Here is a 72,089-nt window from a genome sequence, read left to right as displayed (position 1 = left end):
AAATATACTAGCAGGTTGCTGATCATATAAATTGTACAAAAGGATTGTCTTCCAGTCAAAGTGAAGGTCATGCATGCAGCACCCACATGAGAGTCAATAGAGTGCCAGGCTGTATGCTGACCATGGAAGATGAGCTCAAAAGACAGCTTTGTGCAACCAGATGGCTGATGCAAAGCATAAATGAAGAGAAGGAGGAGGAGGAGGAGGAGGAGGAGGAGGAGGAAGAGGAGGAGGAGGAGGAGGAGAGAGCAGAAAGTAGGAAGGGGCAGAGCAAGTCCACGTGTGTTCAGAGGATATTTCCATAAGTAGGCTCTTATCATTCTCTAGTGTCTTGACCGCAGAACCAGTGACTCAGAGGAAACTTCAGTTCCCATGTGTAACTGACAAACTCACATGCTCACACTTTTCTAAGAACCTAATGGATCCTTTAACTTTCAAAAACTCTGTCTTTACTGTCCTGTAATTTTGACAGTAAATTACTGTTTCTCTTCCTTGTTGTGGTGAGCCACCTAAGAAAGCAACCACGTGCTGTGACAGCAATAGTTGTTTCAGTACAGGGCAGAAGGTAGAAGAAAGGGAGAAAGGTTTTCCCACGGTTGCTCTTACATCTTTGCAATGTATTCTAGTAACATTGCAAAGCCGTGTCTGTTCCTTGTCCACCTTGCCTTGTAAAAATTCATGTCAAAGAAAGGATTATAGAGTGAGAAACAGATTAATTCTTGCCGTAAGCTGTCACGTAGCTGTAGAAAAAACGTGCTCGGCTCTGGTGGCCGTAGAAGGTGTACATTCTGTTGCCTGTAGAATAGAGCCCAAACTCCCTTCCTAGCTACGAAAGGCTGTCATAATTTGAGCCCAAGCACAGCAGTTCCAATCTCCATCTTGCCCCTCTTCTCCCTGCATAGGTGTGTTTCTCTAACAAGATATGATCCCTGCCTTCTCCCAACAGCTCACTCTTCTTGGGTGGCTTCTGCTATTCATTGCATTGTAGATCTTTTCTGTTCGTCTCTTTAGTACATCAAAATTGCTGAAATTGTTCAAAAGTAAAAGCAGCCTTTGAGAAAAAAATTTCAAGGCATCAGTATTTAAAGAAATACAGCAGCAAACTATGTGAGAATTGGAAAAGAAAAGGAAAGCATTTAGAGTCCCTAGTCAGGTATTTCTATTTGGCAGCTAAGGAAACTGAGTTACGGAGGAAAAGATATTATCCAAAGCTACACAGACACAAAATGATAGGAGCAGAACAAGGTGGTTTTTTTCATGAGAGTCTTTTCAGCAGTGATCACAGCAGCCTTTGATCCAGACAGTTCTGACCCTGACCTTGGGAAACTTTTCACTCTCTCTGCACTTAAATTTAACACCAAGAATAAAAATACATGATCCAGAGAAGCTTCTGTCTCCTGTTGAGTCTGTTCACCACGTATTTCTGCTCGCAGAGAAACCCGGAGCTTCTATTCAGAAGACAGCAGTGCTTTCGCCATGGGTGGCAGAGGTAGACTTATTGGGTGTTTCTATTTTAAGCACACTCTCAGGACCTGGCTATTTGGGGCTAGTTATTTAACTGCTGTGTGTCTATTTCCTCCTTGGTAAATTAAAAATAATTAGCTTATTTAAGGCACTTTAACCATGTTTGATCAGAAATTTCTATTGTAGACTGGAAATACAGCAGTGAGTCACAAAAGTAAAGCCCCTGCTGTGATAGAGGCTCCCTTCTAACAGGACACACAGACAGTCAACTGACAGACTAATGACTCCAGCCTTCTCCAGGCCCCAGGTCTTGGTGGGTATCCATACTCTTCTAGTTTTCTTTCCACAAATGTGTCGGTGTGAGTTCCTTATATGTGTCACGTTCATACTGGAAACTCATCTACTTTGATTTGAACTCCACCCTCATCTCATGTCATAGACCCTTCTCTGCACTGTTGCTTGAAATGTTTAGTCCCTGCTGTTGCCAGACAGACTGTGTGTTTCATCTCTCTCTGTGTCTCTTACTGGTTTGTGCTTCCTTATGTACCAAGATTCCAGAGAGAAAGTGGTTGATAAATGTGTGTGTGTGTAAATGTACACAGCTCATTTTATACAATATATTTACATATATAATTACATACAGTATGTCATACATTATCATTTTATATATGTTATAATATACATTATATATAAAATGATCTGTGCATAATTTATTGGCAATGGCTGAGTTAATATCTAGTATAATGGCCTGTGGTGATACATGCGATTGAGCGCAGTAGAGCAGAGTCAATACATAGCCATAGGATGCTGTTTCATACAGCAAGACAAGCCACAAAGGGCCACTGGACCAGAGACATGAATGGAGTGAGAAAAGAGAGTCCATCTGATGGTCCAGCCTTCTAGGCACAGAAGATGGCATATGCCAAGGGCCAAGGGTGACCTCTGACTGGCAGGCTCTGTTAATGGGAGGAGCAACCTGTGAACAAAGCAGAGTGATCACAGAGAGGCAAGGGACAAGATGAAACAAAGGCAGACACTTTGATTTGAGAGGATAGCCTGCCCAAGAGAAGGGAAGGAGCTACTGCGAGCTTCTCCAGGTAGTCAGTGCAAGAGATTTATCACGTGAGTTGGCTGTCAGAAAGGGCGCGTGGTGGTGATGAGAAGAGAAATGAGGTGCCATGTTCTTCCTCGCTGTGTGACTAACAACCACTGCAGAAGCACACAGACTTCCTAGTGATCAGGACAGAAAGGGGCTGTGGGAGGGTCTGCTAAAAGAGTATGCAAAGCTGAGTAGAAAGGTAGACTATAATTTTATTGTGTAAAGGTGAACTGTACGTGATAGCAGACCACACATAATCTGAAAGATCATTCCATTACCCCAGGTTGTGAAATGTTATTCACTTTGAACTACATTGAATGTTCAGTCATTGAAATGACAACGATTTCCTGCCATGGGCATTGTGTTTTAACCTGTTGTTGACTTATATAAACACAGCAATACACTAGCAGCCTGCCCTTACACTCCCTCTTCAAAGGAGCTGCCTCAGAGCAAATAAATGCCCAGCATTACTCGGCCACCTGAATCCAAGTTGTGTGTATTTTCTCATCCACCCTAAGCAAGAAGAATGAATGCAAAACTTATAATTTAGCACATATGTTTATTTTTTTAAGATTTTTTTATATTATCATTTTCTACAGTAACTGCCTTCTCTGTTTTCAATGAAGATAATGGCACTTTGAAAGAAAAAGTTCTCAACTCACAAAGTATCTATCTCCCTGCAAGGCGACCAGAGCTTCTGTTCTACTGCAAGGCTTCCAGAGAAAAGAGAAACTACTTCATAAAAATACTCAAAATGTGGTTCTTTGGGGGTTTTAAAGCGGACTCCATGCCTATGCATCATTCAGTTCTTCTGTATCAGAGAGCATAATGTACGCAGCAGATTTTGTCAAAAAAAAATTCATATACTGCTTTTAGGTTCAGTAAGAGTTACAGAAATTGATAGAAAAGAAATCTGCAAGGAGTTAGTAGAGAATATGTAGGCTTTTAATTATGTCCCTTGTCCAAAGCGATTGGGCAGACTGCCTGCTATACATTATAAATTAATTCCATTCATTATTTCCCTACTTCGGGTTTTGGCTGGCCTAATTAATGGCTCTTATATAATTCAGGCTTTGAGCCCCTCCTTGCAAGGCCCCTAATCACCTGGCACAGAGGCCCAGTGCAGACAATTGCCTGGGCCTCCCAGAGTCTGACTTCCACAGACTTGGGCCTCTGATTTATGGGCCAGTCTTCCATAAGAAGAATGCACAGCCAAGACAAAGCACAGCCTCGGGCAGATTGTGTGCCTGGGTCCTCCAGTGCGTCGCCTGAAAGCTGTCACCACAGTGCTGAGGCTCTGGAGTGGCCCTAAGGCACTAAGCCCAGCCTTGTTCAGCCTCAGGGTTCCATGCACCCTGTCCCCCAGGCTCTGCTCTGGGTGTGGGGGTGGCGGTGGTTACCCCAGCTAGCTCATCGAAGGAGCACAACAGGCAGGCAGCAGTCATCCTCTGCAGTAGGCTATCGGGAAACTGACTGTTCTGCCCCCAAGGAGTGGAAGGCAATGCCTTTGTCTAGTCCTCACTTCAAATGAAAAAGTTAAACATTCCAGCTGACCTCTCCAATTTGGTTGATGCAGTGATGGGGAGACATTATTTGCAAAGAATTATATGTTAAACAGGAAAAGCTAGCCACTCCCCTCCTGATTACAAGGCGAATTTACTTATGGCCTAGAAATTCATTTATCATCTTATCAGAGAGTAGGAGATGAAAATCCAGGCCCCGTGTTCAGCGATCCTTTTGGAAGTGTATGCCCCGGCTGCGGGTGGCACACAGGGTCTCCATTCCTGACAAGACACAAACTTGAGCAGTTCCGAGCTCTGAGCCCAGGCAGATGTAGCTTCAGGAATTTGCTTGACGCACGCACCACACTTCTCATGCCTGTTTTTCTGTCTCCAGACTCAGCGGAGGTGGGTGCTCTGAGAAGCCACTGAGCTGCATGCTGCTGCCGTGGCGGCTTGGGCATGAGGCCGAGCCATAAAGTAAAGTGAAATCCAGTGCAATAGTCAGGGCCATGGCTAAGTCCAAATTGATATTGGAGATATGCCTTCAGGACCTCTCATGTAGTCCTGTAGAACGTGAACGTTTTCCCATTAGTTCAGGCAGGGCATCAATTTAATAATGGAAACATATAATTTTTAAAAGGTATTTTAAGGTTCAGCGTGTATTTCTGTGAGTAAAAATTACCTTTTGCATTGCATATATCAAAAAGCAAGGTAATGGTTTCAATTAAGAGAGAGGAGGATGAGGAAGTGAAGAGGAAAGAGTATATTCAGGGCTTTAAAAAGTAGAAAACACTTATTTTTAAGGATGAACGGTAATTCTTTTGTCCCAGAAATAACCCGTTAAGCAAATGTGCTCTTCAGAACGACAGAGACAACATGGACATTGATATTTTATGACAGTTTGAGAGCTAATGTATTTGCCCGTGGCTCTCTGGGAGAGGCACGGGAGGTCCGGCTAGAGATGTTAGCATTCCATGGGGCATCAGTGTGATGGCATTGATCTAAAGCAACTCTGAAGCTTCTGATTTTTAAATGCATTTGTGAAGAAAGAGAGAAATACAATTAGACATGAGGAGGAAGCACATACTGCAATAAGAAAACACAAAATCTAGGTGTTACCTCTTTGCTGAATTACCAGAGGCAAATGCAGGAGAAGAGTTTGAGTATGGATTTGAACCTGGAAAACACCACACAGCACAACCCACGAACTGGGCCAAGCCCTAGCAGGGACAAGTCAAGATTCATCATTGGCAGTGCCTCTTGATTATGCAGTCGCTGCTCATTCCTGTTACATTTTTGTGGAATTTTAGGCAAGTCGCATATATTGCCTAAGTCTCAGTTTCTTCCTTCACAGAAAACAAAAACAAAAACAAACAACAACAACAAAAAAAACTAAACTACACATGATGCTAAAATTTGAAAAAACTTGAAACCTAAGCACTCCTGTAGTTTGATGGTAAATTCAATCTTAACTAGAGCTCCCTTCATTATGATCTGATTGTCATTAGCTTATAATTACTCATTTTGTAGTTACTCAAGTTTTCCTGATTGGATGAATATGCTTCTATTTTTTAACTAATGGTAAATAATCCAAATTTCTACCCATGTTTAGCTGAAAGTCTACATTTGAAATTGGTGTCTGTCGATCTAAAGAAGAAAGGCTTTGCTAAATATCTACCCCTCATGTATAGTTTCTCAAATTAAAGCAAAACTTTGTATAACTTTGAGTTTCATAGAGGGAAATAATGCCCAATGTTGTTTTAGTTTCCTGTAATCTTAAAATCGAGATGCTATTGAATAATAAATGTCTAATAATCAGGGAGTTGATGTGTGTGTGTATGTGTGTGTACACACATACACACACATACACACACACAATTCCAATCAACTCTGTGTCTGCAAAGGTAAATGCAAGCTCAGCTTAGCTCGGCATCAAATATCTAGAGAAAAAAATGAGGAGGAAGAGGAGGAGGAGATTCCACCGCACAAGCAGATCTTAATGCCTTCCTCTCCACTGAGCTGGCGTCTCACGAAGGACCCACTTTCAGGTGGTTACAAATCTGTTCTTCCTTCAGCCCTCATGTCCCTTCATGAGTTGCTTTAATTTGGGGCTTTTTTGTGTAGCCCAGGTTAGCCTCTAATCCACCACCTGAACCTTTTGCCTCTGCCTCCCTGAGGCTGGGATTATAGGCAGGCTGCCCTCGCTGCCCCTGAGCTTTTCCACAAGCACAGGAGCCATCGCCATCTTTTGCACTGGCACCTTGCCAGCTTTGAAAACTTCTATCTAATCTCCCCCTCCCTTTTTGTCCTTCTTTCCTTCTGGTGTCTCCACTCCCTTCCTCTCTTCTTTCTGTCATGTCTTCTCATTAGGAAACATCTTTAAGCAAAGGGTGGCAAGTGTTTTACTTATGTACTTGAGCTGTTGGTGAAATTAGTAATTGGGGGTTTCATGCTTACTTCCGAGTATAAGTGGGGTGTTCCTGTTTTGATCTTCCTGTGCCTGAAGACTTCCTGTGTCTTTTTAAGGGTTTCTGGCAACTCCCTGCATGTACCATGTGGGGCATCCCAAAGCAAATTATAAGACCAGAGAGTAATTACACCACTTCCTCCAAGTACGGCTTTTTGTTCCTGCAGAAAATTTCTTTCAGGACAGTTGTTTTTATATAGCTGTCTTGCAGCATCCTTAAAAATATAAAAACCAAAGAGTGAGGTCTAAGTACATATTCTACATCACATGTACAAAAGCGTGGACATAAGTTCTGGGAAACATCGTTATGCTGTGTTCAGTCATATTTTTCTTCAAATAGAAGCATTCTGTCACACTTGGACTGACTGTAAAGGCTCGGGCTTTTGTAGTTTAATCCACTGAGAAACTTTGAATAAAATGTAGTTTTCCTCTCCCACCCCCACCACGCAGTAGACACACTCAACTGTACTAAAGAAGAAAGTCATGTTTGGAAACATATGCTGTTTATATGAGTGTGAATGTACTGAATTTTAGGGGACATGTGTTTTTAATTTCCAGTATGTTGTGTGTATCTTAATTCCATTACTTCCCCCAAAGTATTCCAAATTTATAATAATGAATGTACTTCTAATTTTAAATTTTTACTGTCCATTCCAATAACACATCTTTAGTAACTATAAAGGCTTAGAAAATTTATACTTTTAAAATAATGCTTTCACTAAACTAAAATGTACGTCTAAAGGCTGAGGGAAATCGAGCTCCTTGTCATTCTTTTTTCCACATGCCTCCAGCTATTTCCCATAGCGGGAGTGAGAGCGTATTTGTTGATACCCTGTCTTTCCGAGGACATTTTTAGCTCTCTGATCTTAATTATCTAATGTCAAAGAAATAATAATGGAATGGCCCCAAATGTTTCCAGCAAGGCATGGATAATGAGGATGACTTAAAAGTTATCGCGTGGTTCATTTCATTCATTTGGAATTCAGAAGACCAGAGTGTGCTTTTGAGGGATACAAAAATCAGGATTATTTCCTAAAACTTAATAATTCAACTCAATGTTCATTTTGTCATAATTCTTGCAAAGCCATGCAGAGCTAAGAATGTGAAATTATTTACAAATGAGTATTTAGGTTAACAAATGTCTACTTAGTAATCATTTTCTTACTTTATAAACAGATACATTTTTAAAAAGCTATTGCCAAAATTGGGGGGGGTTGTCTGAAAATGAAAGCTAAAAGAAGACAGACATATAGCATATTCTCATCAAACTTGAAGCATATCATTTTCATTAGGCTGCTTGGCCACACATTTCTGGGATCCACCTATATTTGTGGTAACTTGGGGTCACAGGCATATATGATCATACTCAGCTTTGACATGATGCTGGGGATTTAGCTCAGGTCTTCTTGCTTTCACAGCAAACATGTTTACACCACCGAGCCATCTCCCTAGACCTAGTCATCAATTTTTTAGACGTTGATATGAACTGAGCTTAGTAAATGAATGGAAATGAAGGTTCTAAGATAAGGTGTTTTATGTTGTTATCAGTGGCTTTTCTATTGGTATCCTTTGGGGGAACCATCTTTTAACAGAAATGCTTCAATTTAAAAAGTACTGAGATTGTTTGAACACTTTCTGAGAAAGCTGGAATCTACAACATCTTAAACTATTAGTATAGGGGCATTTGGATTGCCTTAATTTGGCTGTGTAGTAATTTTTTAATTTTTAATGAATCTCAGTGTTTATGCTAATGTGATTGCCTTTTGGATAGGATAAACTGGTCCTAAGCATAGATCTGAACAATGTTGCACACCTCAAGAGTTAAAGTGCATTGGAGGATGGTCATATAGAGAAAGATATACTATTAATCAATGGTACAATTTGGTAAATAAAGTGAGTGATCATCTTGGTTTACATGGATTTGTCTGTGTGTAACAGAAAGTACTGCTGAAAGGCGTTGCTGTGAACAAAGTAGGGTTACCTGAAGGTACACCCTGAGCACAGCCTACATGAAGTCCTGAAGAATCTGAGACAAGCGAGGATAGTTCTTACCAGAATTAACCTCAATGAGACAATAGAATAGGGCTAAACTATGGGGTGATGGGAAACTCACTGGCAAAGACAGATTTGAACAAGAAGCAAAGTATTCTTTACCTGCAATCCCAGGGCAGAGGGCAGAATCAGAGGTGCCACATGTCCCGGCAGCTGGGCTACATGTGACATCCAATGCAGCCTGTAGTCGGCTGTAGGAGAGTCTACAGAAACAAGCAAACAACACCAGATAGCACAGGTTGAAGGGTACTCAGGATTTTCTTCAGCCTAGTCACTTTAGAACTTCCCTGTTCGGCATCATTTTACCTTTACCTAAGTAAAAATTAGAACATTCCTTGGATATGTTTTATTATACCTTTCTTCATATATACATCTTTCTCAACAAAAATATTATAGAATTATTTCCGAACTGAAAGTATCATTTTAAAAAATTATAAAATTTGTCAAAAAATGCTTTTTGACAGTTAAAGAGCAATTAAAATATTTATGTATAAGTTTTTTAATGTGATAATTTGTTCATATTGTTTAAAGAAAATGTGTGGTCCATTCACGTAGGATTGTAAAATTCTGACCTTAATGGAACAATTTGTCTCAAGTGCTTTGTTTCCTGCTTCAGCTTCTCCATGTGTAAACTTCTGAAATGGGTAACAAACCTCAGACCCAGTGCAGTGCATGCAGGGTGCACAAGTGCAATGCATGCAAAGTACACCATTGCAATGCAGGCAGGATGCACCAGTGCAGTGCATGCAGATTACACCATTGCAATGCAGGCAGGGTGCACCAGTGCAGTGCATGCACAGTACACCAGTGCAATGCATGCAGGGTGCACCAGTGAAGTACAGGCAGGGTACACCAGTACAGTGCATGCTGGGTACACTAGTGCAGTGCAGGCAGGGTGTACCTGGGTAGGGCAGGCAGAAGACACAGGACACTAATATTTAAGTTAGATGTTTCAACAGTATTCATGCGTAGGCTTGTTAGTATGGAGGATAGAATAAAGACTGTGGCTGGCTGAGCATTCAGATATTGACTTGTTCCAAAGAATCAAAAATGATGCAGCAATTATATATTGAGTAGCTATTCTGTTCTAGACATTGTATTAGGTCCTCAAGGCCCCTGGGAAAGGAATAGTCTATGACCCCAAGAATTAAACAGTCCCATGAGAGACACAGACCAATAAAGACTGGCTTGGATAGGGTTCTTAGACATCCCTTTCATTTTTAGAAAAACATTTCACAGAGAAATATGTAACACTAAAGTTAGAATTCTGGATCCCTTTTATGTCTATGTCATCAACCAACGGCACTAACTTATTCTTTCCTCAGTTTAAATGTCAGCAGAAATGTCAAAAGACTTTATCAAGATACATATACCACATATTATTTACATAAATTTCCTTTGCAATTTTGGAAAAATATATTTGGCTAATATTTACAAATAAAATAGTGTTGAGAGTAGAAGTAAATACATTTTTAAACATCAAATGATAAATGGGAGGAGGGATTCAACAGCCAGTGGTGACCAGATTTCATCACTATTTTAAGCTTGTCCAAATTATTCAGTATTTTTTTTATTTAAAACCGATAAGTATAAAATAAGTAGGTTTTTTAGAGGAAAGATTTGTCTTCACCCTCTGTGTGATGTGTTGTTCTGTATAGTAACCACTGTTTATTCTATGAAGTACTTCACACTTGTGGATGTGTTTATAATGTGCATGTTTGAATTTTATAGCTAAGATTATTTTTTAAATGAGTGTGGGCGTGGCCCCTTATTCCAGGAGAAATGTAGCTGTCTCTGCACTTGTGTGCTGTGCTCAGGACCACAGGGCTGGAATGTTGCAGCTGCTTACCAGCCTCCAAGGCAATGCGAAAATCCAGTTTTAAGACAGCAAGAATGCTGAGTTTGCTTGCATTTGCGAGGGGGTGTTTTCTCAGTCCCTAAACTGAATTTGAACCAAAAATTACCAAGTCAATACACGTTTGATCTTTTTAAAAAATGGAAACAAAATGCTTGTATATTATTAATGGTAAATGAATTGTTGAAAACAGTAATACAAACAGGTCAGTGGAGTCGCTTTTCCTCTGTATTGATCTCCAGTAATCATTTATGAGTCAGAGAGGAGAAAGATTGATTACAAGTTTAGGTCAGAGTACCTTTGAAAAGTACAATACAATGACATCACATTTTTTTCTTAAAGTTAAGTATTTCCTATCTGGATTTATCATGGTCACATGCATCCTATTAGAGCAGTGCACAATAAGGTAAAACCGTAGTTCCGCACTGTGTGCTATCCATAGAAAAGGCTGTTCATTCCTGTTCTTGACAGGCTCTCCTTTATGGCAGGCAGTGTTTGAAAACTGAAGCCCCTCAATTTTCTGAAAATATGTAAGTTATGGAGAAAGCATCCCAATAGATAATATGAGGACATTTCCTATTGTGGAGAAACTGTCTGATTTCTCTCTGTCTGTGCAAGCATATTTCAATATAATTTTCAAGTAGTTTTTGAAAAATAAAATGTTGCAAAGCACATTAATATTGCTAACCTGTCTAGATTACAGCAGGCCTTTTAAAAAGAACATTTTCACTTTGATTGAGGCAGAGAATTCCTAGATGAAGTGTTGTTTTTCTTTCTCCAATGTATTATTTTAGTAATTCCTGCCATCACAAGATCCTATTGTTTAAGCCCTGCAATGACGGACTGGTAGATTCTAGGAGTAGAAATACCATGTTATTTAGCAAAGGCCATCTTTTTTTTACTGTGTGCTGTTTGAAAATATTTAATGGTGGAAGTAAACTTAAGTCCTGTAGAATTATTCTTTGTCTAAGAAAATAAGAAATCGAGGTTATGACAATTTGGAATCTTTAGGCAGGAGGCCAGTTATCAGAGTCCAAGGCCAATGCCTCCATGCCTTCTGTAATCCACAGACTTGATATGCAACTTGAACCATAGTGTCATAATGCCGTAGAGCTTTCAGGAAAATAGGATACTGGTGAAATGGAGTTTTGATGTTTGCGAAATCCTTTCCTGGCCCCAGTGACACATGGAGAGAAGGCAACTGACATGCGGGTTCCATCATGGCACGTGAGTGCATACCCTAGTCTACTCAGATTGTTTGTGCTTCACATAGTAATTTTAATCGAGGCAATAACACAACATCCAATATTTGTAATATATACCAGAACTAAATGAAAAAGATTCACAAATTTTCTTACTTTTCAAGTATAATCATTTAGTTTGATTCATGCCATAATCAGTATTTTTAGAGGTGTGGATTGTGTTTCAGAAGTGTCACGTTCTTCTATTCTATGTAGAATAGTTACCTGGAAAGACATCATGACTGCTATGATTCAAGGAGCATAATTTTTTAAATTCCCACAGATTTTACTTTGAAATGTATTTATTGTTGCTTTTAAACCCTCTTCCACAATCTTAGTCATTCAAGCATTTTTTGACAACAAAATCACAGCTCACTAAAATCCCATGGGATATAAATTGTATTATATGCATTGTTCGCACAGAGTGATGCACAAAACATTTGGTGCCCTGTTGATTGAGAGAACAGATGCCCGGACAATTCATGGAGCCAGGAATACATCCACAATATGCTATAAAAACAGTAAAGTATTTTAATGACATAGTAAGTGGAGAACGCAATTCAAAAAAAAAAACTAAAAAGCATTGGAAACTATGTTAGAGAATTAATTTTGAGTGAAGCACATAAAATTTGAAAGATATTTACTTGTATTCTTAAAATATAAAATTTCAACCAGCTTTATAATATAACATTCTAGATAGAAAAATAAAATCTATTGTTTCAAGTGAAACAAAATATCAGGAGCCCAGAATGACATTTTGTGTTTAGTGTTTTTGAGAGTGTGGACTGGATCTCTTTTCACTGGAAAAATTTAACATTTTCACATAAATAACAAGTCTGCTTCTTTTCAAAGATGTAATATATTTTTCCAGTAAAAAGACTTTTCCAATACATGTATTACTTTCAGTTTTCAAAGATTAATTCATGTTGTTAATATTTGTATAAGCACTATATTGTTTACTTTGAATTGATTTTAAAATGAGTTTGAATCTATGTTAGCATATCTGTCCTTCCCAAGTCAAGAGAGGAGTCAAATCTTTCATTACAGAGTCTTGAATCAAGGACAGGACATTTCTTTGATAAAAAAATAAAAAATAAAAAATAAGAACTGCCCATGGCAGTGCCACTGTTCATAGACATCACAGGACTCTGAGCTCTTCACAGCAGCATCCTCACTTCAGCTGTGGTTTCATCGGCCTATTACATTTATTATTCTAATTCTCACCTTATACTGATTCCTATAAAAACATAATCTAACCCCAGTTAATTGTATTATCAATGAGTTATTTAACTCTGTCACTACAGAGTCAAGAAATACAAGCCACTGAAGAATGCTGAGCGTGGGAGAAACAGTCCTCCCCAGGAACGATACGCCAAGTCGTTATCCAACACCAAGTGACTGGTGCTACAAAGGATGATTTGAAGGACAAAAGAAATGGGAAGGGAGCACACAACAAAATGAAGTAATCATATTACAATCTCAAAAATAATTCCATAAAAATTAAAAATACTTGGGCTACTATGAACCTAATTTATCTAAAATACAAGTTCTTGAGTTTGAGAAAAATGAAAAGTTCTGTCTCTTCCTTTTCCCCCTAGCTATTGTTTTAGGAAGATTATAAACGTTATACCTACAACACACACATCCTAGGCAGGGAGAGAGGGAGAGCCGGAGGGGTTTTCTAGTGGCTACCGTTTTTTTTTTTTTTTAATGATGACTGAATAAATTTCTAAAGCACGGTTAAATATTTGTGCCCTTCTGTGGCATATAATGGCTTGAATTAAGGCAATTTAGGACATAAGCCCAAGGACAAGCAGCCATTTTGACAGATGATCAGGACTAATCATCCTGAGTGTGTTCCCATCCCCACACTGCAGTACTGCTGCTGCGGAAGACAGAGATGCATTAGGTTAACCAAGGGCTCCTAAGTTTAGAAAAGCTTAAGCTTAATTGTAACTTTTACGTAGACATCAATCGTTCTCAGAAGTACCTGTCTAGGAAGAACTCTTCCTGCCTGTCAGTCACCACCACCTACCAGCCAGGTAAGAACACCCCTGCTGCAGAGCATTCTGGTTTGCTGGGAATGCTAACACGAAATTAAAGATAAAATTAAATTTATATTGCGGCTACTCATAAGAATATTATATATGTGCATGTGTGTCTGTGTATGAGTATTTCAACTTTAGAACTTGAAAGAGCTTTTTTATGAAAAAAGAATTAGACACTTAGGAGACCTGGGCTTAATTTGTCCTTTAAGTAATGGCTGGAATGCCATGCATTGCAGAGTATCTATTACATGGAGTTTTACAGAAATTCCAGTGGTCTAAATGAGAACAGTTTTATTATGCAGATTTTATCCAGGCAGAGGGGTTATATAACCAAGCCCGTGTGTGTGTGTGTGTGTGTGTGTGTGTGTGTGTGTGTGTGTGTGTGTGTGTGTGTGTGTGTGTGTCTGTGTCTGTGTGTCTGTGTGTGTGTGTGTGTGTGTGTGTGTGTGTGTCTGTGTGTGTGTGTGTGTGTGTGTGTGTGTGTGGTGTGTGGTGTGTGTGTGTGTGTGTGTGTGTGTGTGTGTGTGTGTGTGTCCAGCCTGAGTTCTAGTACTCTCCTTGTGCTAGATTTATCATACTGCCTCAAATGTGTTTCTCTTAATGTACTACACAGAAATACGTTACATGCAGAGATGGTAGTATATGCACTTTGAGCACCAAAAAGTTAAAAATTCAGTGTCCAATAATAAACAGTTATCCTAAGGCAAGAAATACAAGCAAAATAATATTTGTTGGGTATTACAGAAAGGGATATCCAATACTTAAACTAGGTGGCACACGCCTAGCATAAATAGTGCAGCACTTGGAAGGCTGAGACAGGGGCATGAAGAATTTGAGGCCAGCCTGGCTCTACATCTTAAGAGACTAAAGAAGTGTGAAGGTACAGCTGTGAGACGGCTCCGCAGGTAAAGCCTCTGCTGCCAAGCCTAATGACAGCGCATGGTAAAAGGAGAGAACCAGCTCCTGAAAGCTTTCCTCTGTCCTCTGCATGCAAGCCCTCCCATGCCTGTGCCCCTCTCCCCAAATAAATCATAAATGTAATAGAAAAAATAAAAGATTCATTTATATTTAAAATATCAGAAAATAAAAGTGAAGTACATCTTGGAGTTATGCTGGTTCATTTCTAAGTCTTTTTTATTACTGTAAACACTTTGGTTTGGGTCCAGTTTTTAACTGAACAGCATAAAACATTTATGGAGTATATGTATTGCCCTTAAATGTGTGGGTTTCTTGTATGGAAGCATAGCTGATATATATGTTAAAAATCAATTCAGTGGTTCTTTTCAATTACTGGTAATTTTTATCAAATTACAAAGACAGCTAGGAAGTTTTGCTTTCTCCAAAGCAAAATTATAAGACATTGTATGTGGTCGTTAATGTAAATTGTTAATCATTACAACACTATTGGAAAAGCAGGTTATCCTCTGGGACCTCATCTCTAAAGTGAAGACTGTCTTTCAACCAAGCTTTGGTAGTGTCCCGATTTCCTTTATTAGTTTATTTAATTTTAAAATAATTTATTGAGATTACATCCCAATTGTTATCCGTTCACTTGTATCTTCCCGCTACCCACTCCCTCCGTCTTTCACCCTACTCCCCTCCCCTAGACCTGTGACAGAAGAGGACCTCCTCCCCCACCATATAAGCACAGCCTATCAGGTCTCATCTGGGTAGCCTACTTCCCCTTCCTCTGAGTGCTACCAGGCCTCCCCACAAAGGGGAAGTGATCAAATAGGGGGCATCAGAGTTCATGTCAGAGTCAGTCCCTGCTCTCCACACAACTGTGGAGACTGTGCTGTTCATTGGCTAGATCTGAATAGGAGTTCTAGGTTTTCTGCGTTCATTGTCCTTGGTTGGTACGGCAGTGTGTGCAGACCGGCCCCCACCCCAGTCCAGATCCACCAGCTTTGATGGTCTTTTTGTATGGTTCCTGGACCCTCTGGGTCCTTCTAGCTCCTCATTCTTCCATACCACTCTCTTCCCTCAGTCAAAGAATGGATAAAGAAACTGTGGTACATTTACCCTATGGAATATTACTTAGCTACTGAAAAACAAGGAAATCCTGATTTCCCTTCTTGTGCAGTGAGGACCCACAGCCATGTTCTCTGCTTGACTCTACTGTACTTATTCAATTTTGACCTCTTTGATGCATTTGCCTTTCCTGCTGAGGTAGGCAGAGGAGCCTATGGTTATGATAGTTACTCAGGGAGAGCTCTTGTACCTTGGGCATTTACCTGTATGAATGAGAAAGTAAAATCGCTAGTGCTGAGACATTTCATGAGATATCCTGAAGAGAGAAAAGATGTGGGTGTGATAAAGACATCTTCAGACCACCGACTCCTGTCATTCTGGGATGTCCTCCATGGCGTTTCACAGGAGGCATGTGCTCACTTTGGAATGGGTGGAGACCGTAATGTTTGATATTGCAAGTGTGGCATGTTTTTCATTTCTTGCATTTTGAAGAATCATATTCATGGCAGAAGGGAAAAGGAATTTATAAATATGCTTCTGAGTATGTGCCTCCCCCCTGAGACAATTTCCAGCTGACTTGAAGTAACAGTAAAATGTGTGTGGTGGTGCCATCGCGTTCCCTCTCATTTGTCAGATCAGTGCTCGTGTGCCCAATTCAGGTCAAGGCATCAGGCAGAGGAAAGGGCTGTGGAATGACATTGAGATGCTCTATTTCACACACTTGCCCTCTGGAAGGACTGGCAGAGGCAGTCACTTAAATTAAATACAGGTCATCAAACAAGATGTGCAGTCTATTTCTAAAACAGACAACCCAGCATCCCAAGTCCCTGTGGCCTTTCACTGAGGCACATTCTGCTTCTTTCTTATGCTCCTCTGTCATTTCATGTTAAAGTTTGCTTTGCTTAAAAGTGGTATTTCATGTATTCTCTGACCCTCTTGCTCAAAGCAAAGAAATTGCTTTGGTTTATTTATGACCCACTAACCTTAAGTAAAACTGAAATTCTTAATGCTCCCAAAGCCTCAGGAAGAGAAATAAAAGCTAAAGCAAATTTGGTGTTGGTTGGTGCAAATCAGTTTTAAAGACCTTCCAAAATCATGAAGGGGACATAGGTGGAAACTTTCACATAAATGATGTATTTCTTGCAGCCCTAGATTCAAGAAGAACTGTGCAAGGAGGCAGATGGTTAATACCTGGCATCATAGCATTTTCTAAAAATAATGAAATAAAATGAAACATATGCCTTTTAACAGAAAATGTAAACATTTCAATACCGTCCAACATTAATATTTCAGCCAGTGATTAAACTGGGAAACTACCCATGTAGAAGAGGTTGGTTAGTAGCTGTAGTTATTGGAATCAGCATTATAGAACCTAGTGGAAAGATAAGTTAAACCAGCAAGTGGTCATTTCTGCCTTTAGAATACAGTACTGAAGCTATTCTCTCCCCATAAGGTAGCGGCTGCAAGAACAGAGCTGCCTTTTCCCCATGGAGAGAGAATTTAAACTGTAGAGGTTCTGAGAGATTTTTCTCATCAACAAACTATAGCCATATGAAAAGCACATCTGTTGTTTCATGTGAATAGGGTTAATCATTGCTCACTAAGCTGCTGCTCTCGTATATGGAAATGATGCGATATTTAACCTAATTTCTTATTAAACATGGATCTCTCTCAATCTCTTAAGAATTTCAAGCTATTTTACTCTGTATTTTTATTTTAAGCATTTGAGAAATTTGGACTTAGATTTCCTACAGAGAATTTTAGAAGCTTCTGAAAACTTCTCACTTTGTTGTGTGCTGGTCTTAGTTGTAACTTGGATGAAGGTTGTTTGATTGCAGGTGCTTTGTATCTGAGATTAGGCAGTGATCCCAACTTAGAATCCCTCACCTCAGCACCCATGGACAAATGCTCGTGGACGTCCACTGAGATTGCAGGTATGTGTAAAAATACTGCAATGGTGCCTTGAGCATGACAGCAGAGCAAGGGAGCGTGAGTGACATTCAGGTGAAATTGATAACACAAATAGATGATCCCAGAGGAATATGCTTTCCTGCCACAAAAAAAAAAAAAAAAAAAAAAAAAAAAAAAAAAAAAAAAAAAAAGGTCCTCTGCAGAAAACTGCTTAACTCAAAGGGAGATAAACAGAAAAATTCCCATTAGTCAATTTTGTGCCCCCTGACTATCTGCTGTCTCAATGCATACTGTCAATGATTGTTACCCTGTTTACCCCAAAGCACCAGTTAGGAAAGGTTGACTTGTAAACTTTTTGTGTACACTACACTAAACAATTACAGTCTTAGCATACACTGTTCCCAGTGAACAAATGCCAATATGTATTAAAATTTTGACTGTATGGTTTGCTGTTGTTTTATTGATAGTTGCAGTAATTTGTATAAAAGTAGGAATAGCTTCAAAGTCATATTGCATTTTGTATCCATTTTCTCATTAAAGCCACATGAAATTGTACTTAAGTATAATATAGTAACTCTCTACCTGGGTTTGAAGTATACAAGGGAGTTTTGTTTACATTGATGATTGAAAGAAGTTATAGAGACATTCAACACAGTTCATGCTCATTTAAAATAATACTCACAGAACAATTAAAAGCTGCATAAAGAGCTGGGTGTGGTGGTACATGCCTTTAATCCCAGCACTCGTGAGGCAGAGGCTCGTGGATTGCTGTGAGTTTGAGGCCAGCCTGACTACAAAGTGAGTCCAGGCCAGCCGAGGATACACAGGGAAAACTCTGTCTCAAAAAACAAACAAACAAATAAATAAATAAATAAAAATGAGTAGAAGTTGCTTCTAGATCCACTCAATCATAAAAATAACAATGTTAATACTTTAATAAGCAAACTGACAGAGATGAATCTTGTGTAGCATGCGTAGGTTGCATTCATTTTTATTGCAGTTTGAAATCTTTTTCATAAGCAAAGAAAAATGGGCTGAATTGGGTTAATTTGTTCATTATTTTCTAAGTAGGTATATTTTAACTTAAAAAGCCCTATTGTATACTAAATCCTTACTCCATGTACATAGTGTAGACACTGAGGGCCAAAATTGTTTGAAACTTAATTTGAGAAAACCCATGTGGTTTCTGTTTGAGTTTTGCATACTCTACTGCTTCCTTGCAATCTTTATTATATGCACATCAATATTTAAATTATGAGATACTTAGATGCTGTTTTTATTTGATATGTTAAATTACTTTGAATGATAAATTCTGTCTTTAACAGCCTGGAACTAAGCCCCCTCCAAAAAGGCTTTGTTTCTTTTTCTATTTGAGGAAAAAAAAAACAGATCCTTTGATACAGCATGACGTGGAGCCTTGCCAAACTGTGTGGGAAGAACCCCACTTCTTTTCTTCCCTTACTCTTTTGAGATGGTTTAGAATGTGCGGCATGTTTAGTTAAAAGACTGGGCTTTCCCCTGCCTCCCTCCAGCTTCAGACACCAACAGATACAGTAAAAATCAGCACAACTCGGCCTTAGAGGTTGCTTCAGAGAACATTCAACGCTGTCGGTGAGTTTGGAATTCAAATAAAAACCATCGACCGTTGATTGTACCCTGTGGCTAACCCTCAGCTGCCCCATGGCCCTCTGAGTCTGCTGAAGACAGAACTCCAAAGCAGGACCCACTCGGACTCTCTTCGCCTGTGCAGAGATGTTTACAAAGGTCACAATCAACATTCATTGCTGTCGGTGGGTTGGACTGTGTGGAAAAGCTCACTGAACAATGAATGCAACTGTGGCCCCGCTTTTTGCTGTCAGGATCAACAGATGGTCCATCCCCAAGAGAGGTCCTGGAGGTTTTAGCACTGTTGCTCATTTTAACTTCTGCTGTCTGAATTTTCAGTTTTCTTTATTCAATATGTCTCAAATCCTTTTTTGTTTTGCTTTGTTTTTGTTGTTTTGGGGTCTTGGGGGGGTTGTGGTTGTCTGATTTTTGGTTTTACAAGGCAGGATTTCTCTGTGTAACAGCCTTGGCTGTCCTAGAACTCTCTCTGTAAACCAGGCTGGCCTCAAACTCACAGAGATCCACCAGCCTCTGCCTCCCAAGTGCTGGGATTACAGGCATGTGGCACCACACAAGGCTCAAACTCTGTATCTGTGAAGAAGTCACTAGTTTATACAAGAATAGTGCTTTTCTATGCTTCTGCATATTACAAATGAGACGCTTCTTATAAATGCTAAAGTGTTTAGTGCTCAAAATCAACAGTGTACCTTGGGGTTGGCACATCTTCCTTCTCCGTAGTATGGGTGAAAGGAAAGGCCAAAGAAATACCTTACCTCCCATGCCATTATCACTCACATCTCTACATCACAGGAAATAGCCATTTTCTCATCAGCACAGGCTTCATACAGGAGCTAATTCTTTCACTCTGTATAAGGAATCATGGAAATGCTTGCCCTTTCTATGAATTAGCTAACAAAAATGCACATAAATTGCTCAGTCGTTATCTGAGGACTCATGGTGATCATACAGTAGACTTAGTTCCCCAGAGACCTCAGACCTAAGGTTATATTTCACCATCTTTATTTGTCTTTCTCCTTTTAAGAACCTGATGTGAACTGGTAGACTTAATTCTATGGGCTATCTTTTCAAGTAACGTGTGTGTGTGAGCGCGCGCGTGCATGCGTGTGTGCGTGCGTGCGTGCGTGCGTGTGTGTGTGTGTGTGTGTGTGTGTGTGTGCGCACGCGCGCGCGCACGTTTCCTACTTAGTTTGGCTGTATATTTTCAAACAGAACATTTGTCATTGAGGTTCATCACCAACTATGGTAAGTAGAGTTATTATTTATAACAAGAAGTTCTACACAATGGTGTCTGTGTTTTTAATTCATTGGAAAAAAATCTGTCAACACATTGTCCTTTCTCTCTCTTCATCTAGTCAGTCTTACGTGGGTCAACTCCCACTGCAGAAATTCGTTCCTGGGACCTTGCTCTGGTCTTCAGACTAATCCTACCGTAGTTTATGTAGTTAGTTCTCAAGCTCTTGCCTTGCTTAGGACATTTCTCTGTCTATCATATTCCTTTCCCCCCCTAAGCTGGCCTTTTCCATTTAACATATGACAAGGCTCAGTTTCTCTATTTTCAAACAAACCAAGCCACAAGACTGACTCTCTCTCTCTCTCTCTCTCTCTCTCTCTCTCTCTCTCTCTCTCTCTCTCTCTCTCTCTCAAAAAGCTATGAGTTTGGAAATGGTGTTTAGTTAGTAACCTGCACAAGAGTTTATATTTGTAGCTTTTCCCATTACTCCCCTCCAACCCATATTTTGATGTAGATTTTTTAATGGAAGCTGGCCTCGATGAAATCAAATTATTCAAATAGTCAAGCAAATATTGTACTTTTCTGCCAGCTGCCCTCCTGGTTCTTCCCTCAGTATTTGGTACTTTGGATGTTATCCCCCAAAATATTACCTCCTTCACCTTTCTGACCTCACCCACATTTAGGTTTCTATAACATTGGTTTGTACATGGTCTATCTTTGCTATTTTGTTTTTGTTTGTTTGTTTGTTTGTTTGGTTTGTTTCTATATAGATGTGGTGTGCATTTGTATATGCATGTTTGTATGTGTGGGTGCACATGCATGTGTGTGAATATGTAGAGACACACAGTTGACATGAGGTGTCTTCTCCCATCACTCTTCACATTGTTTATTGAGACAGGGTCTTTGCCTAACCCTGGAGTTTGCTGGCTGGAGTTCTGGGACAGGCTGTTACATCTGACTGTCCTTTACAAGGGTTTTGAGGGCATGAAGGCTTATGGGACAAGCATTTTATCCACTTAGCTGTCTATTCAGCCCCTGTATTTGCTTTATAACCTACTTAAACTCTGAAAGGTAGTATCCTAGTAAGGTACACACTGGGATTCTCTTCACTTATCCTTCATGAACTAAAGGCGTGTCCAGCACAAGCTTGGTGTTTACATCTGTTTAGATGTTGCTGATATCCAAGTCTTTGCCTCCATTTAGGATACCCTAAACTGCCTGCTGTCTTCTGCTCATAGGCAGAAATCCCATATAACCACATTTAATATTGATATTTCCCCACAGGAACTACACCCTTAAACAACATAATAACTCAACTTGCAACTTTCTCATGTACCTACCTCTTGTTTCCTCTCTCTTTCTGAGCACACAGTAACAAAGATCTGAATGTGCTCACTGCTTGGTATCCTACTAAACTCCCCATTCTTCTATGTAGTTCCCCTACTTTGGTCCAAAAATGTGTTGTACTGATATGAACTATTCCAATTTTTGAGTAAACACTATTTCTATTATTAGGCATCTGTTTATATTTTCTTCACATTATTTTAAGAAAATTTTTTAGATTTAAGTATTTTTATTTTATGTGTGTGAGTGTCTGTATACATGTATGTAGTATGTATGTATGTATGTATGTATGTATGTATGTATGTATGTATGCATATGACATTTGTGGCTGGTGTCTATGAAGATAAGAAGATTCCCTGAAACTAGAGTGACAAGTGGTTGTCAACCAAGGTGTGGGTTCTGGAAACCAAACCTTGTCCTCTGGAGGTGCAGCAAGTGTTCTTAACTGTTGAGCAATCTCTCTTGCCCTTAAAAGGGAAGGTTTTTTGGGTTTTGTTTTAAATTATTTTGTTTGGTTTAGATTTATTTATTTATTGTGTATGCAGTGGTCTGTCTGCATGTATACCTGCAGACCAGAAGAGGGCATCAGATCACATTATAAATGGTTGTAAGCTACCTTATGGTTGCTGGGAATTGAACTCAGGACCTCTGTAAGAGCAGCCAGTTCCCTTAATCTCAGAGACATCTCTCCAGCACCAAAAGGGAAGTTATTTTAATAGGATGATGTAAAATCTTCCGATGGTCCCTGAGGATATAAATAACATATCCTAATATGTTTAATAGGTAAGTTATCCTTGTGCAAGAGGTGTGAATGTCAACTAAATGAAAGAAAAATGAAATAGTATGTCAAGTTTCTCAAACACTCTCAAGATTTATTTTAGTCCTTTAAGGAGTTACATGCAATTCTCTTAAACAGTCTAAAATAAATGTAATTGAAGATGTACTCTCTCAAAATAATGGGGAATTTTTTTCAATATTCATACAAAACAAAACAGAGAGAAGAAAATGATGGAGAACATTGCTGGAATTCAACAGGAACATGTCAAAGTCACCTTTAATAAGAATGCAACCATGAAAAGAAGGACATGTGGGCAACAAATAAGAGAGCCTAGGAAGCTGCATATACCAAACCTCTCATATGAAGCTGAGGAAAAATGATAACACACAAGGCAAATGATGGAATGGACTGAGAATAAGTATGAGTGATACAAAGATAACTTGAAATCTTACATCATTTATGAAAATTCAAGCACTAAATAATAGGATGGAGAAGACTTAGTAAAGCAGGCTAAGGAAGGAAGGACAACACTGTGTGATGCCAGCATAAATGTTTTCATCCTACACGTAACATCTTTATATTGGTTTCTCTGTAAACTCAGGTTGGCTCCCTTCATTCTGCCTCCTTTTTGAACACATGCTCTTCATCTCCTCAACTATGGTGTAGTAGCCAAAGGAGCACATCTGTCCTCAGGAGAACCATTCCTGGGGCTTGGCTCTGACTTACATATTCCATCTCGTTCTTGGGAATTTGAACTAAAATTTACTAACTCCTTCATGGCACAGGAAACATGTACCATAGCTAAAAGTCATGAAGAGCCGGAATTATGTAGCACTTGTCTTTGTAGATACATTAGCATCTCAGAATAAGAAATGATTAGCTGAGAAGAAGAGCAGTAGGAAGCAGGAATGAAATGTTTTGTCAGCATCCATCCTCAAGACATGAATGAATTAGGGATAGTATAGATTTCTGGTCCAGAGTAGATTCTCCCATCTATATTTACTTTGCTTCTTGATGTTTGTTGTGGATTCTATAGGATCCGCAATGGTTTATACTTAGCTTCTCTCTTGATAATTATTATTTTTGTTAGGTAATACCTTCTGTTCTTGGCCTTCAGAAACATACAATGTTCAAGAAGCTATGCTATAGTATAAACTTTATGGAAACAATTTGATATTATTAACCAAAAATGTTTACATATTTGACATCAGTGATTTAATTTCTGGGATTATTTATTTTGATTATTAAATAGTTATACATAGTTATAAAATACAGCCCAGTCTTTGATATATTTATTTTTATAGAAAGGGTACACCAAGCTAATAAAGTTATCTATTACCTTATCACCATTGTTTCCTCTTCCTTTCTGAATTGAAATTATATGATATATCTGTTGGCTGAATTTTTTAAATATGTTTTGAAATTTTTCACTGGTGCTTTGCCTGCATATATGTCTATATGAACATGTGAAAAGCCCTGGAACTGAGTTACAGTCAGTTGTGAGCTTTGGTGGGATTTGTTTGTTTGTTTGTTTGTTTGTTTGTTTTTGTTGGTTTGGAGTTTTTTTGTTTGTTTGGTTGGTTGGTTTTGGGGGTTTTTGTTTTATTGTTTGGTTTTTAATTGTTTGTTTGTTGGTTGGTTGGTTGGTTTGAGACAGGGTTTCTTCCTGTTACCCTGGCTGTCCTTGACTCACTTTGTAGACCAGGCTGGCCTCAAACTCTCAGTGATCTGCCTGATGAACTGAACCTGGTTCCTCTGGAAGAGCAACCAATGAATGCTCTTAACCACTGAGCCATCTCTCCAGCCCCGACTTTGTTTCTTATAGTCATGTTAAAATCTACACTTTCTTTTATTTGAAATGTCTATATAGTATGGTTAAACACATAGTATAATAGTTCCTAAAGCTTCTTCTTCTGGCTAAACCAAAATTTAGTGAGACACCTCTTTCCCAGACTTGGTTCTCCATCCAGCCCTTGGTGACAAACTTTCTACTCTGCCTCAACAAAATTCTTATCTTTAAGTTCCACACTTAAGTGAGATCATGAAGCACATGCCTTTCTATTTCTCTAATCATAAAGTCAACCAGGTATATCCATGTTAACAAAATTTCCTAAGCCTGTATACTATTTCATTACATAAATATGTTTACATCTATCCATGGAACCATACAGCAAATTTGCTTTACCCAATCATCGATTGAAGGACACTATTTGTTTCCATAGCTTGGCTATTATTAACAATGTTGAAATTAAGAGAGTGCAGATACATCTTTGATACAGAAATCTCAACACAACAAACACACACACAATGTAGAAGTACTAGGATATATAGTATAAGGATTCTATTTCATTTTTCTAAAGAACCTTCATCCTGTTTCCCAAAATAGTTGTATTAATTTACATCCTCCAAATGTTTATAATGGTTCTTTATTTCTGTACTTCCTTGTCACTGCCTTGCCATTCTTGCCACTTGTTACCATTTATGTGTTTGATAATAACCATTCTCACAGGTGTGAGGTATAAGCTATGATTTTAATGTGCATTTACCTGATATAGAGATGACAAGCATTTTTCATGTATATGTATTTCAAATTTTTAAGTACATTATTTATTATAATTTATGTTTCATCAAAGGAGTCATATCTGAGTGTTTGATGCAAAATGATAAAGTTCATTTGTAAAAAAAAATGTCTTAACATTGTGCTGCTCCTGTACATAGGCTTGAATTCAAAACATAATAAAACATTACTATTTTAATTACTAACTTGACGTTGATATTTTCATAATGTACATGGGTTATTATTGCATGAATTAATTATGTAATGATTTTTTTCTGAAATTTTATGAACTAGAAATTTACTGACTTACAAATGAAGGACAGGGGCAGAATTCACATCCAAAGGTGTGCTTCTAAAGACTGTCTTTGAGAAGCCATCCCCTTGTGTGAAGCCTATGCGTCTCATACATACTCTGTTCTTCTCAGCCTCCAGAGTCCTAGAATCACGGGTCACTGTTACATCATGCTTAAGATGTACTTTTACATCATACTGAGTAATCACTGTCCAAACAGTAACACCAAGATATGATAATGAAGATATGTAGGAAAGTAAAATGTTTCTCAAAATTCAAAGGAATTCTTATGCTTTTTGGTTATATTGTATAAATATTTTCTTCTTCTTTCCGTAGTTAAAAATTGTTTTCTCTCAAGTAGAGTCACTAGCAAAGTCATTTAGTTAAGAACTCTATTTTATTGTTGACTAGAAGGTTTTTAGCTGTTTTCCAAAAATTTTCTCATGGGGCTGAGGAGATGGCTCCGTAGTAAAGAGCATGCTGCTCTTCCAGTGGATCCCTGTCTACCACCTACATCAGGCAGCTCACAGCAGCCTACATCTTCAATTCCAGGAAATCCAATATCCTTTTCTGGCTTCCATGGGCACCTGTACATATGTGGCATGTCTACACACACACACACACACACACACACACACACACACACACACACACAAACATACACACAAACACACATTGCTTCTTTTTTGCATTGCTGTGTTTGTCTCAAGCCATAGTATCTGCTTCTTTGCTGTCCTAATCACTAAAAGATTTGGCTTAAAAGAAAGAGAGAGAGAGAGAGAGAGAAATAACATATTACACTTAAGATTCAATGAACTTACAAAAATAAAGTTAAATGGAATTACCTTTATTAAATGCACAACACAGTTGCATTTTGTCCTTTAATTCTCACAAAACCATTTGAGGAGTAAGATATTACTTTATGAATAGGACAGGACATGAATACACCTGATGTCATAGCACAGACTAAGTGAGGGCTAAGAGCTGTTCTGAAGAGGTCGTAATCCATCACTGAGGATATAGATTCTGATGAGTGACTGTTTCTAACAAAACAAATAGTAGCATATTTCTTCCAAGGCATATTTGCATTATCTTTAAGGATATGGTTCCTGGTAGATCAACCATGTTCCAGTGGATGGCCCCACTTCCAAAAGTACATAGACAGCATAAATTGGAGTCAATGGAGATCATGAATTTTAGGAAGGTAGGAAGATGAAAGTAAACCTGACAGGAGTTACTGGGGGAATTGAGAGTTAATATGATCAAAATACATTGTGCAAAATTCTCAAATATCTAATAAAATATTAAAAATAAATGAAAATGTTTCTTCTTTCCTATTCTTTTTTTTAATTTATTCATATTACATCTCAGTTGTTAGCTCATCCCATGTATCCTCCCATTCCTCCCTTCCTCCCACTCCCCTCCCCCCTACTCCCCTCCCCTCCCCTAAGTCTGTGTCTAAGGGGGACCTCCTCCCCCTGAATATGCTCATACGGTATCAAGTCTCTCCTTGGTGACCTATTATCTTTCCTCTGAGTGCCACCAGGCATCTCCATCCAAGGGACATGTTCAAATATGGGGCACCAGAGTTTGTGTGAAAGTTAGATCTCCTTCAGAGGATGCACTACCACACAACAGGGACATATGCTCAACCATGTTCATAGCTGCCTTATTCATAATAGCCAGAACTTGGAAACAACCTACGTGTCCCTCAATAGAAGAATGGATAAAGAAACTGTGGTACATTTACACTATGGAATACTACTCAGCTATTAAAAACAAGGAATTTCCAAAATTTGTGGACAAATGGATTGAACTAGAAATTGTCATAATGAGTGAGTTCACACAGAAGCAAAAAGAGCTAAGTGGTATATACTCACTTATATCGAGACACTAGTCCAAGGTGTACGTCCCCATGAAAAACTGTACCTACCAGGATAGTGGGTAAGGGGGGAGGACATCCTACTGAAACTTTAGGTGGGAGATGCCTGGGAGAAAGAGGAAATAGAAGGATCCAGCGGGTCCTGGAAAACTACAGGCGAGTCTGGGCCCTGGGGTCCTCTGCAAACTGTGGCAACAGCCAAGGAAAAAATAGGCAGTAAACCTTGAACCCCTACCCGGTCTAGCCGATGGACATTCTCCACTGTTGAGTGGAGAAGGAGATCTAAGTTTCACACAAACTCTGGTGCTTCTTTCATATTCATTAAGTTAAATTAATCTGAACAAGTCAGAGGGCTTTACTTGGTGTTTCTTTTTTATGCTCATAATAGATTAGTAATATATTTGGCTGAATAAATAAGTAAAACACAACTTGCTGGAGTCTGTTCTCTACTTTAACCATCTGAGTCCTGGGGATCAAACTCGGATCATCAGGCTTGGTGGCAAGTCGATTTACCTGCTGAACCATCATGTTGGCCCTAACTGCACTATTTATTCAAATCTAAGAAACTATTGTTGCCAGAATAAAACCATCATTGATAAAAAGAGGAAGAAGGAAGGAATTACAATCTGTAAATCTCATCAATTATGATACCGTCAACTGGGGAGATGCTAACATGGAGGTAGGATGTTTCTCAGGATCAAAAAGCAAAGCATGTACCTACACAGAACATCACTATTTGGTTTCATTGCACGGGTGGAAAAGCGATGCATGAAAAACATATGGAAAGTTTGGGGCACTTGCTGTAATTTTCAGTAGTTTAATGGTACAGGTGTTTAAAGAATTTTCCAAGACTATTTTGGATTCTGGTGATTATTTTTATCCAACGTGCTGACTTTAAATGTGAACTCTCCCTTTTCCATAAGGTAAGGAAAACACGTAGACATAAACTGGTTTTTCTTAATCTCTAAGACGTAGTAAGAAGAGGCATGGGTAAAGTAGCAATCAAATTTGCATTTCCACAAATCCTTTTGCTTTCCTCAATGCCATCATGACATAATACAGTTTAGATAGATATTAGTCACATTTTCCAACCACTTCTCTGTTATTCTTAGACAAATTTATTCTGCTTTCCAACTCCTTTAAGAAAGCAGATTGTGAATACCTTCAGATTTCCTTAACTAGACACTTGCCATGCAAAGATATCCTGAAATATCAACACTAAGTAACAGGGATAAAATATTCCTGTGTGCTCATGACTGAGTTTCTCTAAGCCCCCGAACAGACAGCTTGGAACCATGAACATAAAGCCTTAGTTAGTAGTGCCAGATCACACAAAGCCATTTTTAAGATGCCTGCTCCATGCTATCAATCCTCTTACCTTAGGCAACCCCTCCAGCTGCTTAAGTGCTAACACATGCTTTACAATTACAGGGGATGAGATGGTTTGCACATTAAAATTAGATGCAGAAAGAAAGTGCTTGAACACACAAAAAATAGAAGGGAGTAGTAGTGGGTGGGGCGCAGAAGACAATCTGAGCATGCCCATACTCACACACACTTAATTCTAACACTTGGATCTTTATTCACATCTGTAGGTGCAGCCTCTGACTTCATTACAGAGGGGCAAAAATGCATAGAATTTTTCAAAGAATATACATCCCTGTAAAATGCATATTCAATTTTTTTAGAATTTACAGCCATGAGAGATCACAGAGGCAAACGTTAGAAATAGTCTTTGAAAGCCAAGTCATTTAATGGCCACTAATGACATTTGTAGTTTTCCAGGCTTCTATAGCAAGAGTAATCAGATCCCAGGCTTTGGACAGTAACATGATCACCTCAGCTTTTCTAAGAGGGATTTCTGTGGCAGCCCTAGTGCTGCACAGCTGCACAGGCATGTTATTGTAATGTCAGAAAGCAAAAGTGGTGAGGTTGCCTTTCTCCAGGTTGTTAGATGATGTTTGCAACTGATAAATACAAACTAAGATAGCAGTGAAGACTGATCCATCTTTATTAAGTAGAAAATAAATCAACCATTGCCTGAAAATCAAAGTCCTAAAGCACTGAAAAAAAAATTAAAAGTATGCATGCATGCACTTTCTTGGCTTTGAACCTGAGGTCATGAAGTCAACAGTTACTGACTCATGGGAAGCCATGCATTTACTTGTACAGCTAAGTGCTGGCCTATACCAGATCAAGCACAGACATAGTCATTATCTCTCAGAACTTAAGGTCTACTTACAGAGGAAGATCTCAACCACACTCTTGTAATTAGAGGACTCCAAAGGAAAGGGCTAGAGGATGAAAATGAGACCACTAGGTCCTACAAAATAGAAGAAAAAGTCAAAGTGCAGCTAAGTCTTATTAATTTGCAAAGCAAAGGAACACATACCACAGTCTTTAACTCATCAGAAAAGTGAAACATATTCAATACTAGGCCGGAATATTATTTACAATGTACTCAGGACTAAAACTACCTTTCCTGAGACAGAAGGAATGAATCCAAGCTCTTTTCATGGTGAGAAATAAAAATGTCATGATTATTAGTTGGTAAAGAGTGATCAGATTTAGTTCAGGTTTGGTGTACCAAGAAAATTCTAAGTCCAAGGTCTTCTAACCACTTCCCTGTTTAGAGTTATTTAGTCTTGAGATGGCCCAGGCTGGTCTACTCTAACATTTTCTTCCTGAAGATGGAAAAGAGAAATTCAAATGTTAAGGATATGGGATCCCGGAACTAATACAGAAAACATCCAAGCCAGGGAGAATAACTAGTACAGGCACCTAGTACTGGGAAGAGAAATATAACTCAAGGAGATGAAGGAAGCCAGTGTAGTGACTAGAAGAGAGCTTCCTGTGGAGGTGGGCTACAGCAAGGCCATTCAAGAACAGACAAACCTCTGTGTCCTAGTCTCTTTGGCTCCAGAAGGTACACTGCAGGCTGTGGAAAGAGAAAACTGGACACCAACCCAGCCATAAAACCCTCCACCTAAAATCTGTCCTGCCTGCAAGATGTGCTGGGACACTGGAGGAACAGAATATATGGGAGTGGCCAACCAATGATTGCTTTAACCTCAGGCTCATGACAGAAAAGGGAGCCCATTCTCTATACTGCCTAGATGACTAGGGACAGGAGGCTGGATAGCCCAGAGACCAAGCATGACTGACAAAAAATAAATAAATAAATAAAGGAAATGTTCCCTAATGATATTCCACTATACTTAGAGATCTGTAGATGACTGCCTTGTCCAGTAGTCATCAGAGGGGCTTCCTGCAGAAGCTGATGGCAACAGATGCAGAGACCCACAGCCAGACAGTATGCAGGGAGAGAAAGAAAGATTGTAGGAATCAGGGGATGGAGAACACAAGGATAACGTGGTCCACTGAGTCGACTAAACAGGGTTCCTATGGGTTCGCAGACGTTGAAGCAGCAATCATGGGGCTTGCTTGTTGTTATTGGGGGACTCCTCACAGTGGGAGCAGGTATCTTTCTGATTCTCTTGCCTGCTCTTGGGTAATTTTCCTCCTATTGAATTGCCTTGTCTAGCTTCAATATGAGGGTTGCCTTGTCTAGCCTTGATGTGAGGTCTCTTGCCTTGTCTTACTGTATTGTCCTGTCAGGCTGTGGTCTCTTGGAGGCTTGGTCTTTCTGAAAAGAAAATGGAGGGGGAATGAATATGGAGATGAGGAGAAACTAAGGGATCTGGGAGGAAAAGACACAGGGGAAATAGGTCAGGATTTTTTTTGTGTGAGAGGAGACTCTATTTTAATAAAAACAAAACCCAGAGAATTAAAAATAAATTACGAAAAAAAAAGAAAAGAAAAGAAAAACCATGTTAAAACTTCATCTATTGTCCTGAGCAGTAGAAACTCCCACACAATTTTAAGCCACAGAGCAAGAGCAGTGGTTGGAAGCAGTGGTTTGCTTTCTGAGATGTTTTCTTTAGGAGGCAATTATCCTTTCCTGGAAGACAGATGGTGTAATTAAAACCACAGAGTTCTAATACACCTGCATGATGACTATAATGAAGTGAAGAACACCAGGCACCAAAAGCTTAAATGTCTCAACAATATATACACATTATTATATGTAACAACTATGCCGATTTGTTTTTGTCAACTTGACACAAACCTCGACATTTGCGGAGAAGGTGAATCTCAGTGGGGGAATTATTTCCATCAGAACAGCTTCTGTGCATGTCTGTAGGGCATTTTCCTGACTACTAATGGATGTCATAGGGCTCAGCTCCCTAGGAGTGTTATCATCCCTGGGCAAGCAGAGCTGGGCTGCGTGAGAGAGATAGCTGAGCAAGCTGGGAGAAGGAAGCCAGGAAGCAGCATTCCTCCGTGGCTGCAGAGATTCCTGCCTCAGTTATCCCAGATGATAGATTGCAACCTATAAACTAAATAAATATTTTTCTTCCCCCGCTTACTGTGTCAATGTTATATCCCAGCACCCAAAACCGAATTAGAACAATCACTGAACACAAACTTCCCATCTTAGGGCCAGGGACCTGGCTTTCAGGATGTAGATGTATCAATTCCCAATATTTTGAAGACCATGCAGCCAATGAGACTTCCATCTTGACTCCTATCTTTTATTTACTCGTAGCTACTCTCTTTGGGTCAATAAACTTCTATATTATTCAGCAATCTTGTGAAGAGGTCTGCTAGGCAAGCATTAGCTTCTGTTAACCTCCATATGGGTATTTTTTTCCAAAAAGACTCTCTATCAGCTACATGTTGTGACAACTGAAATGTACCACCCTAACATGATCATTGATTATAGTCAGCCTCATGAGAAACCCTGAGCCAATAAGACCTCATCCCAAAGACATCAGATTTGTGATTGAATTAGCTTTCTATCAATGGGACAACAGAATTTCTGTGATGAAAAAGTTTACTTGGGATTCCAGTTTCCAATTGCTTTCAGGACTGAAAACAGGGAGCATACGATGGTTAGAAGCTGTGGAGGCAACGGGAAAGCAAAAGAGAAAATAAGGGGGTTGCCAAAGTCCGACAATCCCCCTCAGGTGTACATCATCAATTATTTACTTCTCTCTCTTACTGGACCCTACATATAAATATCTGCAGCCTCCTAATATCTCTAGAATCTGAGGACCATGTCTCCCACACCTGTGCCTTTCATATCATAAGTGCAACTCATAGAAATGAGACAGCTTTGATCTATCAATGTGCACTGTTCGGTTGATTAATTTGATGGCTATGGATGACTAATGGAGAAAGTTTATTGAAGCAAGCAGTTAGACCTCATTGTGTTATATTTGTATTTCTGCTTCAAATTCCACATGCAACTCCATATTTTTACTACTTTATCGCTTTCCTGGTTAGTTAGTTAGTTAGTTAGTTAGTTAGTTAGTTAGTTGGTTAGATAGTTATTCACTTTATGTCCTGGTCATAGCCCCATCCTTTGCCTCCTGCCAATCCCACTCTCCTTCCCTCTTCCCATCCCACCTCCCATATTCCTCAGAAAAGGGGAGTCTCCTTCCCATCCACCCCAGCTCAACAAGCCACATCAAGACTAAGCTTGCCCTCTTCCCCAGTGGTCTGGCAAGGCAGTCCCACCAGTGGGAAAATGATCAAAAAGCTAGCAACAGAGTCCATGTCAGAGATGGTGCCTACTTCCTTTACTAGAGCACCTACATGAAGCTTGAGCTGCCCATTGGCTACATCTGTGTAGGGGGCCTAGGTCCAGTCCATGCAGGATCCTTAGATGGTGCTTCAGTGTCAGCAAGCCCCTCTAGGCTCTCGTTATTTGGCTCTGCCGATCTTCTTGTGGAGTTTCAGTCACCTACTGGTCCTTTTCTCCTTCTACTTGATTTTCCACAAGACTCTCTATATAATGTCCAACGCTTGGCTGTGAGTTTCAGCATCTGTTTCAAAAGTCTGTTGAGTAGAACCTCTCAGAGGACAACTCTGCTTGGCTTCTGTCTGCAAGCACAGCAGAGTATCATTAGTAGTGTCAGTGGTTGGCTCTCTTCCATGGGTGTGTCTTGGGCTGGGCCATGCTTTGGTTGGACATTCCCTCAATCTATGCTCTATCTTTATCCCTGCACATCTTGTAAATGGTAAATTTTGGGTCAAAGTTTTTGTGGGTAAGTTAGTATTACCTTCCCACTACTAGGAGTTTTGTCTCCTAGTTAGAGGGTGTCTTCTTCAGTATTTATGGCCCCTGCTACTAGGACTCTCTGCTAGAGTCCCCCTCATATCCCCCCAGGAGCCTACCATGCCCCCTACAGTTTCTCTTTTCTCTACAGGCCTCCTGTCCTGTCCTCCAGTCCCCACTCTCCCCAGGTCTGACCTCCACCCTAATATCTCTTTGTTTCCTCTCCTACCTTGTTCCCTCTCTTCAGCAACTACCTCAACCTATTCTATGTCCCCTTCTGAGCAAGATGTAAGCATCCTCCCTTGGATCCCCCTTGTTACTTTTCTTTTCTGGCTCTATACATTATAGCATGTTTACCCTATACTATATGACTAAAATCCACTTATAAAGTGCGTACATGCCATGTGTGTCTTTCTAGGTCTGGGTGACCTCACTAAGGATGATCTTTTTTAGTTCCATCCATTTGCCAGTAAATTTCATGATTTCTTTGTTATTAATAACTGAATAGGATTTCATTTTTAAATGTACCACAGTTTCTTTAGACAGTAAATGGTTGAGGGCATCTAGGATGTTTCCAGATTATGGCTATTATGGATAAAGCTTCTATGAACATAGTTCAGCAAATGTCCTTGTTGTATGATGGAGCTTCCTTGGGTATATGTCCAGGAGTGGTATAGATGGGTCTTGAGGTAGCACTGTTTCGATTTTTTGTTAGAAAGCTCCAGAGTAATTTCCAAAGTGGTTGTAAAATTTGCACTCCCACCAACAATGGAGGAAAGTTCTCCCTTTTACATATCCTTGACACCATGTGCTGTCACTTGTGATTTTGATCTTAGCATTTCTGACTTGCATAAGATGGAATCTCAGAGTCATTTTGATTTTCATTTCTCTGATGAATCAGAAAGTTGAGCATTTCTTTAAGTGCTTCTCCTCTGTTGAGAATTCTCTATTTAGCTCTATGCCCCATTTCTTAATCAGGTTATATTGTTTGTTGGTGTTTAAATGTCTTGAGCTTTTAAAATATATTTTGGATATTAGCCCTTTGTTGGATGTAGGGTTGGTGAAGATCTTTTCTCAATCTGTAGACTGTTGTTTTGTTCTATTGACAGTGTCATTTTCCTTACAGTAGCTTCTCAATTTCAAGAGGTCCCATTTATTAATTGTTGATCTTAGAGCCTGAGTTGTTCATGTTCTGTTCAGGGAGTTGTCTCCTGTGCCAATGAGTTCAAGGCTTTTCTCACTTTCTCTTCCAATAGGGTTAGTGTATCTGGTGTTATGTTGAGGTCTTTGATACACTTGGATTGGAGTTTTGTGCACATTGATACATACAGATCTATTTGCATTTTTATACAAGTAGACATCCAGTTAGACCAGCATCATTTATTGAATATGCTTTCTTTTTTTTTTCATTGTATGTTTTTGGCTTTTTTGTCAAAAATCAAGTGTCTGCAGATGTGAGGGTTTATTTCTGAGTTTTCAATTCAATTCTATTGATCAACCAGTCTACTTCTATGCCAGTACCACACAGTTTTTATTACAATTGCTCTGTAGTATAGTTTGAAGTCAGAGATGGAGATAATTCCAGAAGTCTTTGATTACATATAATTGTTTTAGCTATTCGAGGTTTTTTGTTTTTCCATATAAAGTTGAGAATTGTTTTTTCAAGGTCTGTAAAGAATTGTTTTAGTACTTTGATGGGGATTGTATTGAATCTATAGATTGCTTTTGGTAAGTTGACCATTTTTACTATGTTAATCTACCTATCCACAAGCATGGAAGACCTTTTCATCTTCTGATATCTTCTTTAATTTCTTTCTCCAGAGAGTTGAAGTTTTTGTCATATAGGTCTTTGACTTGCTTGGCTAGAGTTACAGCAAGATACTTTATATTATCTGTGGCTATTGTGAAGGGTGTGGTTTCCCTAATTGCTTTCCTAGTTCATTTGTTGATTATATATAGCATGGCTACTGATTTTTAAAATTAGTCTTGTACTCAGTCACTTTACTGAAGGTGTTTACAACTGTAGGAGTTCTCAGGAGGAATTTTTTGGGTCACTTATGTATACTATCATACTATCTGAGAATAGTGATGCTTTGACTTCTCCCCTTCTGATTTGTATGCCCCTTGATCTCCTTTAATTGTTTTATTGCTCTACCTAGAACTTCAAGTACTATATTGAAGAAGTATGGAGAGAGGCAACCTTGTCTTGTCCCTGAGTTTAGTGGGATTGTTTTGTGTTCTCCATTTAATTTGATGTTGGCTCTCAGCTTGATGTACATAGCCTTTATTGTGTTTAGGTACTGGCCTTGTATCACTGATCTATCCAAGACTTTCATCATGAAGGGGTGTTGGATCTTTTCAAAGGTTTTATTTTCTGCATCTAATGAAATGATCACCTGACTTTTTTCTTTCAGTTTGTTTATGTGGTGGATTACATAGATGGATTTTCATATGTTGAGCCATCGTTGCATCCCTGAGATGAAGCCCATGTCATCATGGTGGATAATAAAATTGATATGTTCTTGGATTTGGTTTGTGAGTGTTTTATTGAGTATTTTTGCATCAATTTTCATAAGTAAAATTGGCCTGTAATTCTATTTCTTTTTTGAGTCTTTCTGTGTTTTATGTAGCAGGGTGACTGTGGCTTCATAGTATGAGTTTAGCAATGTTCCTTCTGTTTCTATTTTGTGGAATAGTTTGAGGAGTATTGGCCTTAGCACTTCTTTGAAAGTCTGGTAGAATTCTGTGCTAAAACTATCTGGTCCTGGGCTGTTTTGGGGGGGGGGAAGACTTTTGGAGACTACTTATATTTCCTTAGGGGTTATAGGACTTTTTAAACTGTTTACCTGATCTTGATTTAACTTTGGTAAGTGAAGGCTATCAAGGAAAGCATCCATTTCCTTTAGATTTTCTAATTTTGTTAAATACAGGTTACTGAAGTAAGATGTAATGATTTTTTGGATTTCTGTAGTGTCTGTTATTATGTCCCCCTTTTCATTTCTGATTTTGTTAATTTAGATACTCTCCCTTTGCTTTTTTGTTAGTTTGGCTAACTTCTATCTTGCCAATTTTCTCAAAGAACCAGCACCTGGTTTTGTTTATTCTTTGTATTGTTCTCCTTGTTTCTAATTTATTTATTTCATCCTTGAGTTTGATGATTTCCAGCTGTCTACTACTTCTTGGGCATGCCTGCTTCTTTTGTTCTAGAGCTTTCAGCTGTGCTGTTAAGTTGCTATGATCTTTCCTCTTAGCACTGTTTTCATTATGTCCCCTAAGTTTGGTTATGTTGTGACTCCATTTTCATTGAATTTTAGGAAGTCTTTAATTTCTTTTTTTTTTTTTTTGTCCCTGACCCAGAGATTATTGAGTAGGGAGGGTGTTGTTCATTTTCCATAAGGCTTTCTGTTGTTTCTGTTGTTGTTGTTGTTGTTGAGGTCCAGCTTCAATCCATGGTGGTCTGATAAGATACAAGGGGTTATTTCCATCTTCCTGTATCTGTTGGGCTTGCTTTGTGACCTACTTTATGGTCAGTTTTGGAGAAGGTTCCTTGTGGTGCTGCAAAGAAGGTATATTATTTTGTGTTTGGATTATATGATCTGTAGAGATCAGTTAGGTACACATTTACACACACACACACACACACACAGAAACACACAGATAGAGATAGATAAATAGATAGATAGATACCTATATGTATATGTGCATGCACAAAAAGTACACATACATTATGCACAAAAAAGGAAGGAGTGGTAGACAAAATGTGGAAGGACCTCTTACAGAAACATCAATGACCTGTGGTTGGCAGCCACTAAAGACACTGGCACCCTGGTGCCACAACCAAAAGAAACTAAATTTCACTAACACTTCTAATGATCCTGGAAGTGAATTCGTTGCCAGAAATTTCAAATAAATGGGTAATTTCCCTGCCCCCAAGAAAATTTTGATTTCAGTCTTTTTACAGTCGACCCAGTTGAAGAAACCTAGGATTGTAACCTGCATGTATATGAAATAATAATATTCCAGTGCTTTAGACAGTAAAAAATAAGGTAACTTATTTACAGAAAAAAATTGTATGCATAAGAAGTCTGAAGAGTACTGTCTATCATTAGTCAATGACATGAATACCTGATGACAGCTATTAAAGGGATAAGTCCAAGAAGCCTGGATTTGGACCTCAAGGTATAGCATTTACAGGTCAGTACTTCCATGATGCCCTGAGTGGGTAGCATGGGAATTCTGATATCCTATTGGCTGGCGTGACAGCTGTGAAGATCTGCCTTTCAACCTTCAGCTACCTGGAATTGCGCTGAAGGTATCCCTAAGCTGTTCTTTAAAATCAGCAATGCTTTTGTTCATTACTTCAGCACAATCACCACAGGCATCTTGGTGACTAAGGCATACCCACTGCTCAGCAGCAGTCACCTCTCTGGGCTTGAAGTGTCCCTTGCAGCTCCATTGAGCTTTTCTACAGCAGTAAGTCATCTAGAGGATTCTACTAGGTCTTTCTTCCATCTCTCTTTTATGGAGTACAGACTTGATTCATAGTCTGACTACTCTCCCAACCTTTCTTGGCTCTCTCCATACCACATGTTCTCTCCCTCAGGCATTTCCCCTAATAAAACCTTTGCAAGTTGGATCCTATCTCCAAGTCTGCCTTTTTGAGGATTTGGACTAACACAGCCTGGTTTTCTTTCTTCTTGTGAAACCCTGCATTTCATTATAAGCAAAAAATAAATCCTGGTTGTCTAGGTTGCTTTTCATGTTCTTGTGGAAAAAAAAAACAGAAAACAAACAAACAAGCAAAACACCCCAACAAAGTGACATACAAGAGAAAGAGTTGATTTGGGTTCAAGGTTAATAATGGTTTAAGGACAGCCACTGTAGAGAAGTCAAGGCAGCAGGAGCCAGAAGCACCTGGCCATATTATGCCAACAGTCAAGAGGCAAAGAACAATGGCCACCTGTGCTTGGCTCACTTTCTCCTTCTTATAAACCCAGGATCCCAGTCCAGGAAAGGAGCCACTCTTGCCTCCTGAGTTAATCGAATCAAGATAATCTTCTGCCCAAAGGCTCATCTCCCAGGTGATTCTGGCCCTTAAATTGACAATGGAGATTAGCTGTCACAACCCTATCTATTGCCAAGATCACAACACTCCAGTACATAATTTCAATCAATCTCTTTCTCTCCAAGTTTCTTGCTCATCTCATAATGCAAAGTGCAACCCAACTTCTAATTTGCTCAGTCTTTAGCAGTTCCAACCATGTAAAACTCCAAAGACCACATTTACTGAGGCAATCTTTTAACTGTGAGCACCTATAAAACTCAAAGGATTCCTGAACAGTCTTCTATCCAAGGACTGATATGGCCTGATCCTGTCTAGCTTCTGAGATCAGACAAGATGGGGTGCCTTCAGATTGTTATGGCCATAGACCAAATTTGTTTAAATATATATAAAAATTTTAAGTAAGTTGTTTGCTTCTGAATATATAGTGACATGGAGTAAATGGCCCCATTCCAAACTGGAAAAGTCTGAGATTAGCAAGGGTACATCTTGCCTGGCAGGTCAGCGTGAAAGCATGCAGGGCCCAGTGTGGAGAAGAACACTGATGTCTTTCTCTCCCAGCAGCCTGCTTAGCACCTCCCAGCACGATGACAGCTAGACAGCAGGCTCTTATAGTCAGTTTGAGATCAACCTCTATGTCCTACAACCAAATGAATACTTTCTTTGGCAACAGGTTTGCCATCTGGTTTTGGCTTACAAGTGCACAGACTTGAGCTAGATCTCCCAAACACCTGTGAAAAAAAGAGTTGAGCTTATAGTCCTAGCATTGGGAGAGAAGGACAGGTGGATCCTTGATGCTTGCTGGGTAGCCAGCCAACCAGTCTACCTCATAAGTGACCTACAGACCAATAAGAACCTGACACCACCTCCCAGAAGGAATAACCAAGGTGGATAATGCCTACGGAATGACACGGATGCCACTCTAAAGCTATACCTACACAAAACACACACCATATATGTGCCCTGTGCCCTCAAAAGGTATTGGGGTCCCTGGAATTGCTAGTACTGATGGTTTCGAGACACCAAGCAGGTGATGGGAACTGAACCCAGGTTCCCTATAAAGCAGAAAGTGTTATTAGCAATCTCTTTAGACCATAAGATCTGTTCTTTAAGTTATTTTGAATATATTTTTATCGATTATTTGAGAATTGTGCACATGTATACAACGGACTTTGACAACTTTCATTCCACACTCCTCCACTCATTCCAGACACACTCCCACTTTTCCACCCCTCCCAACATTATTTTCTCTTTTTTTTTCCCCCATAACCCAGTGTCTAGTTTGTGCTTTCCATATATCCATTGGTTCAGGGCCATTCCCTGGAGCAGAGTCATCCTACCAGGGGACTTAAACATTTTGATTCTACCTCCGCGAGAAGCCCTCTACTATGAATAGCTTCCCAGTTGGGGTTGAATTTCATTGTCCCCTCTACTCTCCACACTACACTGTTGGCAGGCTAGATCCTGTGCAGGTCTTATACAGGCGTATGTGGCTGCCATGAGTTCATGTGTGCCATGGCCCTTCTACTTCTAATAGATACTATTTTGCTCAGGATCTCTGCCTTTGGCGCTTACAAGCTTTTTACCCCCTTTTCCATATTGGTCTCTGAACCTTAGAGAGAAGGGATGTGATATAAACATCCCATTTTTAAGCTGAGCACGCTCCAGTCACTTATTCTCTACACTTTGGTCAGTTGTGACCAAAACCAGATACATGAAAAACCATCTACTGAACAAATAAATTAGCTTGTAAGTGAGACTGGGTGAAATCAATACAGGAAATGTCAAACTCTCTGTCAACCACCTTAAACTATCATGTCTATTAGATTTTTTTTTTTCATTAAGTTGACATTCTGTGGTTGACAAAAGTAGTAAGTTACAGGTCATCATGAGATGGCTTAAAACACTTAAGAAGGGACCTGAGTGTACCCCCTTGGCCTCAAGCCAGGAAATGCCTCAACTCCGAGAAACTCTTCTATATGCAGTTTGACTGCATTTGCCAAAGAGGAGTGTTTTATTTAGAGAACAGAAATTGACTGCCAACATTTTTATGTCTTTACCTGGCTATATTTTAAGTAGCATGTGAAAACACAACCACAGTTATAGCAAAAATAAGCTGATTCTGAGGCTAGAGCAAGGTTTTTAAGTTTGAGAAGCCAACAAACCCACATTTTGTTACAACACAATCATTTCATCTGACTTACCATCCCTGCTGCCGTTCCTCCTCTCAGGGAGCCAATGGGAGAACAGTGGTTTTGCTAACATGCTCAAAGCCCTACCTTCTGGGGCCATGCCTGTAGTTCAGCATTGCTGAGCCTCACTCTGAAAAGCAAAAGACATACTTAGTTGTAAGGATGCATGCATCACTCCATGTATGGGATAATGGTTGTAAATGCATGGGTTTTCAGGCAACGCTCTTCTTTCTGAGGCCTTTCACCTGACTTCTGTCAAGGGATCATTTTGATAAGCTGGGAAAGTTGGTGGTGGTCAGGGACACCCTCAGTGACTAAAGTGGATTAAGACTGCAGAGTTCCCTGTACAACATTCCTGCATAAGCTTACATTGAAAAAAAATCAAGTTTTGAGAAATGGAAAACATGACTTTTGTGCTCTTATTGGGTTTTCTACACTTTTCGAGTAGCCTTGGAAACAATGAGGCACGATTGAGCTCTGGAGCTACATCAAAGATGGAAAGACAAGGTTGACAAGAAGATAGGCAATCCTGACACAATTGGCACTGAACATCTGATAACTGACCACATCTATGTTATTTAGAGGTGCTAGAAGTTGCAGGGATGCCCTCACACAAAGCAAGTTCTTTGTGTCTATGGGGTACCAAGGGTGATCATTCAATCTAACAATTTTCCTGCAGAGTAGCAGGCCTCCCCTGTTTGAATGTAAAATGGTAGAATTATTTTATGAGGTTTGTTTTCAGGTTTGCTTAAGAGTCAAGGTGTTCAATAAACTTGACCTAGGGAATCTAAGAACGTTACGTTCTTTTTCTTCTTACTTCTTTAGCTTGAAAAGATGGGCCCTTTGAAGTGAACATATTGTTGCTTTATAATAAAGTTATTTGGGAGAGTTCCTTGTCCTCTTTTGGCATATTTTTAAAGAATGTTTTACTGCTGATTAGACAATTCTAGAAAATATTTACAAGTGGTTGATAGTATTCATAGATATTGAGGCAAAACTAAGGGAGAAAGTTGGAATTTTTTTCACTGCTTTCTGTTGTTTTAAGTGACAGATGTGTGCTGCATTTGTTACTCACAAAGGGGCTTCCTCTTGTAATACACTAGTGAGTGAGTGCCCAGAAAGATATTTTTAAACAGTAAGGCATGACCGAGGTCCCAGACTCTGTATGGAAATGACCCAGTAGAGAAGGCAGTGGGAACATGGTGGGCATGTCCTATCCTGAGGGGGCTTCTGTTCTAACCTGTTTCTTCAACTCCATCAATAGACTGCAGGGGCAATCTCCTTTTATGGGGGTGGGGGCAGGGCCAGTGGGGTGGAGTGGGGTGTCTGGCCTAGCATTCTCCCACTGCTAACTAAAAGGCTTGTCAACTAAGTTCAGTGCTTGCTTTTTGGACTGCTTGAACGAAGATTGAGAGTTTTACATTAGATAAGGTTCTTGCAAACAACTACCGATTATTAACAATTATTACTTAACAAATCCTAAAGCCATCATACTGTCTTGAGATTAGCGTGAGCTTTGTGTATAAAGTCAGCTTGCATGTGATCAGGTAGTGACCCAAAATTCTATTTTGGGGTAGTCAGAAGTTAGAAAGCAACTCCTAGAGGAACAGTGACCCATCTCCTGCATACTAATTGTGTATATAGGCTCAAACTCCCAGGAAGACCATCCATTATGTTGTAGAGTCCCAGCCTCTCAGGCGAGCAGGGCTGACTTACATGTGCTCTGATTTATCTATGTTCTAACTGGTCTGTGTGGCCTTGCAGAACCACACAAAAATCGTTAGGCATTGACAATACTACCAGGGTGTCAATGGACTGTGATTTATAGAAGGGTGGCTAACTGTCTGTCCTTTCCTGCCTTCATCATGTGCAGACTCCATGATGTGGGCCTGAACCACAGTTCTTGAGGCAGAAATAGCTCTCCACATTCTTAGATCTGTGAGGCCTGGGGAACATCGATGATGTTTAATTTAGATAACTCGTAATGTGACAATAGCTGTCTAACAGTAGTACTGACACCTCGTGGTTGGCAACACTGAAGGACTTATTTAGCATAACTTAGTGGCATTTATATGGAAGAGGCAATTAGTACAGTATTGCAACTAGAAGGCAGCCAAAAGCAGGCATTATTTATTGGGGAAAAAAAAGCCTTCCTTTCAGATCTAACGTATCTTCCAAGATTTTTATGTTTCCCATATGTACATATCACAGTATTGCTTATAGTGTATGTGTGTCCATATGTGTGCCCATGCATACTTGTGCCTTGAGGATGGAGGGCATTAAATATTACCCAATGGTATTAAATATACTGCTCAAATGCAAACACTGTTTTAAAGAGCTGATATTCCAAGACTCACATAAAGGGATCATACCAGCTGTGACCTTTAGAGTAATAAGACAGTGAGTAGGCACAGTTGTTAAGAACTATGAAAGACAAAGCTCAGGACAACCCTTGCATATGATGACACCTCACTAACATTTTCTTTTAGTCCAACAATACCTTAATGGCAATTATCACAAGGCAAAATGAATTGTTCTCTCACTAAGCCTGGATATCTTATTTAGACCCAACTGCCTTCCCAGTGACCCAGAGTAGACACCGCAGGGCTGCCCTAGCTTGACAGAATGACACACTACAGCCCCAGGACTAGCAAAAACTTACCACAAGTGTTTCGCCACATGTTGTGAATGTTAAAATCTGCCCTAACCTGACTTGATCTCCTAACTGGTGCCTGTAGTTGATAACACAGTCATGTTCTAGAGCATTTAAAATAGCCTCTCTTCATCTAGTCAGCATGGCAGATGTTGAGGGTGACAATTTGAGAATCCCTTCCAGAATGGAAATTAGTTTGAAAATCAAATCATAAAGTCCTATGAGCATCGCATGTCTAAAGAGGATTTGATTGAGTTATTTTATATAAATTTGAGGAGGCATGTTAACCCTGAGTTGTATGTTTTATTTCGGAATTTATTTTGAAAATCAATTTTACTTATGCAGGAACTCTATTTTTGCATCATTGGCTTTTACTTCCTTGATTAACAAAAAAAAAAACTAAGTCAATCAATTTGACAAAGATGACTATAAGACTCATCCCACTAATAAAACAATTGCCCTGCCACTTCAGAGAGTTTTTCTATAATTGAGCACATTTGCCTTAGAAGATTTTCATTCTTAAAAAACTGTCATATGTTTTAATTTAACACAACACACAGAAACAAGGTAAATTGAGTACTGTGAACTATTTCCCAGATAAGGATACTGGTCATCAGAAACTATAAGGATCTACTGTCATCAGGCCATTACCAGTGATGTGACTTTTGGCCTAGGATTTTGAGAGCAGTACATGTCTCAAGGCCTATTGCCTATGCCACATGCTGCTCAGTAGCCCTTCTGGAGGATAAGGACCTGGGGCACTGAATTAAGCCTTGGCTTTGGTCAGCTATAGAGAATAGAAATTTAAATTAAAAACTGTTAATATACAGTTATAGATTTTAGAGAATCACAATGCCATGCTTCTTTAGTGCCTTTTAAATATGGTGCTAAGACAGACCAAACACAAAGCTTTGCACATGCTTTGCACATCTCTTTACAATGTTTCTGCCTCAGTGTTTGGTGTATAATGTAGAAACAATGACAGCATCTATAAATTCCTACAAGAATTAACTCACAGAAAAATCACTGTTATAATTACTGCTATCATCACCTTAAATCTCTAAAAGGATAAGTGATAAAGCTGCTGTTTCAGTCTTGATTGTCAACTTGATAAAAATCTATAATCACCATGGAAACAGACATCTGGGCATGTCTATCAGGGAGTTCCCAGTTGAAGAAGGGAGCTTCACTCAAAATGTGGGCATCATCATTCCATGAGGAGGAGTCTGAACAGAATAAAAAAGATACAGGCAGCTGAACATCAGCACCCACCTCTCTCTGCCTCCTGTCATGTGTCTTCACCATAGTGATGTAGATCAAAGTGAGAGCCAATATAAACCCTTTCTTTCATAAGGGTGCTTTCTTCTGGTATTTTTCCACAAATAAAATTATTAAAAATATATGGTTGTTATATTTCAAGGTATGATTGAGGTATAAATCAATTATTTTTGTGATTTCCTTCACGCAGGCCCAGATCCAAGGCTTACATGAGGCAGCATCAACAGGAAAAGGGGACAATAGAAAGTGTAAACAGTAACTCAAAGCCTGGGAGACAAGTCCCACCTCAGGCTTGCTCACCATTCCTATGACAGGATCGCCTAAGGGAGCAGTGTGGGAGATGGAGGGGAAGCAAACTTCAGTGATAAAAGCTAAGAAACAGGGAACACGCGTATTATATGACATGATTATATGATCCATGACTACTATCACTCCAGTTTGTGCCACAGTTGTTACCCCTTCGACATCCGTAGAGCTCCCCACCTTATAGTCTGGGTCTATAGCCTATGGCACTGTTGGGGGTGGTAGACCCCTTAGGAGAGCCTAGTGAAAGAACTTAGGTCATTGTAGGGATGCATTTGAAGGACGTCATGGGACCCCTGTGTTTTCTCTCTGACTCCCAGAAGCCCTGAAATAAGCAGCGTGCTCCACCATTGGCTCTCGCTCTCTCTCTCCATGATGTTTCTTGCCATAAGCCCAGAAGCAAAGGAGCAGTGGACCCTGAAGAATTCAGAACTGTCAACTCTGAATTCTTCCAACTTAAGAACTGGCAGGGCAGGTTAAACCTATCCTTTTTTTTAGGTTGATTATCTCAAGTACTATGGTACAGCAACCCCAATCTGACCAGCCAACACTAAAAACAACTTTACCATAGGCCTTAAAGCTTAAAGGGTACAATAAAAACCTATCTTCTCTCTCTCTCTCTCTCTCTCTCTCTCTCTCTCAGTAGCTCAATTCTCTTTACAACCCACTAACCTTTTATTTGAAATAAATTAAGGAGCTATGGGTCTAAAATAATCTACTGAGCTAATAAAACGTCTAGTCCAAGACATGCAGCCAGAGGCTGAGCATCGAGAACAGAGGCGATGATGAAAAGGAGCACACGCAGGAAAGCCTGCAGTCCGCATGCAAGCTGCATGCAGCACAGCTGTTTCTTGGCATCAGCTGCAAGGACGTGAATACAGAAGCTTAACCAGATGGGCCATTGCAGCTCTCAGGCTGCACTTGTGCAACCGCTGCCCGTGCACAATACCCAAACCCCTGCCCATTTAAAGGAGATATATTTCAGAACTATGTCTCTTGCATGTTCCTTAAGAAGCATACTTTAGATTGACTATGCACATAAAATATGCTGAATCTACTTTTGCTAAACTGCATGAAATAAAATTATACTATGGAGGTATTTATTATTTAGATTCAGGCACCGTGGGGAAAAAAAAGTCTGAGCAAGTGCCCTGGATTGTGGCTTCACATCTCAGGTTTGGTAAGAACAAGTGCTGTTGGTCGTTGTCAGCTGTGGAGACACTTTGAGAGGTCCTGGCTCTGCTGCCCTCCATGTGAGGTCTTGTTCATTGCACTGCTCCATAACTGCCTACTCCTGTTGCGCACTGACGAGAGAAAAGCCGGAGGGTCTCCTCCGTTTTATCAAGGTAAGCTCTGAGTATTTTCTTGTCTTTCGAAACCTTGCTTTCATAATCACTAGCTTCTATTGTCATGGCTTTTAAATGGTGTTCTAATGTTTCCTGGTTAAATAATGGCAGCAGATGGAATTCATAGTCAATCTTCCAGTTAGAATGGGTCTTGCATCAGACAGACCTGTTTTGCATACATACTGTATGTGGAATATAGTTGTTGGCACATCAAGTTACAAAGTCGAGGCTAATTTGCGGGAGGACATTTGATAATAAAAATGAGGATGCAAGCACAATAAAGTACAAAACCTAGGTTTTGTCATGTGTCATCTTAGTAGGAATTACAACAGCCACTTTTCTACAATGCTTTCTAATTACACTGCTCTAAGAGGACTGTGAAACATTCCCAGAGGTGTTACGGGGCCTGAATATTGCCTTTCCTAAGATCTGTTCATGTCCTTTCTGTACAAGTCATTCTACATTGGAAAGGGACCCTGACATGGAGAGGTTATTCTGCATTATCTGGGTGGTCCCAATGTAATCCCACAGGTTCTTATAAAGTAAAAAGGAGGTCAGAGTCAGAACAAAAGCTTTGAAGATGTCACACATCTGGCTTTGAAGACAGAGAAAGGAATCTATAAGTCCGCGAGCCAAGAAAGACAGGTGGCTCCTAGAAACAGATGTTGTCCTGGAGCTTCTAGAAGAAATTCTGCTGACACCTTGATTTTAGCTAGGGCCCATGTTTACCTTCTGGATCCCAGAGCTTCAGATCAGGGGACAAAGTACTCTCATGACAGGGGACAATTATATAGAGGCATTAAGCATAAAAGAATGCGGACAGGCTGAGTAGCATAAAATCCAGACACATCTGAGAAGGAGACACATACATATAGGAGGCCATGAGAGATGATAAGTACTGTCTTATACCACTGTGTGTGGGAAGACATTTTTTAAAAAGCCATCAAAAGAAGTAGAGGATGAAAAGCAATGATAACAGTTAACAAATAACAAAAAGCTGCAGTGATGGCCTGGGACCAAAGAAAGCTGTTCCTGTTGCTGTTTTCACATGGTGCTGAGACCACCTGGCAGGATCAGAGGAGCATGGGCTGAGTCTGTGCCTGAGAAAGCTCCCTCGCCTCTGCACACCTTTGTCTTTAGTTTTTAAATTCCTTGTGTGTGTGTGAGTGTGTGTGTATGTGTGTGTATGTGTGTGTGAGTGTATGTATGTTTGTGAGAGTGTGTGTATGTGTGTGTGAGTGTGTGTCTGTGAGTGTGTGCATGTGTGTGTGTACGTGTGTGAGTGTGTGTCTGTGTGTGTGTGTGTCGGTGAGTGTGTGTGAGTGTATGTACATGTAGGTGTCTGTGTGAGAGAGAGTGTGTGTGTTTCCATGGTTTCACAAGTACCACAATGTACACGTGGAGGTCAGAGGACAACCTAAAGCAGCTGGTTCTCTTTTTAGTGTGTGTATCCTGAGACTTGAACTCAGATCATCAGGCTTGAAGGCAAGCCCCTTTACCTGCTGAGTCATCTTGCCGGCCCACCCATGTCTCTCTTCTCAAAAGGATTCACGGTAAGAATATGGTAAATTTGGGGGGCTTCTCTCACTAAGTCAGTTATAGGAATCCATGACTGGAAGCCTTACCATTACCGAGGAGTCATCATTCTGTTTGTAGTTAGAACCTGTGCTGTGCACTTCAGCAGACAAATGTCTGTTTTCTATTCGTCTTGTAATTTTATTTTTGTTTACATTTATTTACTCATTTAGCTGTGTGTGCGTGTTATCTATGTATGTGTGTAGTGTGTGTGTGTGTGTGTGGTGCCTCGTGTATGTATGTGTGTATATATGTATATGTGTGTTGTGTGTATATGTGTGTGTAGTGTGTATGTGTGCATGCATGTGTGTATGTGGTGTGCTTTATGTGGTGTGTGCATATATGTATGTGTATATGAGTGGGGTGTGTGTGTGTGTGTGTGTGTGTGTGTGTGTGTGTGTGTCGGCCAGAGAACAGATTCTCTCCTTTCACCACATGGGCTCTAGGTTGCCAGGCTCACAGGCGACATCCACGCTCATGATGGCTCCTTATAATTTTAATCTGTTTACCTGCAAAATAGGGCAATTCTTCCATTTTGCACTATCATAATTAAATAAAATGGCACTAGATAAGCTTTCAAACACCAATTAGTCATCAGCCATAAGTGTCCTCCAGAAAAACTCCCACTGAATGAAAATGGGATGTCGTTTATTAATGCCATGCAACAGAGTTTGATCTCATGTAGATTTTTGTTTGTTAGGAAAAAACCCAGGAGACACAAATGATGACATACTTTGTATTCATTTATGTTTAAAAATAAATATCAACATTCTAACACACATACTTTCTAAATTGTTATTTAATGATTTCAAAAGCTCCAAAGTTGTCACCTAGCAATCACGCCCTCAGCTTCTTGCCAGGGCTGAACTCTATAAGTGGATATGGGTGTGCTAAGCCACATGGAAATTTCACCTCCATTGCCTGAATATTCTAATTATCTTTCTTTTGTGTATAATTCCCTTGCCTGCCTTTTCCCTCCTAACAGGACTGTAGGATGTTTGTTTGAGCCCACTGAGTCTGATATGGTGGCAAAAATTATAGAGACAGCAATAGTGTTCACTGTGATTGTTTTTTTTTTCCATGTTGTACAAATCTCTGTAAACCATTAGTAAAGGAAGTCCTCTGAAACTATCTTACTTACTGGAAGGAGCTGACATTATATCCACCTTATGTAGAAATAATGACCAAGCTAGAGCGAAGTGAATTAAGAGTCTTTGTAATGATTTTAATCTCATGAACATGATGTAAAAGTTATTAGACAGATGGAAAATTGAAAACACATGGGGCTCATCTCTCTGTGCCCTGCATTAATTTTGAATGTCCCAGGAGCTTTACTTAGTTGCTTACCCTACTTCTAGTTTCTTATTAGATTCTTAGGATGAGCACAGACTTCCCCAAGCAACATGTTTGGGCTGAGTTCAGCCCTTCACTCAGAACACTCTCCATGGTCTGGGAACAGCAGCTGTATTTGAGTGTGCAAGAGAAGAGCCTCCTATGTGGTTTCAGTGAAAATGAAGTCCTGGATTATTCTGGGCTCACGGCAATTACAGGAAAGTAGGTACTGGTGGCAGATAAATAATTTGCTGGGACCCAGCCAGTATTCTGAGTTGGGAGAGATCAGAAAACATGAAAAGCTTTGGAAGGAAGGAATGAAGCCAAGTTAAGCTCATCAACTCACTTCAGTTACAGGCAAAAGGTTGAGTCTATTGTGACCATCACTATGGTCTCATCTTTATTACAATTCTATATTGTTTTACACCTTAGGTTTTACTAGAAAATCATAATCTACCAGTTTAAACTGAAAGTATTGGATACTTTATTGCCAGCTCAGCAATTTTGTCTAGACTTCTTAGGGTTTCTAACACTCAGAGTAATTGTAAACATGAATTCTAAGACCTTTCAGAAGAAGCACTGGAAGACACAATTTGAGCTGTTACGCTGTTGAGTTGGGTATAATCTTCCACCTCCACTTCTTCTTCCTCCTCCTCTTCCTCCTCCTTCTTCTTCTTTTTCTTGGTCTTTTCAGGGCTCAGGTGCCTAAGGCTACCAATGAAATGTAGCTGAAGGCCTTGCTGTTCTGAATGAGAAAGAACTGTATGAACTTGGACGCTATCATCTCTGAAAGGAACATCAACACAACCAGAACAAACTAGGCACACCATAAGACTCATCCTTTGAGATACATACATACATACATACATACATACATACATACATACATACATACATACTCAATAAATATTTTTTACTAAATGGTTTCATGAATTGGAATTTTTCTGATTAGCAGATATGAAAATACATCATTATGTAATATAAAGGTGATATAACAATTAATAATGATTGCTAATATAGTCATTTTGTGTGCAGAAACAATTTAAAACATTTAACTGAGTTAAGTGAAAAATTAAACTTACCAGAAATACTGATCTTCAATCATTATACTGGTTGATAGATAATTTTAAAGCCAAGACCATGCTTGTCATTGTCACCCTAGCTAAAACTATCTGCTGTCATACTTGTAGGTGGATCTTCCCTGGAATTAGGTGTCCTGATGAACTACTTGTTGCTTACAGACACATGTGCATCACCATATAAGCCCAGGCAAAGTCACCAGGCTCCTAAAGTAAACAAAACTTGATATTTAGCCAGGTATGTTTTCAGAGAGTCCTCGTGAAAACATAATCTTCCTACAAGAATTAGGACCAAAGTTTGAAATGATAGCCATGACAAAATCTAAAAGGTATGATGTTATGTTGGCTTCAGAAATATGTGACAGGAGGAAGCTAAAAACACAGACAGCTAATAGCAAGGCTGAGGAAGAAATGGTGAGTCAATAAGTATAAGACAAGAGAAAACTGAGATAGGGTATGTCATAGGAGAAAAATCTGTTAACCAAATCTGACTTCCAATAAAATATTGAACACACTAGCCAGTAGCTGCTGAATGAGTGTAACAGAAGACAAGAAAGAGAGGACCTAAGGGCTGAATTGATTAATTTTCAAGAAGAAAATAGGTGAAGTATAAAAAAGAACTTATTGAGTTGGACAATAATTATTTTAAGTTGGTCTTCCAGCCGAAGGTCATAAAAATAAAATATGACTTAGGGAAGAAATTAAATACAGTGTATGCTTGTACAATGTTTATAAGACTTCCATAATGATAGAAGTGGTTTTTCTCAAAGAATTAAAAATAGAAATTATATATGATCAGGCCTTCCTTCTACTGGGCACATACCCAGAGAAAATTATTTCAGTATATTGAAAGGACATGGTCATTGCAGCACTGCTCATATTAATACAGCATAACAGTGCATTAACTGGTGAATAGAAAAGAAAACATGTATGTCCATACATACAATAGAAGGCTACCCAACCATTAAGGGAATGGAATTCTATTATGTGCATAATAGGGGTTGAGCTGGACATCATTATGTTAAGTGAAATAAGCAGGCACAGAAAAATAGAGATGGAATGATCCCAGTGGTGTGTCCATGTGACATTATAGGTACTGTACAAGTTGAGAGACTTGTGGTTGCTAGAACCAGAGGAGAGCAGAAGAATGGAAGGGAAAGAGAGGTTGAGCAATGAGCTGTGGCACTGTGGACAAAAATAAAGTGCCAGATATTTCAAAGGGCCACAGAAAGGATTTCTGGGTACTTTGTCATAAATAAATGATAAACATTCCAGGAGATAGACATGTTAAAACTGCATTAAACATTGCATGATGTCAGTGTGCTGTCTAGTTTTTGTTTTGGTTTGGTTTTTGTTCTGTTTTGTTTTTTTGCTGGCTAGTTTTATGTCAACTTGATACAAGTTAGAGTCATTGGAGAAGACGGAGCCTCAATTCAGAAAATGTGCAATAAAATGAAGTCATCAGCAGGCCTTTATGGTATTTCCTTAATTAGGGATTGATTGCAAGAGTCCATTCCATGATAGGTGTGGCAAGCCCTGGACAGTTGGTCCTGGGTTCTCTAAGAAAGCAGGCTGGCTCAACTATGTTCATAGCAGCCTTATTCTTAATGGCCAGAACCTGGAAACAACCTAGATGTCCCTCAACTGAAGAATGGATAAAGAAACTATGGTGCATTTACACAATGGAATACTACTGAGCTATCAAAATCAAGGAAATCTTGACATTTACAGGCAAATGGATGGAAATAGAAATGATCATCCTGAGTGAGGTAACCCAGACCCAGAAAGACACGCATGGTATATACTCACTTATAAGTAGATATTAGCCCAACATAGATGTCCTCTGAGAGATTCCACCCAGTGGGGGATTAGGACAGATACTGGGACAAGCAGCCAGACTCTTGGTTAAGAGCTGTTAGTTGCATGGAAGAGATGGCAGATGGAAAGATGGGGGTGGGGCACAGTCAGAAGCTCCACAAGGTGACTATTAAGGCTGGCGGATCTGGAGTCAGGGGGCCTGCACAAGCTGATGCACCAAACAAGGACGATGGAAGCAGAGAACCTAGACCCCTTGTTCAGATGTAGCCCACGGACAGCTCATTCTCCACATGGAGAAGGGGAGGGGAGAGCTGGGCACTGCTTCTGACAAGAAGTCTGATGCCTCCGGTTTGATTGCTACCCCTTGGTAGAGAAGCTCTGAGGGAACACAGAGGAAGGGGATGAAGCCTATCCAGATGAGACCTAATAGGCTATGGTCAGGTGGTGGGGCAGGAGGATTCCACTGGTCAGAGATCTAGGGGAGGGGAAATAGGGCAGTAGAGGGAGGGTGGAACAGGAAGGCCCCCTCAGTCACAGTCATAGGGGAAGGGAGTAAGGGGAAAATGAGAAGGATGGAGGAATGGGAGGATGCAAGGGATGCGATAACAATTGAGATGTAATATGAATACTTAATAACATATTTTAAAAAGAGCAAGGGGATTATAATCAAGATATAATGTAAATAAATTATAATAAAAATTCTTAAAGGAAAGAAAGAAAGAATGAAAAAAAAAAAGAAAGAAAGAAAGCAGGCTGAGCAAGCCACAGGAGCAAGCCAGTAAGTAGCACTCTTCCATGGCCTCTGCATGAGCTCCAGACTCCAGGTTCCTGCCCTGTTTAAGTTCCTGTCCTGACTTCCTTCAGTGATGGACTATGGTGTAAAAGTGTAAGTGAAATAATTCCTTTCCTCCCTAAATTGCTTTGGTCATGTGTTTCATCACAGCAATAGAAACCTTAACTAAGATAGGATAGTGGCGTATTGCTGTGACGGACCTGACCATGATGTTCTAGGAGAGATTGTGGAAGGACTTTGGGATAGAAAAGCCATTGAGGGGTCAATGCATGGAAAGCTGCTCTGTAGGAGAGTGGATGATAAGAGTGTTGAGGGCAATGCAGACAATGAAGGCCTGCCTACTGAAGTGTCGGAGGGAAGATCAAAGACTTTATTTAGGCAATTTGTTATTTTTAATTAAGATTTGGTAGTTCTGGTTAGCTGGGGCTGAAAGGATCAGCTGTGACTTACAAGATGCCAGAAGTACCAGGTGCGGTGGCGCACACCTTTAATCCCAGCCCTTGGTAGGCAAAGGTAGGTGGATCACTGAGTTTGAGGCCAGCCTAGTCTACAAAGCAAGTCCAGGACAGCCAAGGCTAACACAGAGAGACCCTATCTCAAAAAACAAAACAAAACAAAACAAAAACAAGATGCTGGAAGTACTAGAGCAAACACTTTGCTTTGCTTGATACTCAATGCTGCTTGTCTGGAGCTGAGAAATTAGCAGTGATTAAGAAGATAGCAGCTCCAGGCATGGTGGTGCATGCCTTTGATCCTAGCTCTCAGGGGGCAGAGGCAGAGGAATCTGAGTTCGAAGCCAGCCAGCCTGGTCTATTGAATGAGTTCCAAGATATCAAGGGGTCTTATACAGAGAAACCCTGTCTCAAAAAAAAATTAATTAATTAATTTTACTTTTTAAAGGAAGAGACCAGGATCGTTTAGCTGAAATCTGGGAAGTGATATTCCAGAGTCAGCAAAACAGAATGTGTGTTCCAGAAGCAACCCAGATTTTAGATTGTTCCTCACACTGACAGCCCCACTGACTTGGTGGTGTAAGAGTCACTTAGGAGGTACTGTCCTTGAAGGCATGAAGGGGTCATGGAGAGCAGCTGAGCTTTGGCACACAGGAGAGGCCAGTGGTGAAGGTGCAGCCTTGGGGGCAGTTGAAGGCCCTGGATTAAAGGGGGTATTGTAGAGGACTTGAGGCTTGCCACCATGAAGAAAGACTATGAGAGGCTATTGTTTAACATGCAGCCCACTTACAGCAGAAGACCTCAGTATTTTGGAGATGCTAGAACCATGGGTAACCACCAAAAGCAGCAGCCATGGAGTGGAGCCAGCCTGACCCTGGAAGACAAGCTGTGTGTGTTCAGAGGGCAGAACCAGAGAAGTGACCCAAGCCCCTTGGAGGACCCATGAAGATCCTGCATGCATCCCTAAAATTAGACATTGAGTTATTTACACTTTGGAATTTGGTTTTGTTTTGATTTGTTTGTGACTGTGCCCTAATTCTTCCCCTTAAAGTAAAAATGGTGGTTTTTTTTCCACAGGTGCCCATGGTTGATAGACTTTGGATTTTAAAAGAGATTGGCTGTTTAAAAGGAGACTGAATTTTTTTTAGGTGTTTGAAGTGTAAAAGACTGTGGGACTTTTTAAAAACTTTGAATATTTTATATTGTGATATTCCTATAAATGTGAAATCTTAGGGATGAATAAAAATGGAAAAGTTGGGTCTTAATAGTGATGTGTTTCTGTCAAATTGACAAGGGGTCAGTTGTGCTGGCTAGTTTTATGTCAACTTGACACAAGCTAGAGTCATTGGAGAGGAGGGAGCCTCAGTTAAGAGCATTCCTCAATAAGATGTGGCTCTAAGCAGGCCTGTAGAGCATTTTCTTAATTAGTGATTTATGTGGGAGGGCCCAACCCTTAGTAGATGGTCCTAGGTTCTATAAGAAAGCAGGCTGAGTAAGCCATGGGAAGCAAGCAAGCGGTAACCCCTTTGTGGCTTTTGCATCAGTTCCTGGCCCAGCCCCAAGTTCTAGCCCTGTTTAAGTTCCTGCTCTCACTCCCTTCAGTGATGAACAGTAATATGGAAGTATAAGCCAAACGAACATTTTTCTTCTCATTTTGTTTGAATGATGGTGTTTTATTACAGCCATAGAAACCCTAGCTAAGGGGGTTTGTATCTATCAAAATCTGAGTTGTACCCCAGTACTAAGTATAACTGCACAACTTAGATTAAGGAAGAAGAACAAATGTGTTTCCTAGCAGGCAGACCCGTTTAGCTAGAACAAATAATGGGACCAAGAAATCCTAAATTTATGATCCCACCTGGACTTTCTCTGTAAATCCGGAGACAGAAGCTTGCCTTTAAAGCAAGGCGTTTATAATATAAGTGAGTAAAATCTAGAAAATTTAGATAGAATACTTGCTAAACACATTATTTTATGTATGTGTCAGGGGCAGGAATACTACAGCACACACGTGGAGCACACATCAGGAGGTCAGAGGACGAGCCACCAGGCTCAGTTCTCAGCTTCCACTCTGTGAGTCCCTTGGGATTGAACCCCTGTCATGAGGCTTAGCAAGCATGTGCCTCGGTCCCTGGAACCATCTAGCAGGCTCCTAGAACACTTTTAAAGGAGATAAATCCGCGAAGCTGCCACATGACTACAAACAGGACCATCTGAAGATCTTACATTTCTTCCGGGATTTTCAGCTTTTTAGAAGCAAGAAAGGACTGAGAAGGGCCCCAGATGGGGAGTCTTGCAGTGATTTTTATCAGAAACAATAAAAGAAGGGAGAAAAGAGAGCGAGTCTCATAGGGCAAAGCCAGAGCTCCATGGGAAAAGTGAAGGGACCCAAATAACAAAACCACAACTCACCCATGAACAGTTCCCAGGTAGAAGAAGCCGGCTCTGAACAGAGCCAAGGACACTTACTTCCGAGTCGGTGTCCTGGCAGCATTTGCTCTGCAGAGTTCCCACGTTGTGGTTTAGTACAGACTGCCTCTCCTCACCCTTCCTTTTGTGCGGTTCTTCCGCTTGTTTTCTACTCCGAGAGAACCCCCGTGGGATGTAGAGACTGAGAGCTTGCCATGTCTGTCAGGAAATGTCTAGGTTAAAAGCAACTATATCCAAATCTCAAAGAGCGCCCAATGCCTCTTTGTAACATCGTGATTCTTAAGGTCCTGGTGCAATTGGCAAACCCTGGGAATATGGCGGAAGGGTGAGGGGAGTGCGTATGTGCGACAGACGGGAATAACAGCAGTGGGAAGAGTAAATCTTGCATGTTGGTGTTAAGAAAAGCCCTCAGCTTGTCAGCCTCCCTTCTATGTGGATTTTTTTTCCATGCAGCTTGGCAATTTCTTTGATCATAAACTGCTTGAATTAGGCCCAGCCCTGGAATTTTCATCAATCTACTTATCTAACTTTATGCCAATATTATACTGCCTTAGTTACTGTTGGTAGTAATGTATTTTGAAATTAGGAAGCATAAATCCTCCAATTTTGTACTTTTAAAAATTTATTTTAGACATTTTATACTAAAGTATAATATCAATATAAAATATCAATGATCTTGGCTTAAGATGAAAACAAATACATAAGCTTTAGTGTTTTAAACAATTACTATCTGGTATTTTCCCTTTAAATATAAATGTGTTCAGCATCGTATCAGCTACATAAACACAAAACACAACAATATTACATCCTCTAGCCTAAGATAGACTTTTTCCACTGTCATTTTTTGTTGTTGTTGTTGCTCAAAGACTGGAATTTTAAAATAATCTTCAACCGTAGAATATGTACATGGCGTTCAGTGATACGTGTAGATAAAAAACATGGTTCACAGCAAAGCTTGGTGGAAGGATGCATCACCTGCACTGCCCACGAAACAGCATGGGGCCAGACAAAGTTCCTCCCAGGCCAGGCATAATGATGTTATCTGACAAGCCAGGTTGTTCTGCCTGTCGGTTCGGTGAGCCCCTGAGAGCTGCCAGCCATTTTATGCCTGATGAACTGAAGAGCCAGGTGTGTGTGTGTGTGTGTGTGTGTGTGTGTGTGTGTGTGTATTTTCTGGCCTGGGACATGAGGAATAGCAGATACTTAAACCCCTAGAACCTCTAGTTAGTGGCCTGGAACATTGCGTTTCTTTACAGATTGATTTCTGGGTATCTCTCATATTTCCTAGAGAAAGCAAGAGCCACTAAAAGCTGTTTTCTGTCTGCTATGATTTTCTTCTTGTTATTTATTGCATTCTTTCTCTCACCTCTGTTTTCTTGGGCTCTACACAACATTTTAAAATATTTTCTTCTCCTTCTCAGAGGCTTACTTATTATAAGTATCCCTTTCATTGGATTGTGCTGTGTTCTTGTTCCCTGTCCACAACACTATTAATTCTCAACACAATATACACTCTGTCTTCCCTTCACATCCCAATCACACCTTTATCTAATGGGTCCCAATGGTTCCTGAGTAGCAATTATTTATAGTGAAATATGAAGAAAATGATGACAACTTAAAAGAATAGTCAGAATCAGATATTCCTTTGAGTGGATAATAATTTGCATCTTCTTGGCTGCTATGGGAACAACTGATGTCTCCATATTATTAAACAAACATGTGTGCATATAGGAAATGCTATAAACATGTAAGTTTCTATTATGTGAAACATTTGGCTGAGATGAGTATAGGAAATTGAGACCCAAAATAAGAAGAAAGAGCAGCAGATTGAAGACATTTTACCACCAAAGAGATTAATTTATAGCAGTCTTAGTTCATGAAAAAAAACATTGTTTGAAGATTTAAGAGAAATCCAGTATTGGTAGAATGTAGAAGAAAGAAGAAACAAAGCTGCATATTGAGACAGAGGTTATGAGGTCAGTGCTTAAATATCACTTTGAGGTACCTCATCAGTTATGGTTTATTGGAAGGCTAGCACGGGTGGAATGACATCATCAAAAGATGAATGTAGGCACTGGGTGTACATTGGAAAGTGAGGTTATTCTAAGTGATTGAGAAATAAGTTTCCAAGTCTAGTAAATTTTGCAGAACTATAAGTGTTACATGAAATGGAGCAAGGGAAAAAACAGGGGTAGATTTGTTTGGTGCTTCAGTACACAGATGCTAAGAGGAGGCATTAAACACGGGATAGCCTCAAAAAACAGGCTACAAAGTATATAGAAATAAGATAGAGGAATTTTAGTCCAGCAACATTGCTGTTCAGGCAAGGGATCACACCTAAAGACCTTCTAGGTCTATGTGATCTGGCTGGAATGCAGACACGCCCTGGGTTGCAGTATGCTATGGCTGGCATAGAGACATGCCCTTACTACATATGTTTAATCCCAAACAATATAGGTAAGGTTAGTTTGTAGAAGGAAGCAGCTAGCTATGTCTGAAAGTGATGCCTAATTGAGAAACATAGTGATGAATCAGAGAAATAGTTGACAGAATAGGAAATGCCCAAGAGAACAGGGAGGGAAGAGAGGTGACTTAAGAGGGAGCAACAGGGAGAACAGGGAGAAAAAGAGAGGAGGCAGTTTTACCAGGACAGTTTTATGGAGATAGGCTCTAGAGAGAGAGAGAACAAACTAGACACATCTGGAGACAGAATGAGACAGAGAATGGGAAAGACCCAGAATATCAGAACATATTGCCAAAGTTAGTCAGAGGCCATGCAGAACAGTTTAGACAGAAGCCGAGAGAAGCCAGTTTGAATCAGCTTGGAGGAGAGTTTTGAGCCAGAACAGTTGAGTTGAGTTGCCAGCCAGAGTTCAGGAAGCACTAGAAGGGATGAGCTTACTCAGCAGTACGTCTTTGAGGATGAAAACACCCTAGACCTGGGTAAGATTATACCTGAAGCTTTCAGGACTAAGCATAGGTTAGCAGATGGAGGCAGTAAGCCTCGGAGACAAGAATTACATCCTGTTAATATAAAGATATTCGTACGCTGTACCTTGGAAATTACAGGGAATCAGAACATAAATGCTCTGGTAGTTATTATAGGCAAGTAGAGTTATTAACAGTCTGGGAGTGAAATGACATGATAGGCTGTCATTAAGACATAAGCACATACTTCATCATATCCATAAATACTAAAGACTATCAAGTCTATGCTTTTCGTAAGTTCTTCTTTTGTTTTGTTTGGGTTTTGGTTTTTGGTTGTTCTTGGTTTTTTGAGACAAGGTTTCTCTGTGTAGCTTTGCCTGTCCTGGAGTTGTTTCGTAGACCAGGCTGGCCTCAAACTTACAGAGATTCACCTGCCCTGCCTTGCTGAGTGATGAGATTGCAGGCACGTGCCACCTCACCTAGTTTTTAAAGTATTCTTATTCTAACCTGCCTGATATTACCTTATACTACACTTAAATAAGGTAAATCATTTGAAGATAAAAATCAGCCCTGTGTCATCTGTACAAGCTAAGCAAGTATCTCCACAATGCACAGATGGGGGAAGCAACAGTGTGGGCCAGGGTTCGTGAAGGGAATCAAAGGGAAGTGACTGAATAACTCCTGAAAAGTTATTTTATTTTACCTCCATATGAGACCCTGAAAGTCAAGGCCTCTGAACCCTGGATGAATCAAGACCTTCTTCTTTCCTGACAGAGTTAGTAAATCATGGCCACTGAGTTGTCATAAATCTAAACTCATCTCTGTGTTTCTGGATTTGAGAAGAAAGGAAAAATGTAAGGACAGTTCCCTATAGCTGCCTATAGAAGGAAGGCCCTAAAGGAGTTGAACAAAGTAATGGTGACACCTACTCACTTATTCTGAAAGCCAGAGGGAAAAGATTCGTTTTCCCAAGTGAAGAGAGCCAGAGAAATTTCGCCTGTGAGTTTGTACTGTCTTCCCCCCCCACACACACACATCATCTTCTGTGGTTACGAAATAACTTTGATTTGGGAGTTCATGTGCCCATGGGATCCACATTGTTTGTTCTGATGAGCATTTATTCTTTGATCCAGTAAGGGTAGATAGCCAGTGCCGTTTGACTTCCTGTCTCTTCAGTGTCTCCTCTCAGTTCTTGGAAACAGACTAAGAAGTTATAATTTAGTTCTCTAAATGCTTCGTGTCTGTCTTCCTGTGGTGTGCCTGTTATATACATGAGTCATTTTCCAAATGTTTCAAAGGCAAAAATATTGTGTCAGAGCTCATTGTAGCCTACTGAAATTCCTTGATGGAGCTGATGTCTATAATGGAAACTTCCCCCGTAGTATTAGCCCTGTGGCTCACTCTGCCATTTCTTGGCTGCAAGAACTTGGACAAGGCCATGTGTGTCTCTGGGCTTAAGTTTTCTGGGCTATGCACAGTGACAGCACTGGACCAGAGACCTCCAGTCAAATTTCCATGATTTGTTTTTAGTGTGGAGATGGAAGCCCATATTTAATACTGCCAGAGGTACTCAGGAATGGTACTCATGCTTAAACAATGATTTTTATTGCAGAACTATTGATGAAAATAAACTATAGACAAAGAAGGTGTAGGGGGAAAATAAATGCTGACTTGGAGTCATGTGACTCATCTTCATATTTTAACTGTATCTTAGAAAAAAATAAATAAATTTCACTTTGGATGTCATATCAATTAGATTGCAGTAGATTTTGCAGCAGCAACCAATAATCCAAAATTATCAATGCAGTGCAATTATCTGTAATTTGCCATGCATATTCTTCTAGTGTGGTTTAATGTGGGTCTTGTTTTTCATTTAGTTTCTCCCAGGGTTCCAGCTTAAAAGTAGCCTCTATTAGGGAGATGCCATTAGGAATTAAAAGCAAAAGATCAAGGTGTGATATAGGAGGGTCCATCAGGCTTCTAATGATTAAGGGCCCATTCCACTCCCACTACTGCCAGAGCAAATCACTGGGCCAGACTTGAACTTAATGGGGCAGGAAGAATAGTCCCTGCACAAGGACAGCAGTAACAACTAGGAACCATAATGTGACTGTCATGGTGAGAGTCTCATAGAGCCAATAGAAGTGTTCAGTGCTCCCACAAAGAAAGCAAGCCCTCTAAGCACTAGTGTCCTAGAAACATGTCAAATCCTAATCTAGGCTAGAAGTCACTTACATTTTTCTATTCCCCACTCCTTTCTACCCTGGAAAAAAAGTGTCTAGGAGCATGGTATGTAAGTGAAGTAGTTTAAACGAGAAATGTCTCTCATAGGTCTGGTATTTGAATACCAATATGGTCCTCAGTTGGCTGGAGGAAATATATCATGGAGGTGAGAGTTGAGAATCCGTTGCCTTATCCCTCTTCCTGTGAAGTCTCTGGACTTCCTGTTTGTGGTTGAACATGTAATCCCTCAGCTTTCTTCTCTGGCTGCCTGCTGCCATGCCTCCCCTACCACTAGGGACTCTACTTTGTTTAAATTCTCATTGGCCACAGTACTTTATCACAGCAACAGAAAATATAAAACTATAGTAAGTATGCAAAAATGTGCAGAAGAAATCACAAAACTCTTCTAAACAATTCTTTAATATGTATGTCATCTTACTACTTATTAAAGATGAGACACATTCTCAGACAGTGGTATGTGTACTTGTTTGGCTTTACACAAAGCACCGGACCTTGCGTGAGGGTTTGATACTGCAGAAAGCACCCTCAACACTTTCAGGGTTGATCAATGTTTTGATTTTATGATAACCAAGACAGATGATATTGATTTGCATAAATACAAAGTACAAAACTATAGAAGCATGTCGAGGGCCATTTCACAAATTGAAATTTTTTTCTTAAGCCCAAGACAAACTAATTTAATTTCTTTAAATTGAAATTTAAGTCAGAAACTCAAACAGTGATTTATTAAAAATTAAGCATTCTAACACAATACAAAGCAAATGCACCCTAATTTGATACTTATATATTTAAGAACGATAATAGGAAATAATTAAAAGATTTCATGTTCTGTAACTAACCCCTTTGTTTCTATTGGCATTTCATGATGGCATGCACAGTGCAGAGAGAAACTTCTGTGTGCTTGGATCCATGGCTGTGGTAAAGATGTGGCATACAACACTGAAGCACATTGCCAGAAACACCTATAATTCATTAGGTCTTTGCTATTGAATTAATTTTTGGTAATTTAACGTTCACAAACTCTTTACAATTTTAAATCTTTTTCAAGTCCTTTACTCAGCTACCAGGCCCGTGATATATTATGCACCACATTTGCAAATGGATTCTTTCATTGTTAGTGGCTGACATTCTTCATAAAGCAACATTATTGACTGCTTTGTTGTATAGCTATAAGATAAACTATATATTAACAAAAACAATTAAAAAATACTTTGCATGCTGGTCTGTCCTCAATTGTTCTACAATCCCCAACAAGCCCATGCTTCATTTTCTCCTGTGGTACAACAATGTCTTCAGAGTTGAAGTGTTCCATCCTAGAGGGTGGCTCCCCTGAGGGCCAAGAAGTTGCAAAGTTGAAACATTCCCTCCAGGAAGAGGTGGGAGGAACACGGGATGAAGAAAGTCAACAAGATTCTTACGTGTGGGAATGCTGAAGCAGAATTCACGAAGACTACAGAGCATGAAACAGCTGCTGAGGGAAGAGTCTCCAACCAGTACAAGGGTGTGTACTGCATGTTCATGCAGAGAGCTCCAAGGACTCAGCCCTCCTGAGTCATCGCCCACAGTGCTGTGTGATTTCTCAGTGACTTGCCTGTCTTTGAGTCATGCCTGCTTCTGCCAGTAACCACTCACCTATGCTCCTGTAAAAACCGCAATACACTCATAGATTTGCCAAGTTTGACTTTGATGTGACAGTTACTTTGGCCTGTCCTTGATTCTCTAATCCGATATGGACAAGGTTGCTTTCTTCTGATTCCTCTCTCATTGTGTGCAGATGGCCACCTTCTTCTTGTCTTCAAGTCTCATCTGCAACTCACTTTCCTCTTTCTAAAGACATTGTTTATATTGGTTAAGTGTCTACTGCAGGTATGTCATGATAAATTTAACTACCTCTTTAAAGGCCCTGTCTCTCTATAAAGTCCCATGAAAACTCTCGAAGAATAAGTCTTCAGACTATACATTTTAGGCAAATACAGTGCAGCCAACACCACTAGTACCCAGTATGAATGTAGAATCCAATGAGTTCCGTATGGCTATCAGGGACACGGGTAGGCAAATATTTGACAAAACTGGACAAAGACAAAAGCTTGTAGCTATTTTTAAAACACACACACACACATGTATGTATATATGTTTGTTTGTTTTACCTGTGTTTATGCTGTGGCTTGTGCCCACAGAGACCAAAAGAGAATCCTGTGGACGAAAGTTACAGAGGATTGTAAGCCGCCATGTTGAGTGCTGGGAATTAAAGCCAGGTCCTCTGGAAGAGCAGCTAATTGGCTTCTAACTGTTGACCCAAATATCCATGCTCCTTTAGCAATTCCTCTTCAAAAGTCAGAGACAGAAAGTCTTGAACAAAGGCAAATAATCAATATCAAAATAAACATAGATGAAAGGTGAAATTATTTAAAAGCTCTTAAGTGAAGGGGGGGCGTGAAAGGAGAAGTGACGGGAGGGGTGAGCTGCTGTGGCACAGAAGTACTCCCATATGACTTCATAGTATATATGCTTGTACTTTTGGTTGTGAACCTAGTCTTTAATAGCTGAGCCATCTCTCCAGAACCCAGAGTATATTTTTAAAGGTTACGTTAAACATACTAAAGAATGTATTGTATTAGTAAGCCAATCTCCTTTGACAAAATCCAACCTGTCTTCAGGATACAAGCCCTCAAGACACTAAAGATACAGAGGACATAGCTCAACACAATAAAGGAGATTTACAGCAAGCACACAGTCAACATCAACTTACAGGAAGATAAACTCAAGGCCTTCCCACTAGACTCAGGAACAGGATCAGGTTGTTCACTCTCTCCCTACTTATTCCGTATAGTGCTTGCAACCTTAGCTAGAACAGTCAGATCCCTTTTGCCAAGATATTTTTTTACAATCTTATTTAAAATCACTTTTTAATTTGCCAAGATCTTAAGTAGCCCAAAAGAACTGGTGAAATAAAGTGTTTTTCTTAAACCAACATTACGGTAAACTGCAAATAAGCAACAGAAAGGAAACTGATTTGGAGGGTTTTGCCGATTGCCCTGGAACGGGCTCTACTTGGCCACCTTGTTACAGCCAGGGCAGATGTGGGGCCCAGAACAAACTGCTGAGAGCTGGGCCCTGGAAGCAGCCTTCCATTTGCTCCTCCTGCCCTAATCCATGAACTTAATAAGCATCAGTCTCCACGGTGGTGCCTCCCTGTCTAACAGAACTACTTGTATGCTGTAAATTTGTAGTCTGTTTGACTTCTAGAAAACAGCGCGGTTAGGCTTGCCTGATCTCATCAGTTTAATCTTAGAATGCCTGAACTACTCAATAAGTTGTGTCCCTTTAAGGAGGCAAAAAGGAAAAGGAGAATTGGCACAGCAAAAGCTGTTCTTAGAGCCGGGCCACCGACTGCCATCAGAAACCAAGTCCTTCTAGACGAACATGGAGATATAAACATATTATGATTAAGAAAAAAACAAATGTGGCTAATGAGTTACCATGCACTGAACAGGAAATAGAAGAATTATCTCTAAATGATGTGACTGGGATCTTAGGAGTTGGTCCTAGACGCAATTCCCCAGTCCAGAGAAACATGACTCTGCTGGATAACTTTTCAAAGGGATTGAGGACTAATGCCTCTTATGTTAACAAGTTAACTGTACATCACCTGAAAGTTTCTTAAGTCTACTGATTTGTCTGTGAACCCAGGAAATTCAAGGCTGTCAAAGAGCACTTTCTCCCAGAACGTACTGTTTTCATAAACTGTATGCTTATTGCCTTATAGCTTCTTGGTACCGGGTAAGTCGTAGCAAGAGCACTCAAAGTTGCAGGAAGGTGGAATCTTGTAGGACTATTATAAATACCCACCTGCTGTAGGAGAAATCCGGACAGGAATGCCATCTTCCTCCTGTTCCATTTGGGCACCCCTTGAGCATTTTGTGCTTAAGGCAGGGAAATGGAAGTCTCACTAGCAGTAACCAAATATGAGCTCTGCCACAGTCACTTCTAACCATGAAATTTATCAGATTTGATCCACATGACCGTCCCATGAGTTGAGTGCTATTGTAACTGTCTATAGGAAGCATGTTCACCTATATGAGGCACGCATGGGCTCCAGGACTGGCAGCATAGTATTGTGACTAATTGTACAGAAACGTGAACAAAAATTTAGAGCTTATAGTGACCTTGGCCTCAAGAGGGAAACACTGAAATGGGCATGTCAAGCGTTTTGCCTCCTCCTTGTGTATGCAGTGAGCCATGTATCAAACACACTGAGCCAGGATTTGTGGTTGTTTTTTAAGCAAAGGATAAATAATAATAGGAGCAGGCTGTTGAAGAATTTAGAAGCACTACAAGCTCCTTTCAAACAGGGAGGAAGAGTATAGGCTAAGGGCATTGGTTTGATGGTCAACTGCCCCCCCCCCACTACACACACACACACACACACACACACACACATACACACACACACACACACACACACACACACACACACACACACACACACACACTACACCCAGCAATGAGATGCAGAAAGATTCTTAACATGCCTCCGAGCTTGCGTGCCATCATTAGTGTTTATCTCATACATAGGAGGAGGTGATGTGGCTTTCTCATTAAATCTTCTGAGAAATAGTGCAAAAGTCTGAAGAAGCAGCCTTGGTTAAATCCATTTGATGTCTTGAGAAAACGAGCCAATAATATTTAGATTAGACCACAGGTTCTGAACTCTCCTTAGTTTTCTTCCTAAAGCATGTAACTTACTACAAGGTGCTTTCCCCTGTCGCTTTCTAAACTCCTCAGTGAGCTGTGAGATGATACTAAGTTCATTATCATTAAAGAAGTCTGTCCACGCCCTGGAATCCACCTGGAATGGAAGCACCATTTGGCTGCAATATGAGATACACACCCATCTTCTGAACCCAACACACTGGCTTTACAGCTGACCAATGTCTGATCGTCCACACCTGTGAGTTCCTTAAAGCTTTCAGATTCTCCCATCAATGTTCCTTCATGGGATGGGAGCCAAGGATCTTGGTGTCTCTCTGCAGTGTACTACATTAATTAATTACTTCACACTCCCACTGATTTTCTTGCTGGCTGTGTAACTCAGGGGTCCCAGAGTTCATGGCAAACAAAAGGCTTTGCCATCGGACCCTGGTGATGGAAAACATACACAAAGGTGCCAATTCCCAAAAGACAGTTTCATTTCTTTCTTTTTTTTTTAAATCCAGAAATCCAGGCTTTTTATTTTTTCTTTTTTTTATTAAACACTTTTTATTTTTTACATATACACTTATATTAATACACATATATACAATAGACTACCTATAGCAAGAAGAACCATGACATAATCAGGAATTCTATAATTGATACATTCTTAGTGTTTTGGCTATTTGTGTTAGGCAGCCTTGAAGAAAACATCTTTCCTATCTTGGTGTTCCTAAAACTCTGAATGTAAATCAATCTCCATCACACCTTGTTATTATCAACTTAAAACATCTATCTAGACATAAAAACGTCTTAACCCCTAAACAACTGGGCTTCATTGTGAAACTAAGATACCTGGTCTTCAACTCCTCCAGAGACTGAAAAAGGAATAAACTTGATTACCCGAGTATGCCAAGAGTGCAGGTTAGTAGCTTTCCAAATGAAATGATGACAGAGACCTTGTGCTACATGAATAGTCACATAATACTCTCTATAATGTTGGAGCATCTTCCTCAGCCTTCTGGCCCAACGTATCTGATGGCTCTTAATGTGGAATCTGTTTCCTAGAATCTCCATGAACCCACACGTTTCTGAATTTGCATTGAACCTACATTTGCCATGTGGCTTAGTGAGCTTATTTGTGCTTTGCTCATTCTTCTTTCTTATGTGGTCATTTTTCTTTGAGGTGTCTGTGTTTTGTGGGAGATTATGTACCAGTGCTCTCTGAGGTGAAAGAAAATCTTATGATTATAAACTGACAAAGCTAACAGTTTCACAATAAATAGATCAGAGTTTAATACAAATTATGTAACTTCAACTCCTCTGCCACTACTTTTATAATTTCAGACAGATAACAAATTGGGCTAAACTCCTTGGAATATACCCAGAAGAAGCTCTAGCACACAACAGGGACATATGCTCTACCATGTTCATAGCGGCCTTATTCATAATAGCCAGAACATGAAAACAGCCTAAGTGTCCCTCAGTAGAAGAATAGATAAAGAAATTGTGGTACATTTACACTATGGAATACTATTCAGCTATTAAAAACAAGGAATTCCAGGAATTTGTGGACAAATGGATTGAACTAGAAATGATCATAATGAGTGAGTTAACCCAGAAGCAGAAAGAGTCAAATGGTATATACTCACTTATATCTGGGCACTAGCCCAAGGGACATGTCCCATTAAAGGCTTCACTTATCAGGAAAGTGGGATGGAGGGGAGAACATCCTGTTGGGACTTTGGGCAAGAGAAGTATGGGAGAATGAGGAAATAGAAGGATCCAGAGGGTCCTAGAAACCTACAAGAAGAACATTATGACGGACAGATCTGGGCCCAGGGATCCTGCTCAAACTATGACACCAGCCAAGGATGTGCAGTAAACATCAAACCCTGACCCAGATCTAGCCAATGGTCAGGACATTCTCTACAGTTGAGTGGAGAATGGGGACTGACTTTCACACAAACCCTGGTGCCCCATATTTGACCACATCCCCTGGATGGGGAGGCCTGGTGGCACTCAAAGGAAAGATAGCAGGCTACAAAGAAGAGACTTGATACCCTATGAGCATATACAAGGGGAGGAGGTCCCCCTCAGTCACAGTCATAGGGGAAGGGAGTAAGGGGAAAATGGGAGGGAGGGAGGAATGGGAGGATATAAGGGATGGGATAACTATTGAGATGTAAAATGAATGAATTTAAAAAAATTTTTTAATCAAATTAGAAAAAAAAAAAGAAATTGGGCTAAATGCACTGTAATATTTGGCAGCCTTCAAGCCAGTATCCTCAGTGACTCAAGATACATATTTTGACACCTCAAAGAAGCCAGATTTGCTAGATCTGGGTAGGGGTTTAAAGTTTACCACCTGTATTGTCCTTGGCTGGTGCCTTAGTTTGAGCAGGACCCCTGGGCCAAATCTGCCTATCATAATGTTGTACTTGTAGGTTTCTAGGACCCTCTGGATCCTTCTACTTTGCTATTCTCCCATGCTTCTCTCATCTAGAATCCCAATAGGATGTCCTCCCCTCTGTCTCAGTTTCCTGGTAAATGAAGGCTTTCGTGGTACATGCCCCTTGGGCTAGTATGCAGATATAAGTGAGTATATACCATTTAAGTCTTTCTGCTTCTGGCTTAACTCACTCATTATGATCATTTCTAGCTCAAGAATGGGATATGACTTTCTCATGTACTCTGGTGCCTCATATTTGACCATGTCCCCTGGAGGGGGAGACCTGGTGGCACTCAGAGGAAGGATAGCAGGTTACCAAGAAGAGACTTGATACCCTATGAGCATATACAGGGGGAGGAAATCCCCCTCAGGCACAGTCATAGGGGAGGGGAATAAGGGGAAAATGGGAGGGAGGGAAGATGGGAGGATACAAGGGATGGGATAACCATTGAGATGTAACAAGAATAAATTAATTTAAAAAAAAGAAGAAGCCAGATTTGCAAGTAGGCATTTTAAGCAAAACTAAGTATGCCTACAAATTCAGACTCCTGTTTAATATTTGACTTGTGGGAAAGGGGGAGTCACCGAGTTTTCTAAGTATGAAAGCAAGGAGTAGGATCAATATGCCATTTTCGTAAAGTTTGTAGGTAAAGACTGCGCAGACCTGCAGTGCAGTGGGAAGGACATTTTGTTCCCTCACACTGTGCACAAAGTATGTGAATTGTGTTTTGTGTCTCTCGGGTCGTTGTCCAGCCATCCTGTCATGTTCTTCTCTATTGGCCAAATGCCAAGTGGCTATGGTTCCAGGCAGAGAGGATGTGTAGGGTTGGAATCTGTCTGGTGGAATGGAAAGACAGACCTTTGCAATGGCTACAACAGAACTCCAGTTGACTTTCGACTGCTGACATGGTGGATTCTAAGGTAGAACGTAACCTTTCAAATGGACATTCTGATAAAATCTGATATCCAAGAAGAAAAGCGTCCATATGCAGAGTCACCAAACAAGTATTCATAAATCTTATTTGCTTTAAGCCCAGCACTGCAGTTAGAAGACGCAGGGATTGTCTAAGTTAGATCTTTCTGAATTCTACTAGTGTGGTCTCTATTTGTGGCACAAGTTCTTACTCTGCAGCCTGGTCTGTCCTGGCAGTTATTAAATAGCTCAGGCTGGCCTCAATCTCTGGCCAGTTCTACCTAAGCCTCCTGCTTCCTGGACTTGCAGATGTAGCCACCATACCATGCTTATATTTATTTTTAATTGAATTTATAAATAAGTAAAACACTCCCCAAAGAACATATCCTTCAATGCAATTTATATTCTCATAACATCTGCCTCTTTTTCTCCAGCCTTATGAATACATCATACTGGTGGTTAATTTAAGAAATCTCTGAGGCTTACTTTATTGCACTGACCATTTTGCTCCTTTTTATCAGGTAGAACTTATGTAATTGTGTGTGTGTGTGTGTGTGTGTGTGTGTGTGTGTGTGTGTGTGTGTGTGTAACCAGGTCTCTCATGAGTGCTTTGGCTTCCTTAATTTGCATTTGATTTTTTTAAGCCTTATTGTTTCAATTTTTATCCTGAAAGGTCATACTTCGTTATTTCACATAAACGCAAATGATCAACTTGAATGATTTAGAAAAGTACAAGCAGAGAAACAGCTCTTAGACACTGAGTGATATGCAGCTACATGAACTGTACTGAATCAGTCCCCACTGATATTTTCAAGTCGATAGGAATATTAGTGGCTCACAATATCATGCATACAAGTAACAATATCAGTATATCCTCTTATGTTCCACCCACAACATGGTAGAGGAAATGTTATTGGATTTACCCACTCACCTATCTTCTGCTCCAGAAAACAATTGTAAAATTGAACTGAATACACAATAACTCACTTAAGTGAAGTAGGCAACAAAGCCCTGAAGGCTGTAGCCCTAGAAAGAAGGAAGCACAGAATGAAGCCACGTGTGGGCCAGTTTTGCAGGAGTGACTGCAGACTGAAGAGTAGAGACATGGAGCACAGGAGGGAGGCAGAGACCCAGGCCTGGAAGGAGGCCGAGGTAAGGATGTAGGCCGATGACAGCCAAGGAAGCTGTCAGAAAGGAAGGGACTATGCACATAGGAGGCTTCTGAGGTCTACATAGAATTCCCTCTACTGCTTTGGCATAGAAGTAGTCTGTCACATGCAGGACTACACACACACACACACACACACACACACACACACACACACACACACACACACACACACACACTCAGGGCAGATGCCAGTATCAGCTGTTTCTTAGGAAAGGAGACTTGGCATTTATCCTTCATCTGAGGCCAAAGAAGGCACGCTGGACACCTCAGGTGTTCCTCCGAGGCTTGAAACAGATTACACTCTAAAAGTAAAGTCCGCTGTCTGGAGACAAGGCTAACCTCTAAAGCCAGGATCCAAACCAAGATTTGGCAGTCTTATCACAGTCTGCTGCCTACCTACAATATCTTTCAATTACTTTCTCTGTCTAATGGCAAGTGGTCAGCCCTAGATACAAGTACATATAAGCAATGCTAAATAGAATCACAAACTTGTATACACATGTGTGTATATATGCACACACTTATATGCACATATGTGTATGTGTAAAACAATGACCATTAAAGACAAGATCATAAATTTATTAATGGAGACATTACAAGAGTTTGAATAGAGAAGGAATGGCAGTGATATAAATACTAAGTTCTCAAAAATATAAAATTTATAATTATGTGTGTACATAGTCATTTTGAGTATTCACCATATGCAGTTAGTCTGAGAGGGCTGACTCGAACTAGGATGCAACAGAGGAACTGTAGCTACACCAGATAAAGAAGCAGCTAATATCTCTAAGTGAGCAGATTGGGAGTTCTGGAGGTATAGCCTGAATTTCATGATTATTCTCCCAAATGCACAGAGTCAGTTTTCCTCCTCCACTCTAAAATTATAAATGGAGAAACATCAACTAATGTTTTAGTGATGTGTGATCTTTATAGTAATATAAGTGCATTGGTGTTTGATATACTAAATTGATTCAAAAGGTTTTATCACAGAAGCATGTTTATTAAGCAAGTCTATACAGTGTTTTTGATCAACAGCAGCCTGCAGAGGTATTTGGTATATCCCCACAGTGTGTCCCATGCACCCAAATGACCAGCATACCTCTCTGAAAGAGTTTCTAGAATAGTGCACACATTACAACATTACATTACCCTCCCCAGACGTTTCCAAGGCAGATATTTTTACCATTTCACAGATGGAAAAACCAAGATTAATTTCACATGAAGCAGTACAATTCAGGTTTCTCAGAAATGCACTGGCTCCCAGCAAAGCACCTGGGTAAATTCAGATTTATGAAAGGCTTGGTTTTCATCCAGAGCACATTTGCATCTGTTACTGGGAGGTTTCACCAACACACAAAGCTCATGGTGTATAGCCTTTTATAGGTTCTGGCAAAACATATTGAGTGGAGTTTTAGTGTGAGGTAGAATGTGTGAAAAATCTAGAAGGTTTATTAATTTCTTATTTGATTACAATGGTAAGAATTAGAAACACTGTTCATCACGGTGGAAAATACAGTGCCATTTTAAGGGAAGAATCATACAACTAAAACTGAATAGAAACCCTATAAGTCATAATATCTATTCATTTAAAATATCTCTTTGTGTCCAGTGTACATAAGAGTTCCATAAATTTATCAAGGTTTTATTAATTGTTGTTTTAAACAAAATTTGTAAAATATGAGATCCATGGTATAAATACATATAAAATCATAAAAATATCTAACTTAAAAATTAAACACCAACAAACCAAATAATAATAAAAAGTGGGTATAGAGCTAAATCAAGGATTCTCAGCAGAGGAATCTCGAATGGCCAAGAAATAAAAAATACTTTTTAAATCTCAATGTTTTTTATCATCAGAGAAACACAAACAAAAATGACTCTCAGATTCTACCTTACACCCATCAGAATGGCTAAAATCAAAACCTCAAG

This window comes from Acomys minous, assembly GCF_964271855.1.
Source record: "Acomys minous genome assembly, chromosome: 1".
Classification (NCBI taxonomy): domain Eukaryota; kingdom Metazoa; phylum Chordata; class Mammalia; order Rodentia; family Muridae; genus Acomys; species Acomys minous.
Note: the sequence above shows the minus strand (reverse complement) of the source record.